This window comes from Palaemon carinicauda, chromosome 16 (genome assembly GCF_036898095.1).
Source record: "Palaemon carinicauda isolate YSFRI2023 chromosome 16, ASM3689809v2, whole genome shotgun sequence".
Taxonomy (NCBI): Eukaryota; Metazoa; Arthropoda; class Malacostraca; order Decapoda; family Palaemonidae; genus Palaemon; species Palaemon carinicauda.
This window is the reverse complement of record NC_090740.1, coordinates 114,640,431-114,692,930: the sequence shown is the minus strand read 5'-3', so window position 1 is coordinate 114,692,930 and position 52,500 is coordinate 114,640,431. Positions and strand designations below refer to the sequence as shown.

The following is a 52,500-nucleotide window of genomic DNA, read 5'->3' as shown; positions in this document are numbered from 1 at the left end:
TCTTAATATTTTTAGCCAAATTGTGCGTAATGCATTGTTAAGGACCAAACAACATACAAAATTGCCAAACTACTGCTGATGTATTGCATGTCTTCGAAGTATACAAAAAAAAAAATTTTATTTTCCTCGATTGCTAGTGTTATCTTCTTGCATCTAACCGTAGAGATCCGGTTAATAGAGAATTGGTAAATAAGAATAAATAACTTGTATATGCAATAAAAGATGGTGGTACTGTGTTAGTTTTTCTGTTTATTCACTTGAATAAGATGCCCCATACTTTGGCGAAGGTTACTGCAAATTCAAATATAGCACAATAACTCCGAGTAGAATAAAGAAAGGGCTAAAAATAAAGATGTGTTTGTGGAAATACGATAGATTTTAAGCGATGGTATTGTCAGTATGAAACATTATTAGTTTATGTCAGAAAACAGTAATATTGTATATAGCAGAGCATTGTCTAAACTGGATACTTTTAGAGTAATGTTGCGTTTGGGTTATAAATACTCTTGACGATGAAAATTATGAATCTAAGTTATGAGGAGAGTTACGGATACATACTTCACAACATTATGTTATGGAATTTCATCAAGTAAATTAACATCTGTCATCAATTGTTTAACATGTATCATTTACTTTGAGCATTTATGGTAATATGACAAACAATTGGACATTCCAGGCAATGTTGTTCCTGCGAGTTGGCGTTGGGTGCGTCACATAACCTACAGCAGCAGCAGAAGTGAGGAACTCTATCTTGTTCAGCCACCTTCCTAACTGGTAGCCAACCCAGCAGAAGACTTGCACATACCATTGTGGCTCTTGTTTTGGTGAGAAAGGAAGTGGTCATAGTGCCTTACTGATTGTTGACCCTCTCGGTATTACTACGACGATGGGTAAGTGAGTGGACAGTCTATCGCACCATCTTCCTGCAGTACAAGAGAGATTGGGTAGGAGCATCAGCATTTAGAGGATTCAGTTGACAGGCAGCCTTTGGGAGATGCTCAGGGTGCTGATAGTTATAAGTCTTACGTGAGAGGGAATTCACATTAAGTGCACTACCAGTGACCTCGCTTTGTCTGTGTTTAGCTGTCTAAGTATTTGTGTAACCAGATGTTGGTATGCAGGCTTGTGTGATGAGAGAGCTTGTAGGGCTCGAAATGATCATCATTGATATGGCAGCCTTTGGGAGATGCTCAGGGTGCTGATAGTTATAAGTCTTACGTGAGAGGGAATCCACAGGAAGTGCACTACCAGTGATCTCACATTGTCTGTGTTTAGTTCTCTAAGTATTTGTGTAACCAGATGTTGGTATGCTGACTTGTGTGATGGGAGAGCTTGTAGTGCTCAAAATGATTATAATTGATATTGGAGAATGATCTGAAAAAAATGGAGATAGCAACATAATAAGAAGGGTTATTTATTTTTCATATCTATAGAAATTGGTTTGCAGTGGAAGTCAATAATAGTGACTATTCTTTTACCAATTTTCTTTTTTGCCCTAGCCTGTACAGTAGGATTTTTTAAAGAGCACGGTTCATAAAGCATATATTTTTACGTTGTCTACTATTCCTATAACTGGAAAATTTAATGAAAGAGTGGACTTCAACTGACTTCAAAACATCAAGGTAATAAAACTAAATTTCTACTCTAATTCATAAATATACTATGAAGAGATAGAATATTCTATGTGCTTTATTTATATGATTTCTACAAAAAAAAAAAAAAAAAAAAAAACTGCTTCGCTCTGTAACTTGGTAATGCCAAGGATGCTAAAGTAACCAGTGCTTGGTGTTTTAATTGTTTAAAATTTCTCCAAATAATTCCTAAATATGATTGCCAATAAACCAGAAGCATTTTCAATGTGATATGTTAAAAAAAATTTTAACTTTCCCATTCGATATTAAGCTTTTACACACCAGCTGATCAATAACTGCAAAGGTGTCACATTGAGGTACTTTTTGCATCACCCTGTTTCAGGGAAATATGCAGAGTTTAAGCTTTTCATTTTTAGTCCTGCATTTATTACAGTTATGTTCTAACGAGATCTCAGTTCTTTTGTTTATTTAATATAATTCTTATAGTCCAGCTACGACAGTGATTTTGGGTGGATTTCTGTAAAGGCTGAATATAAATATATGATAAGTTAATATGTTGTAATCAACGCTATTCAGTATGTTGCCTACTCTTGGGACACCCTGTACGTCCTTAATAGGTTTTCTATGATGCCTAACGTTTTCTTTGAATACGTTGGTATTGATAATTTATTGCCTAAAATAAGGATTAATTTATATTGATGAACGATCTAAATCATTCAATGTAGCAACACAATAGGAAGGGTAATTTACATTTATATTTAAAGTATTTGTTTTGCAATATTAGTCAATAATAATGAATATTTCATTTGTTATTTTCATTTTGTTCTACCCTGTACTAGACGATTTTCTTTTAGAGGTAAGGATAAAAGAGTACATGCTTTCACGCTATTTACAATAACTATAATTGCCCGATTTAATGGATGAGAGGACATCACAATACTTCATTTAATCATGAAAATTAAATTTATGCTCTAATTCTTAAGCCTATTGTGAAACCATACAATGATACAGTATATGTGAGGTTTCATTTCTACAAATAAACTTTTTCTATACTCTGTTATGCAGTAGTGCCAAGGTTACTAAAGTACTGAGCACTTGGCGGGATAAAGGTTTAAAAAAACATCCAGTTAATTCCTAAATTTGTTTGTAGGTATACCAGAATCCTTTCATATGTGATTAAAATAATTTACGGGAATAAGTCAGATCTGCAAATATTACGATTTTAGCTCTATGTCAAATACAGTTATATTCAAAAGGAATCTTGGCTCATTAGTTAATTAAAAATGTTTTATATTACATCTATATCAAAATTCTGGGTGAATTTCTACAATGTGTGTATATAAAGATACAGCAGGTGAAAGGAAAATAAATCTTAAGCAACGTCCTCATGTTTATACTTTAAGAACACACTATACATAATGGGTACGTTTTCTATGAAGGTTCATGGTTTAGTGGCCAAGGACCTTAAACTACCATTTTTCTCGTTGAGTGTGATAACTTCCAGCAATAAATAAAGATTAATGGACATTGAGGAATGATTCGAAATCTTCAAGATAGTATCATAATACAAAGGATAATTTATATCCATATATAAAGCAAGTGATTTGAAGTAAAAGTCAATATTAATGAAAATTCAAATGCCTAGTTTCATTTTGTGATACCCTGTATTAGAGGAATTTTGTTTATGAGGCAAGGAACACGAAATACACGATTTTACACTGTCTACAGTTCTTATAATTATCAAACTTAATGAAAGGGAAGACTTCGAGCTATTTCACAGCATCTGGATTTAAATTTTAAGTTATTTCTCAAATTTAGAAGTCTGATAGGAAGCAAAATAAACGCTCTATTGTGGTTTCATTTTTGCAGGTAATTTCTGCTACACCCTGTTTTGTTGTGACCCCCACCCTGAGAGTCTAGATCGCTTCACGAGGGATGTAATTTAATCTTCAGTATACCTGCAGGATTCTCTCAAGCCTTCTCAATGTGATTTTGTTTCAGATTAGGAATTTTTTTTATTTTATAAAGCCCGAAAAAAAGGTGGGAAGTAAGTACACTTCCTATTTTTGTTGAAGTATAATTTTGGTACATCCTACACTCGGTGCGTTTTCTTTCATGCTCGTGACACCAAGAGTTTTCTTAGTAGGATGTTATCATTTTTTTTTTTTATGGAAGTGAATAAAATGTCCTAATTACATTCTAAATACATTGAATTAAAGTTTATCGAGAATTTATGAAACCCAAATACACCAAGTTTTCTTTGTAAATAGCTTCTATATCATCTTGTATCCATTTTTTTTAAAGACATAACTTCCTAGTATTGATTTTGTAGTGATATATACATGGCTGTATATTTAGTTGAAATGTTGTAACAATCTAAAGAATTATAGTTTTTGAACGATATTATCTTTTTTATTTGCATCACCCTGTATATTGTTTACGGTCATGAATACGAACTTTCCAATTGTTCAATAGATGGCAGCATCTATTCCAAAAAGGACTCTAAAGTAAAAGTTATGTTCTCCTTGGATTCCTGGAGTTTTTACCAATAAAGGAAAGTAATAGTTTGCCTTATAACCATTAGGTTTTCAAGCCAGTGAAGTGTAAACTACTTAGGAGTAGTTTAAGGTAAGTGGTTATGCAGTTTAATCGTATTGTTGAAGGAGGATTTTAGTAGAGTTTTAAATGTTGTATATTTTCTAAATATTAAGAACTATTTTATTTTGAAAAGTGGAACGTATTTTTCAAAATACTAAAAAACACTTGTGAGCAATCGTTATGTGGTATGTTGATGTATGACAGATCCTTCTATGCGTAATATTTATCGTGAATATATGTTCAACGTAATTAATTTATTAATGTTCCTGTATAGATTTACTTTGAGACGATCGTTGCGAATCTGGAATATCCGTTCCAATTCAAGGTTTTTTTTTTCTAATAAGAAAATAGTTATGCAATTTTATACTTTATTTTTACACGTATATATTTAATAGTATATATAATTATACAGTTGTGGGTAAATATATGAAACTTTATTTTTTTAGCAAAATATATGAACCAGGTATTTCTCAAAATCGCTAAAATTGTGGGTAAATATATGAAACCAATTTTTAGCAAAATATATGAACCAGATATTTTTCATAATCGCTACAATTGGGGGTGAATATATGAAACTTTATTTTTTTAGCAAATAATGAGAACCAAATATTTTTCAGAATTGCTACAATAGTGGGTAAAAATATGAAACCAATTTTTAGTAAAATATATGAACCAGATATTTCTCAAAATCGCTACAATTGTGGGTAAATATATGAAACTTTATTTTTTTAGCAAAATATATGAACCAGATTTTTCTCAAAATAGCTACAATTGTGGGTAAATATATGAAACTTTAATTCTTTATCAAAATATATGAACCAGATATTTTTCAAAATCGCTACAATTGTTGGTAAATATATGAAACCAATTTTTTAGCAAAATATATGAACCAGATATTTCTCAAAATCGCTACATTTGTGGGTAAATATATGAATTTAATTTTTTAGCAAAATATATGAACCAGATATTTCTCAAAATAGCTACAATTGTGGGTAAATATATGAAACTTTAATTTTTTAGCAAAATATATGAACCAGATATTTTTCAAAATCGCTACAATTGTGGGTAAATATATGAAACCAATTTTTTAGCAAAATATATGAACCAGATATTTCTCAAAATCGCTACATTTGTGGGTAAATATATGAATTTAATTTTTTAGCAAAATATATGAACCAGATATTTCTCAAAATAGCTAAAATTGTGGGTAAATATATGAAACTTTCATTTTCTAGCAAAATATATGAACCAGATATTTCTCAAAAAACGCTAAAATTGTGGGTAAATATATGAAACTTTAATTTTCTAGCAAAATATATGAACCAGATATTTCTCAAAATCACTAAAATTGTGGGTTAATATATGAAACTTTAATTTCTTAGCAAAATATGTGAACCAGATATTTATCAAAATCGCTACAATTGTGGGTAAATATATGAAACTTTAATTTTTTAGCAAAATATATGAACCAGATATTTCTCAAAATCGCTACATTTGTGGGTAAATATATGAATTTAATTTTTTAACAAAATATATGAACCAGATATTTCTCAAAATCACTACAATTGTCGGTAAATATATGAAGCTTTCATTTTTTGGCAAAATATATGAACCAGCGAGTTTTCAAAATCGCTACATTTGTGGGTAAATATAAGGAACTATAATTTTTTAGCAAAATATAAAAACCAGATAGTTTTCAAAATCACTACAATTGTGATTAAATATATGTTACTTTAATTTCTTAGCAAGATATATGAACCAGATATTTTTCAAAACCGCTACAATTGCGGGTAAATATATGAAACTTTAATTTCTTAGCAAAATATATGAACCAGATATTTCTCAATAGCTACAATTGTGGCTAAATATATGAATTTAATTTTTTAGCAAAATATTTGAACCAGATATTTCTCAAAATCACTACAATTGTGGGTAAATATATGAAACTTTGTTTTTTTAGCAAAATATATGAACCAGATATATCTCAAAATCGCTACAATTGTGGGTAAATATATGAAACTTTAATTTTTTAGCAAAACATATTAATTTTTTTGCGAAATATATGAACCAGATATTTTTCAAAATTATTACAATTGTGGGTAAATACATGCATTTAATTTTTTAACAAAATATGTTAACCAGATATTTCTAAAAATAGCTGTAATTGGGGTAAATATATGAAACTTTAATTTTTTAGCAAAATATATGAACCAGATATTTCTCAAAATTACTACAATTGTGGGTAAATAAATGAATTTAATTTTTCAACAAAATATATGAACCAGATATTTCTCAAAATCGCTACAATTGTGGATGAATATATGAAACTTTAATTTTTAGCAAAATATATGAACCAGATATTTTTCAAAATTGCTAGAGTTATGGGTAAATACATTAATTTAATTTTTCAACAAAATATATGAACCAGATATTTCTCAAAATCGCTACAATTGTGGGTAAATATATGAAACTTTTATTTTTTAGTAAAATATATTAACCAGATATTTCTCAAAATCGCTACAATGGTGAGTAAATATATGAAACTTTCATTTTTTAGCAAAATATATGAACTAGATATTTTTCAAAATTGCTACAATTGTGGGTAAATATACGAATTTAATTTTTTAACAAATTATATGAACCAGATATTTCTCAAAATCGCTACAATTGTGGGTAAATATATGAAAATTTAATTTTTTAGCGAAATATATGAACCAGATATTTTTCCAAATCGCTACAATTGTGATTAAATATATGTAACTTTCATTTTTTAGCAAAATATATGAACCAGATAGTTTTCAAAATCGCTAGAATTGTGGGTAAATATATGAAACTTTTATTTTTTAGCAAAATATATGAACCAGATAGTTTTCAAAATCGCTACAATTGTGGGTAAATATATAAAACTTTAATTTTTTAGCAAAATATATGAACCAGATATTTCTCAAAATCGCTACAGTTTTGGGTAAATATATGAAACTTTAATTCTTTAGCAAAATATATGAACCAAATGTTTCTCTAAATCACTACAATTTTAGGTAAATATATGAAACTTTAATTTTTTACCAAAATATATGAACCAGATATTTTTCAGAATCGCTACAATTGTGGGTAAATATATGAAACTTCAGTTTTTTAGGTATATATACGAATCAGATACTTTTCAAAATCGCTTCAATTGTGGGTAAATATACAAAATCTTTAATTTTTTAGCAAAATATATGAACCAGATATTTCTCAAAATCACTACAGTTGAGTAAATGTATGAAGCGCCTAATTTTTTTAGCAAAATATATGAACCAAATTTTTCTCAAAATCGCTACAATTGTGTGTAAATATATGAAACTAATTTTTAGCAAAATATTTAACCAGATATTTTTCAAAACCGCTATAATTGTGGGTAAATATATGAAACTTTATTTTTTTAGCAAAATATGTAAACCAGATATTTTTCAAAATCGCTACCATTGTTGGTAAATATATGAAACTTTAATTTTTTAGCAAAATATATGAACCAGATATTTCTCAAAATCGCTACCATTGTTGGTAAATATATGAAACTTTAATTTTTTAGCAAAATATATGAACCAGATATTTTTCAAAATCGCTACCATTGTTGGTAAATATATGAAACTTTAATTTTTTAGCAAAATAAATGAACCAGATATTTCTCAAAATCGTTATCTAGTGTGTTGTGCATTCTGACCTTGTATAAAGAAAATTGTGGGAGACACCAGTGGGAAACGAGGTTTTTGGTGGGAAAATACCAAATAAAGTGATTAGCGGCAATAATAAATGTCAGAAATGCAAAATAAAGTAGAAGTAACAAAGATGGTAAAATGTAATTCATGTAAGTGATTGGAAACTCTTGATATCAAAATTATCTATGATTCACTTCACGTTATGTTCTGCCGTGGCTTGCTGCACTCTCCAAATCAACATTACTTCACTGCTTTTCTGCTGCCCCGTGGGTTATTACTTCGGGGATGTTTATTTACGTTCACGGAAGCAACAATAGCTATAAGCTGAACGGAGAGAGATTTCTGCGTTATCAATTGCTGAAATAGATGAATTTACACAAGATTCAGAATAGATTGTACTTCCCTCTTGGAGACGTCTTGGTGATAGTAGTCACGCTGGAACTGTTGGGGAGGGTAGAAAAAATAAGTTACTGTAGAACAACATCCTGCAACTTGTGCGAAAATATTTGGACGCTCGTAATTAAGAAAAAAAAAAAGCTGGTAAAAGCGAATGTGAACGACGCATGGGCAGTAGGGTCTAACTCCTAATCAGTCTCTAAAATGAGAAGAAATGGACTTTACATTTTAATCGACCAATATGCAAGTTTATTATGCCCTGACCCCATTAAACATAAAGAGAAAATTGACAAATTAGCCAGCAGTCGTCCATTTCTTATAGCAAATTCCAATTTCGCTAGCAATTAAAGTATCGCACACTAACCCTTTTGTGTAACTTTTGACGATGTACATAACAAATCATCGTTTACATTTGCTGCGCATACTTTAACCATTCAGAGAAAATATTAACAAAACATTAGTCTCAACAACCAGCTGATTATGCAATAAATGGGATTTGTACAATATGCATACTGTATTTAACACTCTCATTGTCAGTAATGAATTTACTTGTACAAATGTTATACCTTTTTCTCGAAATAATCATATTCTTTAGTAAAATAGAAGACGATCAACTAAGGTGATTTTAATAATATAAATCTTTATTTTGAATATACTTTTTTTATATAAATTGAGTCATAGCTCATAAAGATACTAACTCCTAGTTATAAATTTATCTATTTATAACCTTACTGTATTTCTATCCATTCTTGAATAAGCCTGAAAATCAAGTTTTAAGACCTTCATAAACCTCGCTGTCTGTATTTTACAAATCTTCTTAAAAAATGTTTAGATCCACTTCAGAACTATTTGTCTTGAAGCAATGTTAGATCCAGTTTAAAACTGTTCGTCTTGAAGCAATGTTTAGATCCAGTTTAGAACTGTTCGTCTTGAAGCAATGTTTAGATCCAGTTTAGAACTGTTCGTCTTGAAGCAATGTTTAGATCCAGTTTAGAACTGTTCGTCTTGAAGCAATGTTTAGATCCAGTTTAGAACTGTTCGTCTTGAAGAAATATTTAGATCCAGTTTAGAACTGTTGGTCTTGAAGCAATGTTTAGATCCAGTTTAGAACTGTTCGTCTTGAGCAATGTTTAGATCCAGTTTAGAACTGTTAGTCTTGAAGCAATGTTTAGATCCAGTTTAGAACTGTTCGTCTTGAAGAAATGTTTAGACTTTAGAACTGTTCATCTTGAAGAAATGTTTAGATCCAGTTTAGAACTGCTCGTCTTGGAAAAATGTTTAGATCCCGTTTTACAACTGTTCGTCTTGAAGCAATGTTTAGATCCAGTTTAGAACTGTTTGTCTTGAAGCAATGTTTAGATCCAGTTTAAAACTGTTGGTCTTGAAGCAATGTTTGGATCCAGTTTAGAACTGTTCGTCTTGAAGCAATGTTTGGATCCAGTTTAAAACTGTTGGTCTTGAAGCAATGTTTGGATCCAGTTTAGAACTGTTGGTCTTGAAGCAATGTTTAGATCCAGTTTAGAACTGTTTGTCTTGAAGCAATGTTTAGATCCAGTTTAAAACTGTTCGTCTTGAAGCAATGTTTGGATCCAGTTTAGAACTGTTCGTCTTGAGCAATGTTTAGATCCAGTTTAGAATTGTTTGTCTTGAGCAATGTTTAGATACAGTTTAGAACTGTTTGTCTTGAGCAATGTTTAGATACAGTTTAGAACTGTTTGTCTTGAGCAATGTTTAGATACAGTTTAGAACTGTTAGTCTTGAAGCAATGTTTAGATCCAGTTTAGAACTGTTCGTCTTGAAGAAATGTTTAGATCCAGTTTAGAACTGTTCGTCTTGAAGAAATGTTTAGATCCAGTTTAGAACTGTTTGTCTTGAAGCAATGTTTGGATCCAGTTTAGAACTGTTCGCCTTGAAGAAATATTTAGATCCAGTTTAGAACTGTTGGTCTTGAAGCAATGTTTAGATCCAGTTTAGAACTGTTGGTCTTGAAGCAATGTTTAGATCCAGTTCAGAACTGTTCCTCCTTAAAGCAAAATTTAGATCCCGTTCAGAACTGTTCCTCCTTAAAGCAAAATTTAGATCCCGTTCAGAACTGTTCCTCCTTAAAGTAAAGTTTAGATCCCGTTCAGAACTGTTCCTCCTTAAAGCAATGTTTAGAGCCCGTTCAGAAATGTTCCTCCTTAAAGCAATGTTTAGATCCCGTTCAGAACTGTTCCTCCTTTAAGCAATGTTTGGATCCCGTTCAGAACTGTTCCTCCTTTAAGCAATGTTTGGATCCCGTTCAGAACTGTTCCTCCTTTAAGCAATGTTTAGATCCCGTTCAGAACTGTTCCTCCTTTAAGCAATGTTTAGATCCCGTTCAGAACTGTTCCTCCTTTAAGCAATGTTTAGATCCCGTTCAGAACTGTTCCTCCTTTAAGCAATGTTCAGATCCCGTTCAGAACTGTTCCTCCTTTAAGCAATGTTCAGATCCCGTTCAGAACTGTTCCTCCTTTAAGCAATGTTCAGATCCCGTTCAGAACTGTTCCTCCTTTAAGCAATGTTCAGATCCCGTTCAGAACTGTTCCTCCTTTAAGCAATGTTTAGATCCCGTTCAGAACTGTTCCTCCTTTAAGCAATGTTTAGATCCCGTTCAGAACTGTTCCTCCTTTAAGCAATGTTTAGATCCCGTTCAGAACTGTTTCTCCTTTAAGCAATGTTTAGATCCCGTTCAGAACTGTTCCTCCTTAAAGCAATGTTTAGATCCCGTTCAGAACTGTTCCTCCTTAAAGCAATGTTTAGATCCCGTTCAGAACTGTTCCTCCTTAAAGCAATGTTTAGATCCCGTTCAGAACTGTTCCTCCTTAAAGCAATGTTTAGATCCAGTTCAGAACTGTTCCTCCTTGAAGCAATGTCTAGATCCGGTTCAGAACTGTTCGTCTTGAAACAATGTTTAGATCCAGTTCAGAACTGCTCGTCTTGAAGCAATGTTTAGATCCAGTTCAGAACTGTTCCTCCTTAAAGCAATGTTTAGATCCAGTTCAGAACTGTTCCTCCTTAAAGCAATGTTTAGATCCAGTTCAGAACTGTTCCTCCTTAAAGCAATGTTTAGATCCAGTTCAGAACTGTTCCTCCTTAAAGCAATGTCTAGATCCGGTTCAGAACTGTTCCTCTTAAATCTACAAAAATAAACTAAGTGCATAATTTCTTCAGGCTCTCTACAATTACTACACAAATAACTCTCCATTGTAGCTAAGACTTGTGGTTTTATTTAAACAATATCTGTTTATTGTATTAATCCACTTATTAAGTTTTCCTATACAGTTCAAAACTAAAGGGATAACTCTCTTAAAATATTTGGCAGAACTGATTCACCTCATCATACAAATGTTAGTTTTAATTTTGGCTAATTATAGGTTTTTATTTTCATTACAGAAGGAAATATCTTTATTATTTTGTCATAATATAGTGCTAAAAATAATGGATTCGTTGAAACATAAAAATTAACAAGGTAAGAAAGTCTTGGCTTAAAATATGAAGTTAGTTATTTCGAAGTCTGGTAAATTGTTCTGAATAAATTGCTCGAAAAAAGATACTACTAATGAAATGACCGTAAAAACTGTTAATTCCTTGAAAGATAAATAGCTTGAAAGCAAAGCTCTTGGAAAAGACAGATTGCTTGAAAATGAAAAATTATTTCGTTAAGTAAGTGGTACAAACTAAAATTAATGAATTTATTTATCTTTACAATTGGAAAGCAGAAAAAAAATTAATTGCTACTAAAATTCCTAAATTTGTCCTTTTACAATTAAGGAAAAAAAACTTATTGGGTACTGCATTATGTAATATCGTGTGCAACACTTTTTAAATATTCCTCAACATTATCCGTGTCTTCATAGAGAAATAAAATATTTCATAATATTTTTGTACAGTCACGGTATTTTCTTCTATTTCCAACAACAGTCACACTAACAAATTGGTCGATTTGCATCTCTTGTAAACTTGATTTTCGCTTTAAGCCATCTATGAACTTCCAAAATTTACAGTCAGAGGACAAGCGAATAGTCTATCTTGGGAACTGTTGTACCATCCATCAATAGCATTGTTCGTTTTCAGCATTCCCTTCTTGATGTAGTCGAAACTGATTCACATTTCGTGTTTTAATAAAGCAGGATTAATAGAGTACCCTATTAATCCTGGAATAAACAAGCACGTCTGCGGATGCGTTTGTACTCGTATTGTAACTCCAATATAATCTAAAACTTGAAAATCAACATTTGGTATCTGTATAAATGTCAATGTAATTTGGAGACTAACTTAGGTGCAAATTTTGCACTAGTGTCGCACAAGGCCTTTAACCCACTTCCTTGAATTTTTCAATGAAGGTTTTTGACAAAAATGGAAAAAGCACCCACGACATTTATACATTGTAAATTCTTGCTATATGGCCTTAACCGGGGCCAGTTCAAAATAGTCATTATTGTCAAAGGCTGGAACATTGGATTTTTATTGAAGCCACCAGGAACTCCTTATAAGTTTCTTCAGTTTTATTAGGTAACAATGCATAAACAAGAATCACTATTTTACCTGCTTTCACGCCATGGTAATGTATACAGTTGAGCAATAATCGAGGGAATATTTTTAAAGTTCCACCAGTTTACCAGTGTTCTGGTTGAATTTAGATTCTGTTTCCATTGGGTTGCAAAAACAAATGTACGCCCATTTGTGGTGCTAGAATCATAAATAAGTAATAAATCTCCTTTGTTGGTTTTCGAAAACTAATCGGGATATCAAGATGGAGGGAATGATTAGGGAAAGAATGTCAAACAACTTTTTCTTTTTTTTTCTCACGCGTGTTTAAAGCTTTTTTAATTAACGTTTGAAGAATTTGAATCTGATTTATAGTTTGAGTAATTGGCGACTTTGGAGCAATCTGTCTTTCGAGAAATAAGTATTTTCAATGAACATTGGAAAAATGTGAATCGGATTTATAGTTTAAGGAATGAATGGCGACTTTTGAGCATTGTCTTTTGGAGAAATTGATAATTTGAGAAATGATTTCTGGCATTTTGTTTTAAAGTAACTTGCCTGGATTCAGTTAGGACTCAGACTGAATTATGATTCGCATCCCGTTGATATGTCAATAATACTTTTGTAAAAGCATTAAACTGGCATTTGGTTATATTAATAATAACTACATTCTCCTTGAATTTTTAGAAGATGCCTAATTTTCCTTTGAATGGGTTTTGGGTTTCCATTCCACAGATGTTTGGAGGTAAAACTTTCTATACGTTTACCAAGATTAGCTGGAATTTGATATACTTGAGAAGCAAGCCATCCTTTTGATAGTTTGGTATAGTTATATTACCTATTTCAATATTTTGGAATAAAGTTAGTCCTCCTTTATAAAGTGCTCCTAGCATTTAAAAAAAAATATTGTTTTCCCCAGTTCATCCCTGCAGATGGTTCATAATCATTATTATGGATTCTACCTAAGGTCTTAAAATACCTTTTCATTCCTTCTATCCCTGTTTCTGGCCAAGTTTATCGTTCCTTGCTCATAGTCCCACAATGCAAGTCTTCTTTTTGTCAAGTTTCGCTCCACTCTCTTCTTCATATTCATTAATACCCCATGCAGTTTCCTCGATGCATTTCTACTTGCTCGCAATGATATTGCCATCATCGGCAAAGCCAACCAATAAGTTTTTAACTCATTTGTTATATCTGGAGAAAAATTTCCTAACAAACCTTCAGCCATTCTATACAAGGGTTCTTGAGCTATAACAAATAAAATAATCAACAATGCACAACTCTACAGACTTGCTTATAAGAAAAATGTCTTGATATATGTCCATTTGTGGATGTGTAACTTTTTTGGCTCCTTATAAAGCATTTGAATTAAGTTTAGGTAATCTTAAAGCCAAGTATGGTCAAGGTTCCGAATAAGAAGTCTAGATTACTCCTATCAGTTTATTTGGACATCTGGCTTATTCTCATTATTCAGGAATTATATGAAATCTCTTTGCAAAGTATAATATATAACTAAGCTTCCCTGAACAACACAGAACTGTTTTTCTGTTACGAATGTTGAGAGCATTAATTTTAATCTTTGCTAATACCCATTGCTATAATTTTCTCCTCTACATTTAGCTGCTAATAAATTTTGCTATAATTTTCTCATCTACATTTAGCATACATATAGGTCAATGGCTATTAACAGCTATTAGTTACACTCTTATCCCTTTATTTTATTATTTCAGTCTCCACGCTTCAATTTTAGTTACTCTTCTCCATTTTTTCTAAAGCTTAATACCTCGTTTACTTTAAGTTTCCACTCTTCAAGTTCAGGTTAACTAATATCTCTGTACTTTCATAAATCCGTTGTTTATAATACTCGCATGGTTTTGTAGAATTCGACGGCTAATCCATTAATACCACAGCATTTCCAATTCTGCATTCCTGGTATAGCTTGCCAAATTCTCTCTCTCTCCCCCTCTCTCTCTCTCTCTCTCTCTCTCTCTCTCTCTCTCTCTCTCTCTCTCTCTCTCTCTCTCTCTCTCTCTCTCTCTCTCAGCCTTCAGTGTGGAATTCATGTCTGTCATCTATGACTCGTTCATATTTTCAAGTAATTCATATTTTCATTCGCAATCCGCAGCTTCTTATATATACAGATATCATAATTTACATTCATTTGTATAGACTGTCTATTACATATGCAGCATCTTTTCCACACACTTCAACGATATCCTTTTTTACATTCTTTCCATTCCTATGTAAATATTTACATATTTTTTTCAGTTTTAATTTTCATAAATTGTAGCTGTTATCTGGACCCCTTTCACATATTTCATTTTTACTCGGATTCATTCTGTCTTTAAGCTCCAGTATTTTGTGAAAATTATTACAGTTAGGATTATGGATGTAATGATTCCTCCTTAATTCAGTTTTCAGCAAATTCTGTAAGCCAAATCTCTCTTGATTAATAGTTTTTGCCACTTCGACAAATTAGTCGAAGCTGTTCTTTCGCTCGTTTCCACTAGTCTTAAAATCGAATGAAATTGTAGATCTCATATTTTCCATCTCAAATTACCCCAAAAATGAACACTCGAGTTTCCTATTGCTATTTTGTTTCTCAAAATAGTTTTATTTAATTTCCAATATCCCTAGCCAAAGATAATGTCTTTATCTTAATCCTATTAGAATTGTGATCTGATCAACATAATTGAATATTTTCTGATTCACTTAACATTATTCGTCAAATCTCTTACGTACATGCGATCAATTCTAGAGCTATACTTATGCTTGATATACATATATTCTACCAAATTATTTTTTAATCAAGAGTGTATCTTAAGTTGCAAATCATTTATCCCTTAAAGAGCTTCTATCAAATTATATAGTTATCAGGATTACAGTAATCTCTCATTTGTTATACTGGTCCACATGTTATCGTAAATTGTATCTTAGAGTCATATTGGATAGCATTTAAGAACAGTTCCTCCTTTTTTTTTATTTGTCCTAGAAGGGGCATACACATTTTTTTAAATAGAAAATATGTCCTTTTGATAGGCACGTTCAACACTGGTTATTTGACCCTTTACATCAATCTCTTCATTTCAGAACCTTCACTCATGACTTTTTATTGAAAAGGATAGCTGTACCTCCCTTCAAACTAGACAGTTATATCAGTGCATTTTAACATACTAAAGTTGCGAGATTTATTTGACACTGTGTTCCTGCACAAATTTGCATCCAAATGATAAAAATACACAAAATTAATAAAATTATTTTTAAAATTGCCAAATTTAGGTAATAAAAGCCTACAAATATACGAAGGAGATTCTTTATCTTGCATCCAATTTAAAACTTTTATTCATAAGCAATCGATTCTTCTCGTCTTCAAACCTGCTTTTAAAGTACATCGAACACTTGTATCTCCATCCAATTTAGACTCTAAATGTACACTATTATCCATTGTTAGGCTCTGACAAAGGCAATTGCTTTGTTCATCCCAAACAGTAGCTTGCCACATTTCGGCGCCACTCTTTTTACTGAAGTTTAAATACTGTCTATTGTTGGATCTCCATAGTCTACCTGAAACTTTTCTTTTTCTTCGCGATCCTGAATTTCACTTCACACCTCTTCGATTGGGTCCTCCTTGTGCTTCATATAATTGAATGTCTGGTATCTGCCTCGTCAGCGTGGATTTCTGATTAAACTCTCGAAATAAAGATTCCTTGATGCTGAAGTTTCCACAAGCCTTTCGGCTGCTTCCTCATCTTGCCCGTCCTTGTCAGTTTCAACTTTGTCCATTTTTCCATCGTCCGTCCTTCTCTCGGTGAACGTTTTCGTGCTTTCATAACTTTGAAAGTATTAAATAACGTTTCTGGCATCTATTCCCTTTCTCTTTTATTTACAGACTTTGCTCTAACTGCATGCTCTTCTCCCGTTCCATTATTATTCAAACTTTATATGCTTTTCATTCCTCTGTATTTCAGGGAAAGCTTCCTCTTAGAAATATATATTCTCCTGTTCATATCTAAGTTGCAATCCTTCACAAGATGACCTTTCTTCCCACATTTGCAAAATGTTCTGCTCTGTGGATTATGTAGGATGGTTAAATTGTATCCACCAACAGAAATTGATAAAAGGGTGTTTTCTTTTGCTCTCATCTCTGCTGTTCGAATGCCGTTTAGTAAACCTTCAAATGGTCCAACTACAAATTAGTTACGCTTCAGTACTCTACCTTTCCATACCTATTCAATATATCTAAACCAAGGAGGACATTCCAAAATCAAACTGTTTTCTATAGTCTTGGGTAATGCCATAGCTTCGCTACTATGGTTTTCCACTGTCTTGGGTTAGAGTTCTCTTGCTTGACGGTATAGTAAGGCACACGATTCTATCTTGCTTCTCCTCCTGTTTTATATGAAAGATTCAATTTAATGTTGTTGTTCTTCAGATGTTTTATTTTGATTGTTCATTATTTCTCGTAGTTTATTTCCTAGTTTCCTTTCCTCACTGAGCTACCTTTCCCTGCTAGAGCCTTTGGGCTTATAGCATCCTACTCTCCAGCCAGGTCTATAGCTTACCTTGTAATGATGATAATATCAGTGATAATAATTTTGATTCATCTCCAAATAAAGGTTCGTTCCTTATTGATACATACGAAACTTGCGAACTTACATCTCTAACTTTCACAAATTTTTAAAACTTTATAACTTGCCCTCGAAATTTTTGAAACGTCGGCTAATATTTCTACTCACATTGGTCTTATTTTGATATACTGTATATTCTGAGAACCTTTTATATCACTACTACCTAATTTCTACCTAATTTCATATCGTTAAAACGGCAATTATCAACAATTTCGTTGGTTACATATAGCGTTGTGAAATGCAGGCCTATGGAGTCTTTTTACCACCTGAGAGCGTGTTGTGAATTATAAGCCACCTTAACTGACCTGCTTTATTCACGGGTTAACTGCTAGGTCTGTGTTTAGCCGGGGAACGGAGGGAGGGAAGGAGGGGTTGACAGGCATTAAGAACTCCTACCCCCGTGGCAAATTTCCTCGGGGCATACCGACATACTCTTTCACCTGCCGTGTTTTCTAAGTGTGTAATTGTGTATCAATTTACTTTAATTAAAGCGCTCTTGGTACATAAAACACTTGATAAATAAACTTATTTCGCACCCCTTTCATACACTGCTGGGACAGTAGAAAAACGAGAAAACGGATTTTGAGCGAAGCGAAAAATCTATTTTTGGGTGAGATGGCTATGTCGTCCTGATGGAAGTTCCTACAAATAGCTTCCTAAGGGATATATGTACTACAGCGATATTCCCAGAGAATTTTACCTTTAGGTCTCCAGAATTCTAACTTCTGGCTCGAATATCCTTAAATTTTCTCTCAAGGATATCGCATAACATCAGAGGACGTATTCTTGACATGCCACATAGCAATCTGCACCCCTAATAGCGTTTACGCTTCGAGAGGGAAAGTGGCAGGATTAGAAGAGGAGCCGTATCAAGGTTACCCTAGTTCCCATACTACTATTGAGTATCGCAACAGCGCCATATTCAAGATAGCGGACATTCCTTGTAGCATTGAGCATGGTGCTACAGATACAGTACTTTAGGAGGGATACTGTAAAGATCTTTTCTTTTAGAAAAGAAGGGTGGGTCCATCAGGACGACATGGCCACCTCGCTCAAAAATAGATTTTTTGCTTGTCTCAAAATCCGTTTTTTGGGCTCGAGCCATGTCGTCCCAATGGAAGCGTACCATAGCATTAATGTATCTGTAGATTTTCATCAGTGCCTTCACCTTGGGACAACATTTCTACGGTCATTTGGACCATTTGAGACAAATGGCGTTACAGTTATCAGTCATCACTAATCATAAACGATGTTGGTGCTTCCTGCCCCCTACAGGGAAGAGTCATTCTAGACAGTAGAAAAAGGGCCTCAAGGTTAGCATATATTGTATGAGCAAACATAAGTATACACTGAATATACAAACAGTCTCATAGTTTGTATATATTGCCGAATCAATATCAGTGTGTCTTATATCCACTGTTTGCGAGCATACAATGATATGAAGAATACTTACCTCAGTAAGTCAAAGAACTCTGGCATCTTAAACATGCAGTTATCAGGCGAATTAGGACGCAATTACATTCTAATAGACATTTATTTCTAATAAATGACTAAATGAATTAACAAGTAAAACGAATGTAGCATGATAACGGAATTATACATGTAACATATGCAGAAATTATATTTCTAACTTGAAAGGAAAGAAATGATGAGTGCCACTCTCAGATTGAAGAAAATTTTATAATAAAATTTCTCTTCGTAATTTCTGTACCAGTTACATTTTATTAACACTGTGTACTACGTACACGCGGCACTAGTGCTATATGTATAATTCCACACCTGGGATATTGAACAGAGTTAGTGTCACCATGGTAACACTCATTCAAAAGGAGGTCACACTAAAGGTGATGACCCTTTCTCCCTTTGATTGACAGTCCCAGTCTATTAACTGTTAATCGCAGAATTAGAAAACAGGTTTTAATACACTACCTGCCGCCACCACATAATGCTTCAGTTCATGGACCTTCTTAGCAGTGTTTGTAGAACACTTTGGATGATTTCCATCCAGTATATGAGCGAAGCCGCTCAAAGTCCATATACTGAAAAAAGTTCAGTAATGAAGCAATTTTTCTCTGATCATGACCTACGGGAGTACCGTCAGGATCTGCTCTACGAATAAGTAGGTGAGCTTCGCCCTAAGTTGTTTTAGGGATAAGTTTGATCATGAGGTTTCTACTTTAAAGAGCTGTCCTCCCCTGAAGTCTGAATTTCTACGAAGATTGACCTTTAGACACTCTACAGAGACATCTTCCTTCAGAGGGCAGATTCTCCAGGGACCCCATCTCTTAGTGGGTAGCTCGTTCTTAGCAAGGAAGGTTGGATCAGGGAAGAGATTCAGTTCTCTCTCTTCTGTGAACTGAATGTGGCCCTCATCTCTAGATAAGGCCACTATTTCACTAACTCTAGCCCCGGAGGCTATGGCGAACAGAAAAATAACCTTTTGGGTTAGATCCTTAAGGGAACAATCTTCATTGTTCTCAGACGAGGCGTAATGTAGGACCTTGTCCAAAGACCAATGATGGGCTTTGGTTGTGCTGCAGGCCTAAGCCTTGCGCATGCCTTCGGAATCTTATTAAAGATTTCATTTGCCAGATTCACTTGAAGGCATATAGAAGAGGTCTAGTCGAGGCTGACTTGCACGTGGTTATCGTGTTGGCCGCCAGACCTTGATTATGAAGGTGGACAAAGAAGGACAGACAGAAGTTCATTGAAATTTCTTTGGGTTGCTTTTGTAAAACAAAAGCAACCCACTTTTTCCAAGAAGACTCATATTGTCTTCTAGTTGACTTAGACTTGTATTCTTCTAAGAATTCTATATTGCCTTTTTAGATCCCAAATCTATTCCTGACCGCTAGGGCAAGAAAATCATGGAATGAAGGGTTTGGGTTTTCTGTGATAAATCGAAGGCAATTAACTTCTTGGCCTTCTGAAATAGTCCTGGAACCAGAACTAGGGCCAGTCTCAGGTTCAGTTCTTCACTAAAGAGGGCAGATTGCTCTTGGGCTACTTGGGAGCCAACAGAGGTACTCCTACCTGGAAGGATCTCGGCATGTTGAGGACCTTCAGCAGGAGATCGGATGGGATGAACAGGAATTTCTGATTCCATCCCTTCCATACTAGAGTCATGTCTGTTATCTCCTCCAGAGGATCCTCGTATGGGGCTACATATTGAGGTAGTTTCTTGAAGACGCTCATGATGAAGAGGTCGATCTGCAGTTCGGGGACTTGTTCCCATCTGGGAGAGAATAGGTCTGCGTCCGTGGACCCTTCTAACTCTATCGGCTTGAGCCCTGAGCCCAAGTAGAGCATCCACTGTCACATTGTGGATCGATTGTACATGAACTGCTGACAGGTGCCATCCCTTTAAGTAAGGGATGGTAAACGTCGCCTAGACTGTATGAGACTTTCTCTAGCATTGTCAATTCTGACTTCTCCTTATCGCTTCGGTGTCCCAGATCAGCCGTAGGAGGTCTGATCTGCATGGAGAGTTTTCCCACTCATGACAGGACCAACATGGTCTCAGGACTTTTGGACTTTGACCTTTGTTAGGGAAGTGATGAAGGAAGGACCAATATCGGTCTTTTTAGATCTCTTCGAGCGTTTGATGCGTATCTTCTCCAGACTCTTAACGCATCTTTCAGCTGTGCTCTTAGCACTGGGTCTGTCCCTATTGCGAACTGGAGAGAGTTCAGAGCTCCTCCCTGTTAGCGTCTTGGAAATCTGACTGATTACCAGAGTCTCTTGACCGACCCTGCAATCTCCTTTTACATTCCAAAGGGAAAGAAGAGTTGGTGTAGCCACAGGTTTCTATGGTTTTTTAGCCATTGAAGCCTTTGAGCTGAAGAGAATAAAGACTTCTTGAAGCTTATCTTTCATCCGCGATGTTCCGGGAACTGGATCATTTCCTTGGATGTTCATAGACCAGCCACTTCGGGTGCTACCCACCCCAGCCTCTCGTCCAGGTACATTGAAGCCTGAACCATTTCTAGGCTTGGTTTTGCATGACTGTGTCTGCCAATCCTGTGAAGATACTTAGGACTGTGCCTAGTCCGACAAGTATCTTTCCTAGGATATACGTTACCCTCTGTAACTTGAATCCTAGATAGGAGGGGAGGGGGTGACCGACTGGAAGTTGCCAATAGACACCTTTCAGGTCTGACAAGACTACAAACACCCCTTTTTGAAACTGGGTTCTTATGTTCAGAAGGATTAACATTCTGAACTCTGTTTTATTTAAACTTGTTGAGTGGCGACAAGTCCAGAAGGACTGAGTTTTCACGAGTCCTTCTCGTGAACACCAAACAGCCTTCCCTGGAATTCGATGGACTATAGTTCCCTTACCACCTGTATGCTCTAGAGCTCTAAGGTATACTCCTCCAGGAGGGTTTTGGGTTGTAGGAAGAGTTGAGGAAATGATAGTGGAGACATGTCTACCTCCCATCTTAGTCCCATCTTGATTAGGGATTGGACCCAAGGGTTGAAGGTCCAGCGATCCTGAAGGAACCTCCCTCCTACCAGAAGCATCTCTATGCTTTGAATGATCAGTAGGTTTAAATATTCGACCACCTGCCTGTGGCACCGCGGTCACCGCAACTGTGGCATGTTGTTGAATAGCCCAAGGTATATATCCAGACTTTTGAGTCTTCTTTTAGGTTGGGGACCCACAACTGTGGAAGACTTTCTCTTTGAAAGGATGCCCCACTTTTGGAGAAGTCCTATGTTCTCCGTGGTGGCGTTCTTAATCACTTCCTCGTCTAGGAAGAGGTCTTTACCCCAGATATTGGAAGATATTAGCTTTCTTGTTTCGTGTTTCACTGTTGCGGCAGCAAACACAATCTCCCTACATGCTCTCCTAGCCTTCATAAAGGCATAAAGGTCTTTTACTAAGGTAGCCATATGCATTTTGGATAAGATCATGAGCATGTCTGGGTTACTTTGATGGGTTGAACACAACTCTATGTAGTTTTGTAGGGATAGGGAGGCTGCAAGTCTCTCCTTTGTCTCTTGTTCATTATACAAGAGAAACTCTTGATAGTTTAGGGAGATTCTCGTTAAACTGTCGACTGGCGACATCCGCATCCAGTCTCCCTACTGAAAAGGTTAAGTGGACTTCCTTCCAGCCCTTCTCCTGTCTGAGGAAGGCTAGGGGCAGAGGCTTGCACTCCTCGAGTGCAGGACATAGTTTACCTGCCTCCACTGCCTTGGCAACAGATTTAAATGCCTTCCCTTTAAAGGGGAATGAAATTGAAGCAGGAGCAAGAAAGGAAGGGTGCCTGTTACCTAGTGTGAATACCTTCGACACCGAGTAACCTGCCTTTTTCAGGCTACTTGACAGGATAGCCTGTGCCTTATCATGGTCGAGAATCGTGACCTCCTTCTATTCCATTCCTTTTCTTGACCTTGCTTCATACTTCAGTCGAACGAAACACTCTGGGAAAGTGTCAAAGCTTGGTCAAAACTGGATTTTGGCCAAAGGAACAGCAGCCATCTTCTCAGAGATTGAGTTTGTCGTTTAAAATCAACATCAGCTCCGCAAACCTCCAGGGATTGGTTTTTGAGCATGTCGGAAGGTCTTGATCTATGGATCGTTTGAATAACCCTTGGGGAGCGACAAGTGGAGCTTCACGGGGCGCTATCTTGCATTTTGCTTCCTGCTTTTCGGGCCTATAATTGGTCCATTCCATCTAATAGAGGGGTAGGAGGTGAAGATATCGATGTCAATGGCTCTAGAGCCGGCACAGGCGGAAACAATCCCGACACGACATTCTCCCCTTCTTCCCGTGGGGGCTTCCTGCCCTCCATCCCAAAGGCTCTCTGGCCGTCGGGAGATGTGAATCGTGCCTGGGGCACTACTATTTCCTTACTTGCTTTCGGAAATAGTAGATTACGCATCCTATCATTAGGTAGATATGGTCCCGGAGAGATTTTTCTGGAAGCCTCTCACCCAGTTGAGTAATTTGTTACAAGCTGCATCCCTAGACTCTATCGACTTGGGATTCTCGAAACCCTCGGACATTAAGGTCCGACATACATTGCAAACCTGCGGGTTCGAATAATGTAGGGATTCGGAAATAATATTGCAGGGGGCATGAAACCTGCATGAATCATGATCGTAAAAATACTTGCTCTTGACATTGCAGAACACTGCAACGCATGTCATCGGGGGTTCCTCCTGTAAGAAAGGAAAGCCAAATGAGTATACAATTGATTGTCTCACCGATAAGCAATATGTAAAAGTCATCTTTTAACTAAATAGCTTAGGATATTAAGCTAAAAAGGGATAATAGGTGACACATACTTGCATATCCCCTGCAAACAAATGCTGTTACCTCCCCTCAGTATTAACTATAAAGAGATTCCTTTATCAAGGGAACTCCAACGAAAAGGGTCTAACACCTAGGGGTAGAGAAGTGAACAAATCACTGCCCCTTTATATTCTTAACACTTTGGGGTAAGGATGACTGATTTCTTATCAGAGTATTGAAGGAATTCTATTCTTTCAATATAGGAATGGTACCAGCAGAAGCCTGCACAGGGATACCCTAGAAAGTGTTGGAAAAATATAGGCTACTGTATAATATATACTGTAGTTTTCTGTTTGCAGTATGATCTATATTGCAAACAAACTGGTTACAGTATAGTCATACACTGTAGTTCTAGCTGGCATATTGCCGGCAAGGCTAGCACCAGGGACAGTTCAGTCAATATATTGTCGGCTGTAATGGTGGCTGGCAGCTCGCCGGCTGCCGGCTGTCGGCAGCTTACCGGCTGCCGGCTGTCGGCAGCTTACCGGCTGCTGGCAGCTTGCCGGCTGCTGGCAGGTCGCCGGCTGCTGGCAGGTCGCCGGCTGCTGGCAGGTCGCCGGCTGCTGGCAGGTCGCCGGCTGCTGGCAGGTCGCCGGCTGCTGGCAGGTCGCCGGCTGCTGGCAGGTCGCCGGCTGCTGGCAGGTCGCCGGCTGCTGGCAGGTCGCCGGCTGCTGGCAGGTCGCCGGCTGCTGGCAGGTCGCCGGCTGCTGGCAGGTCGCCGGCTGCTGGCAGGTCGCCGGCTGCTGGCAGGTCGCCGGCTGCTGGCAGGTCGCCGGCTGCTGGCAGGTCGCCGGCTGCTGGCAGGTCGCCGGCTGCTGGCAGGTCGCCGGCTGCTGGCAGGTCGCCGGCTGCTGGCAGGTCGCCGGCTGCTGGCAGGTCGCCGGCTGCTGGCAGGTCGCCGGCTGCTGGCAGGTCGCCGGCTGCTGGCAGGTCGCCGGCTGCTGGCAGGTCGCCGGCTGCTGGCAGGTCGCCGGCTGCTGGCAGGTCGCCGGCTGCTGGCAGGTCGCCGGCTGCTGGCAGGTCGCCGGCTGCTGGCAGGTCGCCGGCTGCTGGCAGGTCGCCGGCTGCTGGCAGGTCGCCGGCTGCTGGCAGGTCGCCGGCTGCTGGCAGGTCGCCGGCTGCCGGCCTACTAGGTGCTAGGAACTAACTACTGTATAATCATACTATAGTTATCTGTTTGCAGTATATATCATATTGCAAATTACTGGCTACTGTATAATTATTTATAATTTAGTTCAGCCAGTGTGCTGCCATTATGGCAAGCATCTGACGGTAGGGTTCAGCCGGTATGACACCGACTGGGCTTGGGAAGAATAAGAGACATATATTTCTGTATCCCGCCTAGCCCGTTTGCTATAACCTCCCTTACAATACTAAATCAGAGTTTCCTGATCGGGGAAACTTGAGGATAAGGGTTCTACCCTTTTAGGGTTAGAAGTGTAATACCACCAGCCCTTTAAAATATTTAATATTATAGGGTAAAAAAAAAAACTGATTTCTAATCAGAATATTGAAGAAATTCCATTCTTTCAATATAGGAATGGTCTCGGCAAAAGCCTGGGCAAGGATACCCAAAATATATTGGAAAATAACTACTAGTATAATATATACAATGGTTTTCTATCTGCAGTATATCCTGTACTGCAAATATACTGACTACCTGTATAAACATATACTTTAATTCAGTCGGCATATAGCCGGCATAGCTAGCTCTGCCAGCACAGCCAGCATTCTAGCTAAAGAGAGAGAGACACAGCAAGGAGTGAAGGCTGCTTTATTACTGTGTATGTACACAGTAATTAAGGATGTAAAAGTATAATTTACTACCTTTCTCCAGAGAGAAGGTTCAAATGGAAGGGGAGAATGTAACATTCAGGCTTCCATCCAGCCACAGTAATATCGCCGGCAGAATCCAGCCTGCCACCTAGCCGGCAGGCTAGCCCACAGCAGCGCTAGTACAGTCGGCGTGCTGCCAACTGAGTCGGCACCTATCTGTGCCGGCCTGGCCAGCCTACCGCCAGCCAGAGTAATACCCCAACAACAGAACTTGTAGCCAGCAGTCCAAGGGAGAACTGAAGAACCTAGTGACAGAAGGGACTTCCCACCCACAGCCATCATGGCTGCCAGCAGCCGCCAGCCTCCGGCAGCTTTCATGGCAGCTGGCAGATGGCATGACTACTAGCAGCTTGCATAACTGCCGGAAGCAGTCATAACCACCGACATCATGTAAAACCCATTGTCGCCAGCAGCCAACATGGCCGCCGGCAGTTGTCATGGCTGCCTACAGCTGGCATAGCCGCAGACAGCCGGACAACAGCTGCAGAGAGGCAGTCTAGCCGGGCCCCGCAACCTACTGGCAATGGTGAGGTTGCAGGACGCCAGCTCAAAGAAAGACAATGGCTCTGCCATCATAAAAGAACAGAAGGGTAGGGAAAAGGGTCCTGAATGAGGTGTGGAAGGAGCCGGCAAGTGCCGGTCCTACACACTCATAAGAAACTGTTTCAGTATCAGCGGCATCCTAGGCGGTAGGAGAATCATCTATTCTCCAGCCTAGGGTCTGCCAATACAGTTAAGGGGCCGGCAGCAGTGCCACCTCCTCTCAACAGGGGAGAAACAGAGTTCCAGTGCCGGCGTCATCCTAGGTCTCGGGAGTGTAACTACTCCTCAGCCTAGGGTCTGCGAGCACAGGACTAGACTACTAGGCCACAGGGAGAAGGTGGCGGCATCTTACAACCACTTCAGGTGCGGCCTAGGGACCACTAGCCTCCTATGTCGGCAGCCTAGCCGGCAGGGGAATGACTATTCACCCTGCCGGCTGACTGTCAGCACAGGACTAAATACTCTGACCGAATTCCAAAACCTGCCATCTGCGATTAAGTGAAGAGACAGAAAACCCTAGGCTAGTCATGCCTGAATGAAAACTCGAGGCATGACCCACTAGGGTTGTAGCCTAAGACTGCACTCAGAGGGAAGAGAGATTACCCTTAAATCTCTACTAGAGACAAATATCTGTTTTATAATTATTCTAGGAGATGTCTATCTCCGAAGAATTGAATACCAATGCACGAGGGTAACCGGGGAAATGTCGAAAGTATACTATGTTGCCTAGGTTAGGTTACCTAGGTAAGACGAAATCTCGGTTACCTAAATCTCCGAAATTCTGACATACGATCGACATAAAAAAAGGAAATTTATGCATATGATATCTTTAAAAGTATTATTTGCCTAATTAGCTTCCATAATTAAAATATTAATACTATTTAAACCGGGAATGTCGTTCTACTAACTAAATAACACATGCCTAACGAACGACCGCGCCCATGGCGCCTCCGGTAACAGGCCTAGCTCCTAAACACAATAAATTGCTCTAATTTCACCGTGAGACTGGAGCTAAATTACGCACATTGTAAAGATTATTATTGCATAATAATCCTTGAAAATCTATCAAAATTATCAGATCAACAGGGAACACCACTGTGCGAAATCGCTACAGAATTAGGAATGTCCGCCATTTTGGATATGGCGCTGTTGTGATACTCAATAGTAGTATGGGAACTAGGGTAACCTTGATACGGCTCCCCTTCTAATTCTGCCATTTTCCCTCTCGAAGCGTAAATGCTATTAGGGGTGCAGATTGCTAAGTGGCATGTCAAGAATACGTCCTCTGATATTATGTGATATGTGATATCCTTGTGAGAAAATTCAAGGATATTCGCGCCAGGAGTTAGAATTCTGGAGACCTAAAGGTAAAATTCTTTGGGAATATCACTGTAGTACATATATCCTTTAGGAAGCTACTTATAGGAACTTCCATCAGGACGACATGGCTTGAGCCCAAAATAAGACTAGAATAATCTGTTGTGAAATGCAGAAACACTCTAAGTGTACTGTATCTCTTCTTTCTTTTCTGCCCAACCCAAGTCTCTTTTCCATTTCACATACTTTTAAAATACTAGCGTAAGTTAAAGTAAAATAGTCAATATTATCTATTCTTACGCTAAAACGAATATCAAAACATAATCAGTTTTAACGAGCATAATAAAACTGTAACATAAATACTTTTCAAGAATTGTACACACAAACTAGATCCATAAAATCATATTTTCTTGCATTTCAAAGTCACGTTACTAGTTGTTTCATGAACTTTTTAATCTTCGCAAATTTGAATGAAACTATTTGTCTGTTCAAAATAATTACGGCAACGAACAAGATTGCAAGTTCTTGATCCTTCATTTAGATTTTTATTCGGGTATTAGATGATGAATTGTTCTGTGATTGGAAAAAAAAAACTGGTGCGCCTATAAAAATGAAAACAGTTCATTCTTCCAAAATTAACATATCATACTTTGGCTCAAAAGCCTCTCTGCCCATGTTTCATTGAAATGTCAAAAAATTATAGTTAATACCTACAAATTATAAATTTATTTACTGAAATCAAATAAAATAGCTGCATCGGTGGTATTCGGTGTTAACTGAAACTTGTTAATGTATCTGAGGATTTTCATATTCCGAATATTTCATTCCACTAATAATTTTGAGGATCTCGTTGGACTGAAGGAGAGGAATGCTCACTCTTAGAAAAATTCGTGCAATTTTGCTGTATAATAACAGATTTTATCATAGGGGAATCTGTATGGTAATTCCAGGTAGGTCCAGCCGGTCACCAAATTTGTACCTGCCTGAAAGTACTGTTTGGATTCCCTTAAGATTGATAAAGAAAAAAAAATGAAAATATGCCAAGAGTTTTTGTGTTCCTGGAAGAGGGTGTACTTCCTAAATATATGTACTATAGTATGAAATAAAATTTTGTGGATTTATAGTCGTTGAATATACAAAAGGAGTTTGCCAAAATATATGCAAAAGCAGGTTGAAATTATGTGCACAATTTTACATTAACATGTGAAAAGTATATTAATCAATGTTTTAAGATTTGTCCTTCTTGGAATAACTGCTTCAAATTCCATGTAGAGCTCGAAAAGATGTACTGGAAACTTGCTAGAAATCTTCCTCTATGCAATTCCTTACAAGCTTGAAAGAAATTAACAACAGTTGATTTTACACAAGTATTTAGATATAAATCATTTCTTTTAGTACTGCTGAACGACACTACAGGTTATCAGTGTTCTCTTAGGGCCTTAGGGCCTTCTTCAATACCAGTCTCCAGAAAATGTGTCAATTTGTGCTTGGGGGAGAATTACTAAAACCAGAATCTGGCAGTGTTCATACTGAATAGGAGACCTTAAATCATAATGCAAAGAAGTTTTGAATGTGTTGTAACTGCAGAAGCATAGCAAATGAGTTATGTGGTTTTAAATTTTATTTATTGCCATTTTGGAAGTAGTGGTCTCCATTTGTTTAATTGGTAAGTTTTTCTCGCTCTGTCAAATGTAAAATAAGTTTCCTAACGTCTACAGGCATGTGTTGAAAATTCAGAAATAATGCTACCAAATTTATAGCTTGCTTTACAAATGGGCTTGGATGAATATAAAGCCTTTCGTGTTTATCAGAAGTCCCTAGATTCTAATCATTGAGGTTTTAATAGTTGGTCTTCAGTGTAATGGTTGATTGTTTAAACACTAAATCATAAAGCTTGTTTTTGAGCTGGAAGAAGTAGTTTTTTAAATTATTATTAAGGCTTTCATCAAGACTAATTAGTAGGGTGTCATAGAAACACAGCAATGTAATCTTCTGGCGATTTACTTAATAACTACTTCAAATGTATATCATTTGCCCATGGAAAAATGGCTTGTTGCTGGGGTAGATGATGCTATCCTTGGTGTCTATGCTATCTCCTTTAGGTAGATCTTTGATTGTTGAAGTTTGGAGCTCTAGCTGGAACTCCTACATGGGTGCAAATTACAAGGGTGCAAATTGTAAGGTTGTAGTAAAATTACAATGAAGAAAAGTAAGATTGGAAGCAGAAATGGAGCAGTAGATTTTCCTTTCACAAATAGATTAATTCAAAGAGAACCAACTAAATGTAGGCCTACTGCTTTAATATTAATTGTAGCAATTTTTTTAGATATCTATAGCCTCCTTTTTTAATGCATTTGATATAGTTTTAATTTGTTCAGCAATTATTTTGATAAACCTATAGTTTTTTTTTTTTAAACATAATTAAAGCCATTTAATATAGATGTCATTTGTTCCATAGAGGTAAAGACAAATCTTGAGCGAGTAGTCTTGTTAATTTCTTTAAGACTGATTGAATGTATTCAGTTGGAATGTTCAGCACGTAACTGAATTGAATTGTTACAGTAAAACGGTTGATTAATTATATTCTTAATTCACACTCTGGATACCAGACACAGTCGTCTAGTTACTTATCTTTCAGAGCTTGCCGTGTGTTTCTACCTCTGTTCTAACTACACTTTATATGAAGATCTTCCCAAACTATAATATTCACCTCGAAGCCTTTGGTATGCAGGAAATCCCAAGAGTTATGACAAATATCGTAGGAGTAAAGAGTATTTCTGTTTTATTCAGGATTTTATCTAATTGTAGAATTATTTATATACCAATATGTTTAATTTTATGATACTTAAAACTAAGTAAGTCCTTTTGTTCAGTAGGTAGACACTAGTGTTATTTAAAATAGTTTAAATGTTACACATTTATCCAAACTAGACTATGATTTTTTTTCTCCATTCTAGTCCTTAACTAAAGCTATTCTAATCCTATTATTCAACCCCTATGGCTACAGCTGGTCTAATGATAATTATATTAGTCTGCATGTAATTAATTATATTTGTGCTTTTGTTTCTCTGCAGTTTTTAACCCAATTATCAAGACCAAATTTAATACAGTATTTGCCCAATTGGAATGTTAAAGTCTGTCTCGTCCTTCTACCTTAAGATGTCTCCTACAAAATCAACTTTCAGATATTCTTTCCCTGTGTTTGTGAATAAAGGTTAGTTGAATTTCAACTTTTTACCATTCCCCTTTTTCAATCTTCTACACTTATCCATAATATTTTTTGTTTAATGTGCTATTTAATTTTTTTTTTTTTACTGATATATCTAACTCAACTGATCTATCTAATGCTTATGATGAAGCAGCACACATGCTATTTGTCTATGCAGTGCCAGTTCTGTGTTATCTCTCTAAAGGTATTAAATTTATGCACAAAGTCAGTACTGTGGTCTCTATTTTCATTGATAAAAATACTGCATCTCCTTTAATTCGATAAAATATCCGAAGCTCTTAATATAGCTTTCAGATTTTAAATTATAGATTAAGTATGTTAATTCCAAAGTGATTGTAAAGTAAGTTGCAATAAGTCTTCTTTACTTTCACAGAAGTGAAACTTTGGCAGGCTTGGAATGAGACGTTGTGCCCTGCAGAGTGACTTTGGTAGAAGGGAACGGCAAGCACCAGTGTCTACCAAAAACCACACACCCGTACCTGCATTATGTAAAAAGAATAGGTTAGTGGCAGCAGAGGCCTCTGCCACAAGCGATGGCCTACTTAAAAGTTTTATGACCACTGACAACCACCAGCAGATTGCTTCGCAACAGTCCTGAATCTGGAGTAGTTGTAACAGAATTGAGGCTGAGCGGAGTAAGTGGCTGTAGAGTTTGTGGGTTGGGGCGTGAGAGGGGCGCAGCATAAATGGGTGGTGGGAGGCTTTGTCATCGCCCCAATATGTCTCTGAGTGGAGTGTCTTGCCGCATACACATCGGCTTCGGTCCTTGTTAATTGGTTATCCTCTTCGGCAGAAGTGGAGGCAGTGATGGAGGTCTTGAAGGTGGCGAGTCACTGTCCATAAGGGCATCGACTTAGTCAATAGGTCCTTCATGGGCAAAGTATCGACATCGGGATAGCGACACGTACAGTTACGGGTCGACATCATATCGAAAGGAAACTGAGTAGATAAAATTCCCAAGGAGAGCCATCCTCGGCAGGTTGCAGGCTAGTGATACAGGTATTTTCCCTGAGGGCAAGCAAAGCCTTTTTGTCCCACAACAGCCGCTGAGAGAGTTGGAAAAAGTTTGGCTTTACATGCCGTTGGCAATGGTAAGTACTGCTTCAGGAGGTACATGTTGAGGGCGTCATACGCCATTGGGGCGTCCCTTTGGTTGTAAAGCTAATCGGAGAGGTCCAGGAAAGTGTCCTTTGGGATTGCTGCAAGCACATAGTTTGCTTTTTTTTTTTAGCTTGAGCAAGCCATTCCCTTGATGCAAAACTGAACTTCACAGATGTTTTAAGTAAACAAACGCTAAACTGCTGACGAAGGGCAGCCGTTTCATCGTGGCGGAATGGATCAAAGAGTCTGGCATCATAAAAAGTGTAGGGAGACCCGATGGACAAAAAGGTGGTGGGGAGCTGATCCTCCTGTGGTCCCCAAATTACCACCAAAGTAGCTGTTCCATACTAACAGAAAGGCAAGGCTCCCTTTGACAAACTTCTTCGATTTCCGTTTGAACGAGGAAAGTAAGTTGTCTCCACTTTACTTATAAGAGTTTATGCATTACACATGATAAATTAATATTTATTAATTAAATACAATACCCAAAATTTCCTGGAAATTTCTTTTTAGGGTTCAAGATAGGAATATTACAGTTAAAAAAAATTGGAATATTAGTTGAAAAATAAATAAAAGAAAATAATGAAAAATCAAGTTTTGGGTTCTTTTGAAAGATCTGTATTTTCTTTGCTACCAATATTCTTAGTTTAAGTGTATAATCCACCTAGCATTTTTTATTCTTTTATATGTAGACCTATATATAGGTTGTGTAGTTAGATACATTTGTGCACCATATGAATATATGTAAGTATGTATTTATGTATAGCATATAAATCACTGTTAATGGTCAGTAGCTCTCATATGTAAAGTGTTTATTTTTTTTCTTTTTTTTTTTTAGTGGTAGGCTAAATTTACTTGATATAAGTTCTAAAATTTCGTTTTTTTTGTATCTGTTGATATAAAAAAAAAAAAACTTGTATTTCTCTTTCATTTTTTGAGAAAAAAAGCTTCATAGGTATTTTTGTTGAAATCTTGTTGGACAGACTTTGGGTATGTATATGTATAAGTTATTAATGGTAATTTTAACTACCCAATAGTGATAATATGGTCTTATTTTTCATGGCTGTTTACTTATCAATAATGAGCCCCTTCCTTGAATTCCAAAGCTACCCTATGATATATACATGTGGAGAAGGCTACGCGTGTAACTACGCACACGTAAAACTGGCTAGCTCCTGCTAACATAACTTGTTGCGTATTCACATTAATTTTTTTCCGGGGCAAATTTTACGCTTTTGTCTTATTTGGTTATCACTTCTAACATTTTTAATCTTCGCCTATAATTATAACATAGAATTTGTAAGTGAATAACGAGCACTACAAGGAAATAAACAGTGCATATCTATTGAGAGACGAGCAGCTAGCTTTTAAGTAAGATATCCCTATCTTGAGAAAAGAAAACTATCGTAAGAGGCTCTGAAATTTAAAGAAAATGGTAAAATTATATCATAAACTAAGTTAAAGGATTTTTCCCCGGAATAAGCTGTAAAATACATAATTATCATGAAGACACGAGCACAGAACTTTTAAGATACCCCTATCCTAAATAAAAAAGACTATCCCAAGAGGTTTTTTGAATTCAAAGAAAATGCTAAAATTAAATGAAAGACTAAGGTAAATGTTTTTTTTTTCCACGGAATAAGCTGTAAACCATAGATCTTAAAGAGACTAGCAGCTAACTTTAAACGAAAAAAACACATCTTGTATAAAAAGAACTAGTATACGTAATTCTGAATTTTCTATAAAATGGAAAAATTACATGTTTCCCAAGTTGAAAGCCTCTTCGTTTTTTTTTCTTCCTTATTTTTCTTTTATTGAATAGTGAGTAAACAGGTACGGGAGTCAGATAGAAATTAGCCATAGAGCCAGTTACGATGGAGCAAGTAAATAAGTTTTTTTCGGTTGTAAAACTTTTTTTTTTTTTTCTATTTAGGATATATTCATAAGAAAATTCAAGGTCATAAATAAATTATCTGAAGTTCAATTATTCCGAGCCAAGAGATCAGCAGTTCATTACCGAAGTTCGAATATTATGTAGCTTTGTCCTTGCATTTTTCCTTCCTTTCTTATGCGTTGTTCTCCTACAAAAAAAAGAAGCCCACATCATATCCTGATTAGAAAATGTTTTACTTGCCCAGTTGGGTAATGTCTGCCCTGTTAAAAGCTCATAATTTGGCGTCAATGACCTTGGATGTCAGGATGCCTGTGAGCTTTAAATCAATTAAAAGGTCATAAGAGTTTTGTGTTCTCTACAGTGATGGTTTCTTACAGTCCATTGTAAGAAAGTATCTTCTCGATCTCTCATCTTAGTTCTGATTCATGGCTTATATAATGAATTGCTTCATCACTCCATTGGAAGAAAGTATTTTCTTGATCTATCGTCATAACACTGATAAGGTAAACTGGCATCCAATACGCTACCGCGTATGTGCGCAAAACCTCATTTTCGATTCTCTGCATCTTTGGCTTTTTCTATAGAGAGGAAATTTACTCCTGAACGGTTAGTTACATGAGAAACACTGCAGAGGCAACGACTGTCATCGTTCCAGCTCTCATCATATTCTGGAGATTTCTATTTGAAGTTTTCCTTATAGAGTATGGTCTTAACTATTTACTGGGTAAGTTACGGTGATATATTTTCAAAAATTTTACAAAAATGATTATAATAAGTTTATTTTTGTGGATATAGTTGATCTTATAGTGAACATTGACATATGATTTGGCAACATAATACAAATGGTATGTTGGTTGTACGCTTGCTATTTATAGTTGAATTTACCAATATACTAAGCTTTATTTTTTTCTTTGTTTCAGTTTCAATCATGGCTTGGGGAGCTTTATCTGAACAGCAGATTTTGGTAAAGTTATTCAGCACCAAGAGCAGTGCCGTCCGCTTCGTCAGCAGTGCCCTCCGCCTCGCCAATGACGTTCTGTGCTCTCTGTTCTCTACGTTTATGGTTTAAATCTGTTCATTGCAAGAAAATAACTTTTTCTTATCTCCTCTTAACCTTGATAACTTAGAACGGCATCCAATATGCTACCCCGTGTATGCAGAAAAACCCTTCTTCGCTTCTGCTCCGCTAAGGTTTTTTTCACGCGGAAATTTACCCCTGAATGATTTGTTGCACGAGAAACTCTGCAGAGTCAACAAATTTCCTTGTTAAATCTCTCGCCGTTTCATGAAGATCTCCATTTAGTTTTCCTTGTAGCATATGGGCTACCTGATTACTGGGTAAGTTAAGGTGACCTATTTTCACAAGTTTTACAATATTGATTATAGTGCGTTTATTTATGTAAATATATTGTTGATATTTAAAGTGAACATTGATAGCTAATTTGGCAATATGATGCAAATGGTATATTGGTTGTAGGCTTAAATTTACCGATATTCTTAGTTTTAAAACTTTCTTATTTTATTTTCGATTGTGGAACTAAAAACTTGCCTGAAGAGCCGATTTTGGTAAAGTTATTTAGCATTGATGACATTATTAGTTCATCTTCATCCTCTAAATATCTTTCAGAGATAGATGGCGCGCATGAAGATTATTATGACCTTGAAAATGAGAACACCCTCCCAGCCGTGATGGCAGATCCTCCTAGAGAAGTTTTTGTGGAATCGCCAGTTATGATCCTTAATGAATTGCCTGAGCCTTCCACGCCTCCCTCTTCGACAGCGGCGCCTCCCTCTTCGACAGCGGCGCCTCCCTCTTCGACAGCGGCGCCTCCCTCTTCGACAGCGGCGCCTCCCTCTTCGACAGCGGCGCCTCCCTCTTCGACAGCGGCGCCTCCCTCTTCGACAGCGGCGCCTCCCTCTTCGACAGCGGCGCCTCCCTCTTCGACAGTGTTGGTTTCATCAGTTCATTGCAAGAAAGCATCTTTTTGATCTCTCCTCTTAACCCTTATAAGGTAAACGGCATCCAATATACTTTCGTATGTGCAGACAATCTCTTCTGCGCTGCTTAGATTTTATATTTCGCGCGGAAATTTACCCCTGAATGGATTGTTGCATGAGAAACTTTGCCGAGGCAATAGATGTCCTTGTTAAATCTCTCGCCATTTCATGGAGACCTTTAAGTTTTCCTTGTAGCATATGGGTTACCTGTTTACTGGGTAAGTTAAGGTCATCTATTTTCACAAGTTTACAATGATTGAGTTTATTTTTGTGAATATAGTGTTGATGCTTACAATGAACACTGATAGGTGATTTGGCAACATCATGTATATAGTATAATATTTGTTGGCTTGCCATTTATTGTTAAATTTACATTTTCCTAAAGTTTTTTATTTTCTTGTTTCAGTTTCAATCTTGACACGTAAACTTTATCTGAAGAGCAGATTTTGCTGTTATTCAGCGCTGATGACATTCAAAAGTGATTCAGAGGATGAAGATGAACTAATAAGAGGTAGAAAGCTTCCATAAAGACGATTATGACCTAGGAAGTAAGGACATCCTCTCGGCTGTGATGCTATATATATTTAAGCTATATACAGGTGTTAGATTTTCTGATTTTATTCTTCATACAGGTACGGTATGAAGCTGGGGATGGCATGTGATGCAAATACTCATTACATGTGTAATGAAATTCCCTACCTTGGAAAAGGAACTTAGATAGGCAAGGGGAAAAATAGCAAGCTTGGAGAGTTCTCCACTATGGAACTAGTCAGGCCATTTCAGCATTCATGACATATAGTAACCAGAATAAAATGGGTATACAAATCTGCCCATAGCTTGTAAGTTAAAAGAATCTAAATGCATTTACTTGAGACAGTCGGAACAAAGCCTTGTTTATCGCATTATATTATGTACACCAAGATGAATATCGGCAAGTCTGTGGCTGAATACAACTTAGAGAATAAAGTAACGGTGCTCTGCCTGAAAGTAAACGCAATGAAGAGAATTCGGTTCTTATCTACAGTTCACCAAAATCCAACCATCGTCGAGGGAAAGAAAACTTGATTTCATGATTTAAAATGCAACCAAAAAGGGCAGTGAACACCTTCGAACAAATTTGTGCGGTAACTTCTTGCAGTCGAAAGACAAGGAGAGGGACATTGTGAATTTTTATGGCTCAACGTTCTCTACGGTGATGGTTTAATCGGTTCATTGCAAGAAAGTATCTTTTTGATCTCTCCTCTTAACCCTGATAACTTAACGGCATCCAATATGCTACCGTGTGTATGCAGAAAAACGCTTCTTCGCTTCTGCTCCGCTTGGGCTTTTTTTTTTCGGGCGGAAATTTACCCTTGAATGGATTGTTACACGAGAAACTTTGGCAAGGCAACAGATGTCCTTGTTAAATCTCTTGCCATTTCATGAAGATCTCCATTTAAAGTTTTCCTTGTAGCATATGAGCTACCTGTTTACTGGGTAAGTTAAGGTCATCTATTTTCGCAAGTTTACAATGTGGATTATAGTGCGTTTATTTATGTGAATATATTGTTGCTATATAAAGTGAACATTGATAGCTAATTTGGCAATATGATGCAAATGGTATATTGGTTGTAGGCTTAAATTTACAGATATTCTTAGTTTTAAAACTTTCTTACTTCATTTTCGATTGTGGAACTAAAAACTTGCCTGAAGAGCAGATTTTGGTCAAGTTATTCTGCACTGATGACATTATTAGTTCATCTTTATCCTCTTGATATCTTTCAGAGATAGATAGCTCACATGAAGATGATTATGACCTTGAAAATGAGAACAGCCTCCCAGCTGTGATGGCAGATCCTCCTAGAGAGTTTTTTGTGGAGTCGCCAGTTATTATCCTTGATGAATTTCCCGAGCCTTCCACGCCTCCCTCTTCGACAGCAGTGTTCTGTGCTCTCTGTTCTCTACAGTGATGGTTTCATCAGTTCATCGCAAGATAGTATCTTTTTGATCTCTCCTCTTAACCCTTATAAGGTAAACGGGCATCCAATATACTTTCGTATGTGCAGACAATCTCTTCTTCGTTTCTGCGCTGCTTAGATTTTATATTTCGCGCGGAAATTTAACCCTGAATGGATTGTTGCACGAGAAACTTTACCGAGGCAACAGATGTCCTTGTTAAATCTCTCGCCATTTCATGGAGACCTTTAAGTTTTCCTTGTAGCATATGGGCTACTTGTTTACTGGGAAAGTTAAGGTCATCTATTTTCACAAGTTTACAATGAATGAGTTTATTTTTGTGAATATAGTGTTGATGCTTACAATGAACACTGATAGGTGAGTTGGCAACATCATGTAAATAGTATAATATATGTAGGCTTGCCATTGTTAAATTTACCTATTCCTAAAGTTTTTATTTTCTTGTTTCAGTTTCAATCTTGACACGAAAACTGTATCTGAAGAGCAGATTTTGCTGTTATCCAGCACTGATGACATTCTAAAGTGATTCAGAGGATGAAGATGAACTAATAAGAGGTAGAAAGCTTCCATAAAGATGATTATGACTTATAAAGTAAGGACAACCTCTCGGCTGTGATGCTATATATATTTAAGCTATATACAGGTGTTAGATTTTCTGATTTTATTCTTCGTACAGGTACGGCATCAAGCTGGGGATGGCATGTGATGCAAATACTCATTACATGTTTAATGAAATTCCTTACCTTGGTAAAGGAACTAAGATAGACAAGGTGAAAAATAGCAATCTTGGAGAGTTCTCCACTATGGAACTAGTCAGGCCATTTCAGCATTCATGACATATAGTAACCAGAAAAAATGGGTCTACAAATCTGCCCATAGATTTCAAGTTGAAAGAATCTAAATACATTTACTTGGGACTGTCGGAACAAAGCCTTGTTTACCACATTAAATTATTCACACCAAGATGAATATCGGCAAGTCTGTGGCTGCATACAACTTCGAGGATAAAGTAACGGTGCTCTGCCTGAAAGTAAACGCAACGAAGAGGATTCGGTTCTTATCTACAGTTCACCAAAATCCAACCAATGTCGAGGGAAAGAAAACGCAATTTCATGTTTTATAATGCAACAAAAGGGGCAGTGGACACCTTGGAACAAATTTGTGCTGTAACTTCTTGCAGTCGAAAGACAAGGAGAGGGCCATTGTGGATTTTTATGGCATTCTGAACATCATTGTGAATAATGCATTCATAATTTGTTCGAGCAAACCTAACGAACAAGGAGTCGCCCAACGTCGGTTTGAGATGGAATTAGTGATAGAACAGCGTTTTCCTTGAGCATACTGAAGACTTTACGGAGCTGGTCTTCAAACGGAGCTTAAGTAGTTATCCAAAATTTATTTTGCCCCATGCAATAGCGGCCCAATTCACGAGGCGAAGATTCAAATAAGATGGAAAAGCTACAAAGGTGCCATATTTCTCCCCAGCTGTTTACAGCTAGGGTGAATCATTTGTGTGCAAATTGCAAGAGGTCCTCTTGCCATCGACATATGATGATACAGCACTTGCTGAATCCTAGAATGGTTAGTTTTCATTATATTCTGTTTTATCTTTAATTTACTACAATTCTCTCAATAATTTATGGATATTATATGCCATGTAGATCATAAATGCAGAAATATCAGAGGAAAATATCTGCTCCACGCAAAGGTTTCTTTTATATTTTTTACAAATTTTTACCATATTATACCTATTATATCATCTTATTCAACTATTACTATAATCTTATGGATACAATTCTTAGGTTTCGATTCATGATTTATATTAGGAAAAAATATTTTTGACAAGATTTTTTAGCAACTAAATATTTCTCCCTTTGCCATTTCTCAACTTTTTCTTTTCTTTCCAGATGTACAGTTTCCAGCGTGTGGTTCATTCTTCCACTGAAGATGCATCAGGGAGTACTCGAACTGCCATAAGGTACCATCAATCAACAGGTATAAAGACTCACGGGGCCCCAAGAGTGGTAATGTATCAAAATGATAGTTTTCAGGTCTCTTTAAAGAAAAGAAATATATATGTAATTTTTTAGTTTTTTTATTATTATTACAGCCTAGTTATACATACCTTAAAGACAATATTGAAAAATATCATAACCCGCACTAAAAAGTGTAATGGAAAAAAGCGGTAGCTTATACGCTACCCCTTTACAGGGCGAGCTTTCAATTAGAACATTTACCTATCCGTGGTTAATTTTGATTGATGAATTATATGACAAATTGCTTCATCAGTTCATTTGAAGAAATATCTTCTTGATCTTATCTTGATTATGATTTGTGGTTTATATGATAAATCGCTTCACCGGTCCTTTGCGAGATAGTATCTTCTTGATCTCTTATCTTGTTTGAGCGACGCGAATTAAATAACGAATCTTTTCATCGGTCTATATCGAGAAAGTATGTTCTTTTCATCAGTCTATATCAAGAAATTATATTATTGATCTCTAGTTTTAGTTGTGATTCATGGATTATATGATGAATCACTTTGAGTTGAAGTGAGTTTGTTCCTGCAAAAGCGTAACAATATTACACTTGGGTCTGAAAGCCGCTAGGCTTCAGTTTCATTCTAACTCCCAAAAATTGTTTGCAGTTGATGTCTGGAAATAGTTTTGAGTTTTTAGCGACATTTGGTTTATATGAAACTTTCTCAATGTTTCTTTTTTATCATAGAGAAATGCTAATAGTAGCTCCAGGTAGCTGCATCTTATTAGATTTGCCTAAAAATACCATCTAGATTCCTTAGGATAAGACTCCTGTCATATATATTAACCTTTTCCGCAGTAAGAATCAAGATCATATGAATGTGTATTCCTCTCCTTCTATGCGAAGATAGAGACTTGCTCTTCAAATACTGACAAGATTCATTATTCTGGAACTGAAAATCATTAGTAACAAAGCAATGGTTTTATATGAATGAATGCCCCTGATTTACATGTTCCTCTATTTTACAAATGATTTCCTTACTACACAAATGGTGCTAAATGTCTTTAAATGTGTTTAGAAACTTACCTTGTGCAAGCACATTTCTTACTTTCTTTAACAATGTTTTAATATTTTTCTCCATGATTTTTAGCAAGCAGCTCTTGTCTTTAATTGTTGACAGTAAATTGATTGATTAAATCATCCATAATTTGGAAATGATAGTTTTTCAATGGCTTATCTTACAGGCTTTCCAGTAATATTTCTATTTGTTTTGACCATACTTACATTATGATCTTTCCAGAATATAGTATCCACGTTGATGTCAAAAGGTATGCTGTCAGTTACACGGGTTTAGCATTTGTTCCAGAGTTATGGTGGAAAGTTTTATCCAGAATATGGTCGAATTGTACAATTAATTTAGCCATTTTATTCTTGAATTAGGGAATGTAAAACTTCCCCTTTTTTCAGTAAGTAGACCGTTTAAATGTTATTCAAACGTGTCTTGAATTATTGTATTCATCTTTGATGTAGCATTATTTACTATTTTTTTAATTGTTTTTAGTCTATAAAATTAATAATGTTTCTTCTTGGGTTCCTTAACGTTTTTTAAATTTTTCAATACAGTATTCGCTAGATTGATAAAGTTTAATTTTGTATTTGCTGGATTGGAGCCTCGGTTCTCTATCTATTCTATGGTTTTACCTCTAGGTGTCTAATATAAAACCAAATTTCAGTCGCTCTCTCAATTGTGCTGGTGTATAAGGACTAGTTGAATGCCAATTACCTACCCTTAATTGCGTTCTCCCTCTTTCACTCTTGCCCTGAATGGATGGTTAAAATTTCTTTAGGTTGGTAATATAATTCCCTTCTTCTTAATTACACCAATAACTAACAGATGGTGTGGATGAAAAAAAAAAATAAATTAAGTCTTTCACTTTTGCCCTGAATGGATGGTTAAAATTTCTTTTGGATGGTAATATAATTCCTTTCTTCTTAATTAAGTCAATAAATAACAGATGATGTGTACGAAAAAAATAAATTTCTTTTAAGTAATACTCATGTCAGTGAAATACCTTGTTTACACAAATTTGAATTTCTGTTTGGTTTGCATATCATTACTAATGAAAACTTTACTTTTAAATTTTGAAATAAGTGTATCTGGAAATTTTAATTTAAATTGGTATGTGACCTACATGACTGGGGTGTCATGAATTGCCAGAAAGTAGAAGTTTGCTTGAAATGAAACAAAAGTCTTAATCGTATGAAGTATTTCTTCTACTTGAAGTCTAGAGCTGGTAATAAGGCTACTGAAGTGGTAAATATTGTCGAAACAAAGTCTGTTCTGAGGTATATGTATGCTCATGATAAAAATATAGCATTAAGTACATACATCAGGTCAGTATTGTGGTACTTTTATCTGTATTGATAAAAACTGTCGACTATATTAAAAAACACCATTGGTAAAAGGAATTTAGCACTGATACTATTCATGTAACATTGAGAATTTAACTTGTAAATTGAGTATGCCGATGTTGAAGTAATTTTAGAGTAATTTGTAATAAGCCTTCTTCATTTTCCAAAAGTGTAAAAGACCTGGATTTCAAATGAATATTTGCTTTCGGTGACAAGTGAGTATATCGGAATGTGTATAAACTACAAGGTTTTCTTTTGGCCCTATGTGTTTATATAAGTTTTCTTAATTTATTGTAAAATCCATATGTGACTGTTCATCCAATCATTATTAATTCAACTGAACTTGAAAGATTCCCTGGCGAACTTTTGAAAAAGATTTTCTTTTCGTGAAAATATTTATTAGAACTCTTAGTTTTTTATGGGCTTGTGAAAATTGCAAAATATCATAACATTGATTTTAGAAATTAGTATATCCGCATTTATTAGTAGGAAGAGGTTATTTTCAAGTCATTCTGAAATATAAATGGATTATTCCTTGATGCCTTCTTATTTGAATAGATGATTAGGAAGTATTTTTGAAAATTTTGAAGTTTGAATATATGCAAAATCAGGTTTAAATGACAGTTGCATGATTTTGCGGTAATATGTAATGGAAAGTAGATAATCCATGTTCTAAGATTTGCCCTACTTAAGATAACTGCTTCAAATTTCTTTCAGAGCTCGCCAAGATGTAAAAGGTATTTACTGGTAATCCGCCTCGATGTAATTCCTTTCAAGCCTTAAAGGAATTAACAACACAGAATTTAGTAAGTCTTCATATGTAAGTCCTTTCTTTTAGTACTGCTGAACGACAATACAGACTGTCGGCGTCTTCTTCAATACAAATCTCCAAAATGTATGTCCATTTTGTTTAGGGAAGAGGTACTAGAAGAGGAACCTGACGGAGTTCTAACTGGATAGGAGATCTTGGAAGTAGTAGTCTCTGCATTTGTTCAGTTGGTAAGCGTTTTTTTAGTTCTGTCCATTATGAAATAAGTGTCCTAGCTTCTAAATGCATTTGCTGAAAATGCAGAAATAATGCTACCAAATTTACAGCTTAGCTTCAACAGGGACTTGATGCTTGTAAATCCTTGCTTGTAATTCTTAGTTTACCAGAAATCCATAGGTTCTGGCAGTGAGATTTGAAGTTTCTTGATTGTAATGCTGGCTTTGTAACACAGTCATAAGGTTTGTTTTCGAATTAGTAGTTAATGTGTGTCAACGTTTTTTTAATCAACCAAGGCATTTCCCTACTGCCGCTGCCTCAGCTGTCGCCAAGGTGACGGGAGGAAGCAGAAGGTCCTTTTGGAACTGCTTCACAATCGCTCTCTAAGCTATTCTATTTTTAGCACGCTCTTGTGCCCATCTCGCTTCTATCCTCCTATTACCCTGAGCTTTCTTACCTCCACTCGTCCACCCAAGCCTTAGCCATCCTTTTGTGCTTTTAGCTTTAGATCTTGCATTCCTGTACTTCAACAGACTGCCATTTTCCATTCTTTTTACATATAAACTATCTCATCACATTCAAATCCACTCTAGCTGCTAATTCATTTCTTACACCCGTTCTCCACTCATTTCTTACTCCTGCTCTCACTCTCGCTACTTCATTCTTAACCCTATCTAATAGGGATAAACCAGCTATACTCTTCAGATACCTCATCTCGAATCATCTCGAAAACATTAAATTTCTGTCTTGTCATTTTCATTCCCTACAACTCTGATCTACACATCAGTTTGTTTAATTAATTTCTCCTACAAAGCTCTCGCATTAATTTCAAACCCTCTATTCTTTACCACTCCCTTCACTTCTCCCAACACTATATCCTTCATTCCCTCTCTGACGTGCATCTGCTTTTACTCCACCATTTGCAGCAACAGACCATAAGTACATAAACAAATCTACTTCCTCTATTAAGTCTCCATTCAACAGGACACCCAATCTAGAGCCACACTCGCTTCTCGTGCATCTCATAACCTTACTCTTAAACACAAAAACTCGACTTCCTTCTCGCGCACTCCTTTCCAATGTTAATCTACTTATCCGCTGCTCAGTCTATAACCAATACATTATCATCTCCAATTAACAACCGATTAACTTCTTACTCATAATGACTATCATCTATCGGCATAGCACTCGAGCATTCACCTCTTACAATTCCATCAACAAACTAGTTACAGAACAATGGTGACGTTACACATCCGTCTCCTCCTCACTCTCACTGGAAACCACTTGCTTATTTCATTTTCTATCCTAACACGCGCTTTGTTGCCCATGAACAATCTAGTCACTCCTTACAACAACCTTATACCAATTCCGTATAACATGATCCTATTCCATTTCTCTTCCCTATCAATTCTATCATAAGCTTTCTCCTAAGCTTTCTCCAAATCCATATATGCAATAGACATCTCCATGCTTTTTGCTAAATATTTCTCTCATACCTGCCGGGCTGTAAAAATTTGATCCATAAATCCCTTAATCATAGAAATCTGATCCATACATCCCTTACCCATCCTAAGACAACGCTGCACTCAAGATTGCATAGTCTGTTTAATCCCTAATTCTATTAATTAACACTACCATATACTCTTTCCAGCCAAACTAAGAAAACTAATACCCCTAGAATTAAAACACTATGGCATATCTCCCCTACCTGTTGTAAAGTGAAACTACACTCGCACACCCAGTCCACTGGTACCATTGATAACACAAAACCAAAACATATATTAAACAATCTCGCCAACCAATTAAGTAATCCCACTCTCTTCCTTTAACATCTCGGCCCTCACACCATCAATACCAGGTACTTTACCTGCTCTTGTTTCATCTAATACTCTCTTGACTTCCTCTCTTGTAATCTCCCATCACTGGCACCTCAACACCTGCAACAGAAATTATATCTGCCTCCCTTTTATCCTCGACATTCGACAAACTTTCGAAATATTCAGCCCACCTTTTCCTTGACCTCGTCTCCTTTAAACAGCCTTCCATTTTCCTCTTTCACTGTCTCTAAATTTCACCATCTACCCTTCCTTACTCTCTTCACTTCTTTCCAGAACTTTTTATTCTTTTCTAATGAACAACCCAATCCCTGACAGCACCTCCAGTTAGCCACCCTCTTTGACTCTTCTACTTTACGTTTTACTTCCACGTTTTTTTTTTCCTCTATATCTTTCATACTTTTCGGCCATATTACTTTGCATCCTTCCTTCAAACGCCTTTTTTTCCACGCCATCTTCACTCCATTCCACCATTCACTTCCCTTCTCATGCTGCCTCAAACAATCCTCTTACCACAGACATCATTTGCAAACCCAACAAAATTTTCGTTTACTTACTTCCACTCCTCCTCTAAATAACTAGTTTCTCTCAATTTTCCCCTGCCATATGTCACTTCAACCATTCTTGATCTTCACTTTTTACCTCTGGCATTTTCAACTCTTCAACCTTCACTACCTTCCTTTTATATCCCCTTATTCTATTTGCCCACTCTTTTGCTACACCTAATTTTCCTTCAAACAAAAAATTATCAGACATACCATTAGCCATATCCTTAAACACGTGCATATCTTTCAATCTTCCAAGTATCCATCTTGTTATCAACACATAATCCATTAATGCACTTTCTACCACTTTTAACATTTGCCACTCTTACCCATGTATACTCGTTGTTATGTTTCTCTAAAAAAGATACTTTACCATCAGCTCTTGCTCAAAATTCAAATATAGCTGTCTCTCGCCACTCTAATTTTCACCTGGTATGCATAATTCCCAATGACACCTTCTACCTTCCAGCACCCACTCTGGAATTAAAGTCCCCCGTCACCACTACATAATTCCTTATACTCGGTCCTTATACACACCTAGTTAATTCATTCCAGAATTTATGTCGCTCTCCTTCACTATTCATTCGTCTCTCCTTCACTTTTCTCGCAGCCTGGTCCATATGCACTAACAAAAGCCCAACATTCTGTACCAAACCTAACTCTTGCCCACATTAATCTACAGAGCTCATTTCATTCCACTACTCTACCTGTTATCCATTCATTCAGCAATAAAGCCCCACACTCTTGCTCTTCCCCTATCAATCCCAGATACTCCACCTGTCACTTCACCAAATATCAATTCACTCTTCCATTTTGTCTTTCTCACACAAGGCTAATACATCCATCCTTCTATTTCAAAATCTTCTTCCAATATTACATCTTTTACCGCCCATGTGCAACATCCACACACATTCAGACACCCAAAAAAACTAGAGCGCGCGAGCAGTAACTCGCCCCATAAGCTCCTCTTCTTTTGAAATTTTATAACACACTGGTGTATGTTGGCGCTATTCTAATTGCTATTATGTACTTCCGGCTACAGGGTGTCATAGTAACAATAGGAATCTTAATCTTCTGTTCTGCGCTATTCACATAATACTTGTTATGTATGTAGATTATTTGGCTATGGGAAAAATATTGTTGCTTGCATAGATTGTTATTTCTAGCGTCTATGCTATCTTCTTAAAGTGCATCTTTGGTTTTTGAAGATTGGAGCTCTAGTTGACTCTTACACCGTGCAAATTCTAGGGATGTAGTAAAACTAAAATGAAGAAAAGTAAGATTGAAAGTAAGAGTAGGACAGTAGGTCTTCCTACAAGAATATATTAATTCAAAGAAGCTCGACTAAATGAAGTCCTTTAGGATTTATATATCATTTATTGTAGGTTTTTTTCTTGAACAAAGGACACATTCTAAACATGTTATTGTTTAAAATAGATCTTGAGCAAGTATTTTTCTTGCTATCTTTAAGGCTGATAAAATAGTGTTCTCCCTTGAGATGTTCAGCACGTAACTATGTCTAGAATTATTAAGCAATACATATGGCTACAACTGGTATAGTAATAATCATATTAGTCTCCATACAATTATATTAATGATATTTGTGCGTTTCTTCCTCAGCAGTTTTTAAACAATTTGGCAACACCAAATTTAACACAGCATTTGGTCGATTGCAATGTGAAGTCTGCCGCGTCCTTCTACCTCGAGATAAAAAACTTTCAGATAGTCTCTCGCCTGTTTTTATTTTTGTGTGAATAAAGGTTAGTCGAGTTTCAGTTTTCTGCTGTTCATTATTTTCTCCCTTTTCCACTCTTGTCCATTATGTTATATTCTTTCTTTTTTTCTTATTAGTGATAGCTATCGCACTTGGGATGAAGCTGCACCAGTGATAGACGTTGTTTGCCCAATACCAGCTCTTTGTTCTCTATCTAAAAGCATCAAATTTATGCACAAGCTCAGTTCTGAGTATCTATCTGCATAGATAAAAATGACTGTACTGTAGTACCTTTATTCAACAAAATAATTGAAGCTATTTATATAGCTTGAGGATTTAAAGTTCGAGTTAAGTATAATGCTTGCAAATTAATTTTCAAGTAATTTACTATGTCTTCTTCATTTTCACTGAGCTTTTGAATATCTTGTGCTAAACTGCATTGCCCAAATAACCATTCTAGTAGAGTGAATCTCAGGATTCAATGACAGCTTTCTGTTGGTATTTTTAAGCATTAATATATCTGCTTCACTTTTAGTACTCGTCATGTGAAACTAAACGCTTCAATTTTGAGAAATTCGGCTTATAGATACTAGTCTCTTATTTCATTTTGACAAAAATACGCTGTTCTACATGCAAAAATTTTGAAGCCCAGATTTTTCTTGTGGGATAGTAAAAGTGGCAAAATAACATCCCAATAATTTTGGAAACGATTTCGGAAACATTTTGGTAGTAAAACTTGTAGTTTCAACTAGTAATAGATGAAATAAGATGTATTCAAAGTAATCTGTTTAAGGTAAAACTCTAGATTTCAAGTAATTAAACTTGTTTCAATGGACTACTTTAAGCTAACGTGATTACCATAACATGAAACTTGTAACGTTCATATGTACTGGCCACACTGCAGTGGCCCTAAAAGACTTTATAAGGACTATAGTGGACTATATAGTGTTAATTGCAATAGAATATACTATGCAAACTTATTCGGGTTTTTGCTTTCAAAACATCAGATATGTATCTGGCTCATAAAGAACTTTCTACCCATTACCTATCAGGCATGGATCAAGTACAAAATACTATTGTCACTAGTTTTTTCATAAAAGTAAATGTACTTATAATTGCATTTCTATCTCTCAATATTACAAAGATTATATAATTGTCTCTGACAAGGTCACATTTTGAGAAATTGAGCTTCGTAAATATTTTTGTAGATCCTGATTTAACAGACTTTAACATTTATAAGTCAACAAATTTTGCTCTCCAAAAACATACAGGGATTATGTGTAACAAATGTGCACACAAGACCAGGGCTGATCAACATAATATGTAGGCCTATAAATATTCTTTTTTTCTGGGGAAAATGTTATGCTTTAGTCCTATCTAGTTGTAGTTCCGTAGTTTCTTGTAGTTAATCATCTGTAAGCATAATTATAATATTGAATTTCTAAATGCGTAAACGAGCATTACAAAGAAATAAGCACTGCATGCCTTAAAGACGTGATCCCTTTCCTTTTATTAAGGATACCCCTATAGTATATATAGAAAACGAGCAAATTCAGTCTTGAGATTAAAAGAAAATGGTAAAAATATATGGGAGACTGAGTTAAATGGGCTTACCCAGGTCAGAGAAAGTTAAGTCATTAAGCCAGACACGCTCGAGTGAATATATATAAGACACTCTAGCAGTAAATAAGGGGCTTCATTATAGCAGTAAATAATTGGTTTAATTAAGGCTATTTGAAATAAAATATAAACTTTCTATCTTAAATATAATTATCTGAAGTTCAAATATTCAGTGCCAGAGCTCGGCATTATTCTCGAAAGAAAATCCAGAAAATCGTTAGAATCATAAGAAACGCTTTCGTACGAATTTAATGCCACTTGTTTGCCTATTCCTTCATTGTAAAAAATATATATTATATTAAATGTCTTTAAGTCTTGTGCCAGCATTTTTTTTTTTTATTTTTTTTTAAGAATGTTTTCATGTTCTAATATTTTTCTCTTCATGTTTAGCAGGTAAGTCTGTCTTTAACAGTTGACAAGAACTTGATTGATTAATATAATTATCCACAAATTGGATGTGCGACAGGTTTTTTCAATGGCTTATCTTATAAGCTTTGTTTTAAGATTGTTTTCTTCATTTCTGACCACACTTTTATTCCAATCTTTTCAGAAATATCCACCTCGATGCCAGTCTTGCGGGTTTGGCCTTTATTTCTGAATTATGGTGGCAAGTTTTATTCAGAATATGATAGAATTATAAATCTTTTACAAATGTTATTCTTGGAATTTATGCAACGTAAAACGTCAAACCATTTATGTTCTGTAGGTAGACACCATTTTTATCTAAATAGTTTAAAAGTGTTATTCAAACTTTAGCCTTCTATCACTTCACTCTCTACTTGTTGAACTCCGGAAAAAACTTATGTTTATTAAGTTTTAACTCGGCGGTATATGTTGTTGGTTGTTTTTGTCTATGAGGACAGGTTCTTAAGTTGATATAGAAAGCAAATTTAACTTAATTAATACACTTGTAAATAGAAGATTGCGGAGTCCGGAGTTCTGGAGTCCGGAGTTCTGGAGTCCGGAGTTCTGGAGTCCGGAGTTCTGGAGTCCGGAGTTCTGGAGTCCGGAGTTCTGGAGTCCGGAGTTCTGGAGTCCGGAGTTCTGGAGTCCGGAGAATACAAAGTACCAGCTTTCCGTCATTTTCTCGCCTGTGCTAGTTAGTTGAATGCCAGTTGCCTACCCTCAATTGTATTCTCCCTCTTTCACTCTTGCCCATAATTGGTGGCTAAAATTTCTTTTAGACGGGAATATAATTCCCTTTTTCCCTTATAACGCTAATAGCTAACAGATGGTTTGTATGAAAAAATAAATGAAACACTTCGAGTAATATATCGATTAAGTAAGTACCTTGTTTACACAATGTATACTCTACTTTGTTTGCTTATCATTACTTATGACAATTTTGTATTTAAATTTTGAAATTAGTTTGTCTGCCAAATATTAGTTTTCATTGGTGTATAAACTGCAGGACTTAGGTTTCTTGAATTGGCAGTAGGTAGAAGTTTGTTTGAGGACGGAAAAAAAAAATTATCTTAATTTGTTTCTGGTACTTGAAAGTTCAGTGCTACTGTTAAGCTATTGACTTGCTAAATATTGTCTAGACAAGGTATCTTAACTTCTCTAATAAAAAGAAAAAAAATGAAATTAGATTATATGCACCAGGTCATTACTGTGGCATTAATCTGTATTAATAACAATGCTGTGCAACCTGGATTAAAAAAAAAAAAAATTAAATTTGCCACTATTCATATAACTTTGCAATTACTTAACCAGATGCATATTCAATTCACACTTGAAATTCTCAAAAAAAGTATTTTGTAATAAGCCTTCATTATTTTCCAGAAATGTAAAAGACACGAATTTCAAATGCATTGCCGGAACCAGACAGTCAACAGCTAATAGTGGGAATCTCTTAATTCGGTGACATGTGAGTATATTGGAATGTGTGTAGGCTATAAGGTTTTCTGTTGACACTAGTGTTAACATAGTGTTTTTTCTAATTGTAAAATTCATGTAAAGATAGTCATGCAATTATTAGTTATTTAACTGAACTTGTCGATTCTCTGCTTTAACTTTTGACAAATTTCTATTCTTCGTGCAAATATTTATCAAACCTTTTTTTATGGGCTTGTGAAAGTTGCAAAACATCATACCATTTATTTTTTTAAACTGTGTTAGTATATCTCGTGTATTAGTAGGAAGAGGTCATTTTCAAGTCATTCTGAAATAGGGATGGAGGAATCCTTTGTCTTCAGCCTATTTTTTTTTTTTTTTTTTTTTTTTTTCGTAGGAATCTGTTCGCTCTTACAGTCCCACAATAATACCACTTATTCTGATCTCAATGTAGAAAATTTGGAAAGCTTTAGGGAGTGCTTAGCTTCTCGGCTAGTTTCGGAGAAAAAAAAAAAACTTCCTGATCGTAACATTGAGGAATTACTTTCCCAGTTGCTTTCCATGTCATTATAATGTCTTGTCCACAATTAGAGGACATCCTTTTTCTGACTAATAGTGTTAAATCAATAAGGCCATCATTTCTGTTTATCAGTTCCAATAACCATAGAAATGAATTACAAAATGTTGATATTATTTGGAGTGAATCCCTAGAAAAAAAATTATAGAATTAGTCCGAAAGTTTTTGCTAATTACATGTAAAGCTCAAATGACATTACTCTCCCAAGGGGTTCCAATGTCAGGGATCCGAGAGAAGTTTCTCTTAAGTTACATTCTCGGAAAATTCGTGGCTAAAATATAAATCAAAATTTTCAGTAGTGTTTAATGGTCTGTTGCTAGGGCTTTGCAAACTGATTTATTCCGCTGAACATCAAACTATATTATTTGCAGCCTGCATAATTTTTTTCCTTATTTTCCGTTAAATGAGAACAACCCTAGCAGTCATGCCACATAATCAGGTTCGGGGTTGAGGCATAGTCTTTAAGTTATTCTTCTCTTGTGCTGTTCAGTCTTTTCCTCCACATATTGCTTATTATTTTTCTTTTATAAATCTCTTTCACTGAATACAAATCATCCTATTATTTTCGTTAGGTCGTCCTCGTAGGGTTGTTGAAGATAAATTACTTAATTTCTTTCTTTTCTATATTCCAGGAAAAACCACAAAAATGGGTCTAATCTTCTTCCTCCCTATCACAAAAATTACGGTTTACACTCCCCCATTGTGTCTTATAATGTTTAGTTATACCCTATTAGTTCTTGCTCTAAAAATATCAATGAGGCAAATGTATTGTCGTATAGATCTTTTTCCTTAATTTCATTCTTCCACGTTCAATATATTTCTAAGCTCGCTTTACTTTCTATTTCTTCTTTCCATTTTTCGGTGTCCCACTTTCTGGTTTCGGATTTTATTTCAGTCTTGGCCATGCTGCTTATTTACCTTATATCTTATATTTAATTCTTTTAGGTACTTTGCTGGTTGTTTCCACATTCTTTCTTTTTTTTTAATGTCCCGGATTATAGTTTTTAGTATTTTTTTCCCAATTCAGGGTACGGTTTATGTACTGCAGCTTCCATACCGCCCTAGTTATCATAGATGTCCCTACCTCTCCTCCTAAAGTACTGTAGTATTAGCTGTACATTTAGTGGCACCTAATATTTTCCTTATATACCCTATTCTCTACCCAAAGTCTTCTCTCTCTCTCTCTCTCTCCTCTCTCTTTCTCTCTCTCTCTCTTTCTCTCTCTCTCTCTCTCTCTCTCTCTCTCTCTCTCTCTCTTCTCTTTCTCTTTCTTTCTCTTTCTTTCTCTTTCTCTCTTTCTCTTTCTCTTTCTCTTTCTTTCTTTCTTTCCCTTTCTCTTTTTTTCTTTCTCTTTCTTTCTCTCTTTCTCTCTTTCTCTCTTTCTCTTTCTCTC

At 36.1% G+C, this 52,500-nt stretch overlaps 2 protein-coding genes and 2 long non-coding RNA genes across 4 annotated transcripts in view; 3 read left to right on the top strand and 1 right to left on the bottom strand.

Moving 5' to 3' along the window:
• LOC137655102 (uncharacterized) overlaps window positions 1-2,290 on the top strand; it is a 59,127-nt gene extending 56,837 nt beyond the window's left edge. Inside the window, exon 5 of the long non-coding RNA XR_011046813.1 lies at window positions 677-2,290. This is a non-coding gene — a long non-coding RNA (uncharacterized lncRNA). The remainder of the gene's footprint in view (window positions 1-676) is intronic.
• A 21,238-nt stretch (window positions 2,291-23,528) lies between these two features.
• On the bottom strand, window positions 23,529-28,100 carry LOC137655501 (paraneoplastic antigen Ma6E-like). Its single transcript, XM_068389399.1, has 3 exons — window positions 28,075-28,100; window positions 24,215-24,855; window positions 23,529-23,596 (listed from the first exon to the last, which is right to left on the bottom strand). Exons 1-3 carry the CDS (start codon window positions 28,098-28,100, stop codon window positions 23,529-23,531), a joined length of 735 nt encoding a protein of 244 aa, XP_068245500.1.
• Window positions 28,101-30,061: 1,961 nt separating this feature from the next.
• LOC137655101 (uncharacterized) lies at window positions 30,062-33,882 on the top strand. The gene is made up of 4 exons (XR_011046812.1): window positions 30,062-30,183; window positions 30,500-30,639; window positions 31,028-31,155; window positions 31,448-33,882. It is a non-coding gene; the product is annotated as an uncharacterized lncRNA (long non-coding RNA).
• A 16,482-nt stretch (window positions 33,883-50,364) lies between these two features.
• The window catches only part of LOC137655100 (uncharacterized), a 13,527-nt gene continuing 11,391 nt past the window's right edge, over window positions 50,365-52,500 (top strand). The window contains exon 1 of the mRNA XM_068388993.1: window positions 50,365-50,564. The gene's annotated coding sequence lies outside the window, so the exon portion shown is untranslated. The remainder of the gene's footprint in view (window positions 50,565-52,500) is intronic.

Bases quoted from the DNA above. Each gene is read 5' to 3' on its own strand.
- LOC137655501 (XM_068389399.1), bottom strand. From the start codon at position 28,100: ATGGGCAGAGAGGCTTTTGAGCCAAA. The intron at 24,856-28,074 runs GTATGATATGTT...AGCACCTAGTAG, and splicing joins AGAGAGGCTTTTGAGCCAAA to GCCGGCAGCCGGCGACCTGC. The intron at 23,597-24,214 runs GTAAGCTGCCGA...CCTTTCTTACAG, and splicing joins CGGCAAGCTGCCAGCAGCCG to GAGGAACCCCCGATGACATG.